At 31.5% G+C, this 72089-nt stretch overlaps 1 protein-coding gene across 1 annotated transcript; it reads left to right on the forward strand.

Moving 5' to 3' along the window:
- The first annotated feature begins 19591 nt into the window (after positions 1-19591).
- LOC142322599 (legumain-like) lies at positions 19592-33096 on the forward strand. Its single transcript, XM_075361674.1, has 6 exons — positions 19592-19754; positions 23505-23623; positions 25649-25831; positions 26996-27112; positions 31085-31258; positions 32959-33096. The coding sequence occupies exons 1-6, from the start codon at positions 19592-19594 to the stop codon at positions 33094-33096; spliced, it is 894 nt and encodes a 297-aa protein (XP_075217789.1).
- Positions 33097-72089: the final 38993 nt, after the last annotated feature.

Raw genomic sequence — 72089 nt, forward strand, 5'->3', positions numbered from 1 at the left:
TTTTTAACATAATTCATTTGTTCTATTGTGTGCTTGTTTAGTTGAAGGGCCTAGTAAAGGGAACGTTGTTAAAAAGAATGTTGCTAGGATACAAATATACGATCAGCCCTTCAAATGTACAGCCTGATAATACTGCAGGTCCTAAAATTCAAGAAAATTATTGTGATAATTATTCACCATCATTACCATATTTTCTAAAAGGTAATAATAATTTTTTTATGATAATTATTAGATAATATAACTACTGTTTCAATAATATCAACAAGATGATTTTTCTGACAAATAATCTTTTTTTTGTTTTCAGGTACATCTGTTACATATAAAAATGTTTGCTTAGAATTAAATTCATCCTATTTCAAAGAGCTGTTCGGTGTGACTAATAAATGACGTTACGTGTTAATCCCATAACGGTAGTAAACATTTTTCTCAGTAAGTTAGTTCTATATTTTTTGTTGGTTTATACATGTTGATTTACAATTATTAGATTTTATCGGAAAACATCCATGTTGTTAATTAATATTCTAATTGATTATTGTTTGAGATTTATAAAATATGTTTATTTGTGTTTCAGATGCATGAGTTGTCATTTAAGTACTGTACTTATTTTAAAATTATGCAACTTTCAGGACTTCCGAGCTGATTAATATATCATGTTCAATATAACCGATATGTAGTGGCATTGTGGTGGCACTGAGGTGAGTATGATGCTGTCCAAGGGGTATCTTTTAGGCAGTGTGCTGGGTCCTCTGCTTTGGGTTGTGGTATTTGACTCTCTCATGTAGTTGAATTTGCCCAGCTGATGTCATGTCATCGCTTATGCCGATGATGGGCTTCTGCTGGTCGAAGGAGACACGCGAAACTACATCGAATTTAGGGAAATTCAAGCTTGTAGGGGACGAATACTGGAGGTGTGGTGCAATCAACACGAAATGGTATTTAGCCCTAAGAAGAACATCACGATGCTGCTGAAGGGCCGTTTAGCCGCTACCCGGCGAGCCCTTTTCTTGATGCCAGGTCATCCTATTCGTTATGTTTCATTGCAACGGTATTTGGGTATAATCCTTGATGAGAATTTCAGATTCGAGGAGCACTTTCAGTGTGTCGCTAAGAAGGTGACACTCAAGTAGTTCCTAATAGCGACGTGATATTTCGGTAGCTGATTATGACATTAATGTTAACAAAACAACTCCTATAAACATATATCCGGAAATTTTTGGTTATCGAGTTACGTCTAGAGAGATATTTATCTTTGATTTCTATTCCGAGAAAAAATGAAGCCATACTGAAATTCTTGGGATTCAAATTAAGACGTTAACTTGTGTTTTCATGTTTTTTGGCCTGAAAAGTTGAATAATACCAGAACTTTATCTCTAATAGTTTCTGAGAAAATTGTTGCAAATGATAACAAAATTTAAGTATAAAAAAACGATATGACGATTTTTTGACCTCTTTTTTGTTCGTACAGTCCCGATTTCTTTAGTCATGTCTGCTTGCTGATGAATCGTACTTAACAAGTAATGGAATTGTTAATTTCCAAAACACCAATTGTTGGGATTAAGATAACCCACTCGAGACGGCTACCGTGAATTTCCGACATAATTTTTCATTTAACGTGCGGTAGTCTTCTTAACGACAATCTGATTGGTCCCATTATTTTACCTCCAAGGCTTTCAGGAGTAAAGTATTTATACTTCTTGCCAAAAAATTGAATTTTTGGATAGTAATCTGATCAAAATAGACGAGGGATGTGGTTTACGCATGGCGGTACTTCGGTTTGTTTCTCTTGTAATTTTTTAAATATTTAAATAACACATAATGTAACGAACGGATGGATTGACCAGAACGAATCAGTAAAATGGCCACCAAGACCTCAACATCACGCCATTCTTCTGTTATCAAATGAATTTTTTTTGCTTATTCTATACATATTGTCGCATAAGAACGAAGAAATCCCATCTTATTTGCTGTTACCTATACAGAATAATTCTATTCAGGACGTGTTCCTGAAGCACGGATTCTTCCTGTTAAATGCTGCATTCAACAAAGTGGTTGTCACACGAACTATTGAAAGTACCTTTAACTAGAAATTAGTATTTTGATAATAAACCGTTTTGAGATAAAAATTATTAATGTAATTTTTTCAAATCTCTTTTCTTACTCTTCTGTTTTTCTGTAGATTGAAATCTACAGTTAACTCTGTTATAACAAGTTTTTATCGTTCTTAAGATTTTTTCCCTTTAAAGTTATATTTTTCTACCACATTTTGGCCTTATTTTGAATTAAAATCGAATTTCTAAAACTAGTGTTTGTTTTCTGTTGACTTAAATAACTCTTTCTCAGAATTAAATTCTTAATAAATTTTCTATAACTTTTTGTTTTTTTATCGAGAATTTAAGAAAAAAGAAAAAGTAAAATTACGCTAAACCTAAAAAAATCGGTTTGGCGATTGTAATTTTTTTTTTAATTTGCAACCATTTTTCTGTAAACTACAATTCTAGTATTGGTTTTAATCAGTTTTCAGCTCGTAAAACCACCAAATTTGTCCTCTAATTTGTTTCCCAAGAAATTTGTAGGGATTCATTTTAACCTCGAAGCAGAAATCAGGGTACAAATATCCTGATAATATAATACCTACCTCGTTGTCAAACCGTAATTAATACTTTTAAAAATTAATTCTGCATTAACAGAAACAATAAATTAAAACAGAAGTCTTGGTTATTTTATACACGTTCTTTTAGTTAAATGTAATTGTTAATAACAAAAAAAAACTTAAACTTTTAAGCAATTGTTTAACAGCTGATTTTCGCAGTCGAAGGTTTAGATTCTAATAAAGATTAGTTGCTTTTGTATGGATTTGAATACTAGATAGTGGATACTACTTTGGTGGTTGGGATTCAATTAATTATCTCATTTACATGTTATTCATGTCATCCTCTTCAAATTGGGCCTTGGTGGAGGGGAGTTGCTTATTGCTCACTAGTTGAAGGAGTACAATGTACACATTAGGAAAAAATTGCGTAATGCATCAATTATTTTGCAAGTTTACTATCTCCGTAGCCATTTTTACTATCATTATCACAAATATAATAAATTTTCCGTCATTTCATCTATTAAGTTTTTTTTTTTTTTAACAGTACTCCCCGGGCCGGATTTACAGCTAAGTAGAACTAAGCCCGAGAGAGTGTCCTTACACTCTTGGCAGTTAAGTTGGGAATTTTAAAATTAATGGGATGTGCTCCTATAGCAGCGACGATTATTTATTCCTTTTTGTCAATATTTTTACTAAAATGTATATATTTTTTTAAAAGAAGAAAGCATTTATGAGATCAATTATTTACAAAATTGTAAAAAAAGTTACAAAATTATAACTTAATTGATCTGTCTTTCCAAATTTGAAAGAAGACACAGAACAGCTTTTTAAGTGCATGTAAACGTTTCAAAATGAGTATGGAAAAGTTTAATTACATTAAATAGTTTAATGTAGCATCCAAAATAGAGTATTTCATACAAAAAGAGTAATGAAGGTTGCAACCTTCATTAATATTACTATTACTTTTCATTCTCTCTCAGTAATAATCCAACTTCAGTACTCTTTCAGATTCTTGTCCCACAGTATAACTGTGAAAAAACTAAAGCTATCACGTCTTTGGCAAATATTACAATATTAGAACTTATCGATACATTAACAAACTGATTAATAGCGAACAAATATGACACAAAAACAGCTTTTAATGCGAAGGCAACAACCCAGTAACTATCTTATCAGTGCCCAGGTGTCTGTTCCAGTGACCACTGTGTGACTTGCAATGGCACATTTTTGTTGATGAGTTACATCTTGTCAACATTTGCAACCAGTAAACGAGTAACCAGGGTCCACTGTGTGCATACCCTTTTAACACAGAAAGTGCCTACCCTCGTATAGAGAGAATTTTACCCCTTCATCCGATGCTATTTGTTACCTCTTCGACTCTGTAAAAATAGGTAAGATATATCCTGTCCTTAATATAAATTTAGTTCTAAATAAAGTACAGATAAATAACTAGTGTAATATTATTTTTGGAAAAAGAATCACAGTTTTAAGTGTTTTTTCTGTCGTGTATTTACCAAATGTCTGTTAAATTGATCATTTTCAGAAATCCTCAACCAGGTAAGCTTATAAATAAACCAGATGTGTGTATGGAGGAGTTAAAATCGATTACAAAAGTTCAGTAAGTAATAATTAATTAAAATAAATAATACTTTATATTATTGTTATTAACAGGGTTTAAAATTAATTGAATCTAGAAGAAGAAAAATAAATAATTAATAAAACAAATTATTGTTAGATTCTTCCATTTTAATATATATCCTTGTACAAATGAATTGAAACAATATTATTTCGTAATATAAATGGTTTATCTTTTTATAATGACTAAATAAATAAAACAAATTACATTAAATTCATTTTTGGTAAAATAAGTTCTCTTTTAGCTTTAATTAACATTTTAATATTACTGGACATTGAGTTAACCGATTAAATTTTCCATGAATCTCTGCATCATGAAACCATACCGGTATAATTGATGAAATCATCTTCTTGTCCTTACAAACGAACTACAAGGTTTCAATGGGATTCATGTATGGTAAATTCACAGGCCAGTTGAGTACACTTACCCCTTCGTTCAGAAAAAATTCCACCGAATGAGATTTTCCTGAAAAACTCTATGAGCTTGAGATTTAGATAACTCCAGTAATACTCATAGTTCCAGTAACAAGAAATGTTTTTTGTTATTTATCATAACTTTACAGAGCATAAATGATTCCACCCTATTAAAAGAAAAACAACACCAAAACATATTTTTTTTAGACTTTCCTAAAAAATAACAAAAAGACTCTTCTAACTAACTCTCTCTCTCTTCTTTGTAATATTTTTTTTAGACTCTGACTGAGAATGCTTCTCAGTCTGGGTTTAATTTTCATAATCAGCTCTTCATAGATGCTGTACTCTTATCCCTTATCATAAAATATTTGAATTCAACAGAAAATTATATTTTTCACTAGTCTTCCTCAATCTTTATCTTCTCTAGCGCATAAAAGTATTTTTTTCTAAATTTTAATGATGATATTAAAAGTTATTTTTTCTTGGTCTACCACCCACAAGCCCTGCAAAATGAACTACTGCATAACTTAACCGTTGTAGCCGAGAAAGTTATTAAATTTATTACTGCTGGCGTTTTAGTTATGGCATTAGTGGTGAATTTTTAATGAATAATTACTGATTATTTTTTTAGAATCAATGATGTAATTAATCTCCAAAGACACTATTTAAATGATGGCAGATTTGTTAACTGCTTTTACTCATAGCTTGGTTTTCAAAGAAGCTGTATTTATTTAAATAATCTTATTAGTGCAAGTAATTACAGTGATAAACATAATTTTTGTTTCCTAACACGCGATACATGATTTTAATCTGTTTTTTTATGCTGAAAACGAATATGAACTCAGAATCTTGCTATACCCACCATTATTGAAACATTTAAAAATTTTAATTAAAGGATTTTTTTTTTCATTATTCAACGTATAGTTAGCATTTTAAGCTTCAGTGTTGTATTTTGTTAGCTCATTTTTTTATTATTTAACTTGGTTAACATAATTTGTAAGCTGTAATTAAGCAATACTAGACAAAGATTTGAATCACATCGTAGTCAAATAATGTGACATCATATCTAATACTGAAGAGTGAGCCTTGACGGACAAAATTAATCATGTCTGTGCAGGTCAAAACATGTAGCTAAAAATACAGCTGTGTTGTTTGTATTAAGCAATGGATTTAAGAATGAATTAATTTTTTTCACTCTTATTGTTGTCTTAAGTTTGTTAACAGTGCAGTGTCATAATGCCTGGAAATTGTGTAAATGATGTGGATGCCTTTTGTTATGTACGTGGTGAGTTTACCGTAAAATAAAATAGAAAAATCATTAGATCTTTAATTAAAACCGCATATCATTTATACCTTTTGTGTAAAATTGGTGATCAGGATAAGATATGGGCTCTCATGAAGTATGCATTAATTTTTCTATGTATTTAAGAGGATGGCTGAAAGGTACACGGAAGGTTTTGCCAGTTGGTGTACCTATGGTTTGGCGTGAACCAAAGGATCATGTAACCGGCTGTTACTTCTGTTTAACAACTGTATCTGGAATTTCTAAAAAATCTAAACATACTGTAAAATATCCTTCATTGCAATCAGGCTTGTACCTCACAGTGAAATTATTCCAGTTCCTGAGCCACCTACTGAAGAAGACAACAATGATTTTCATTTTGAATTACTTTCCAATAAGCCACATGTCATATCACAAGGTGAATTAAATGATTTGGTTGGGATTTAGATTTATCAAAAATCAAGCTGAGCTGTTAGGATCAAGACTGCAAGATTGAAATTTATTTTTAAAAAATACAAAAATTTTGGGCTTTCGAAGCCGACAAAAAGAACTTTCTCAGTACTTTATTGATGAAAATAATTTGGTTTATTGCACAAATATTGATGAACTTATTTTGCATTTAGACAAGTTCATAAACCTGTGGACTGGCATGTTTTCATAGATTCATCCAAGTATAGTTTAAAAGTAATTCTACTACACAATGGTAAAAAATATCCGTTGATACCAATCGCTTATGGTATTAATTTGAAAGAGACATATGATGTGACCAAAGAAGTTCTTGAAAAAATAAATTATAAAAAACATAACTGGAACATATGTGGTGATGTGAAAGTTATAGCTGTTTTGTTAGGCATCCAGTTAGGCTATACTAAGTACATGTGTTTTCTTTGCGAATGGGAGAGCTGAGCTAGGGATAAACATTATTTTACCAAAGAGTGGAAGACGAGACAGCTTGACTCCAAATGGAATAATAAATATTAATCATGAGCCCCTAGTTGAATTAAAGAAGGAATATTTATTGGTCCTCCAATAAGAGAGTTGGTCAAAGATGATGTATTTAACTCGATGTTAAATAATGTAGAAAGTGCAGCATGTAGATATTTGCAAACATTTTCTCGACAAAAAAAAATCCGACAATTACCACGATATTTTAATCAACTTCTTACTTCATACACAGCTACAGGATATCATATGTCTTTGAATATACATTTCCTCCACTCACATCTGGAATATTTTCCTGGACAACCTCGGAGAAGTAAGTGACGAACACGGTGAACGTTTCCACCAAGGTATTTCGGTGATGGAAAGCCGCTATAAAGGGAAATGGAATACTAACATGCTAGCCGATTGCTGTTGGACATTAATTCAAGATGTGCCTGAGGCTATTTATAAACGAAAAGTATCAGCAAAATCATTCTAACACAGGTATGGCCATGAAAAATTATTTATTTTACTGATTTTAACTATATTTTCCTTTATACTTTTTTGAAGCGTAATTTATTTAAAAGTCAGGGTAATAGAAAAACTGTATTTACAGATCTGTATTTTACGCAAAAAAAACAATTCCAGAAATGGTATCAAACTTAGAGAAACATTAAAAAAATTTTTTTTGTCTATAAGTGTTATTAATTTGGAATTATAATAGCAAATAAATTATTTCAGGATGTGACTCCAAAGAATTTCTTAAACATTCTAAGCGGCAACAAAACAGCACTTAAAGGTATTGGCAGTGGACGAGTAATTGAAAGGTAAAATTATATCACTTTTTCTTTATTGTTGATAATTTGAATATTTCTTGGTGAGCTGATTGAAGAAAGTGTGCGATAAAACTATTGCATTTTTAGAAAAATTCTTACTAGTTTTGTTCAGATTTGCTATGTTTTTATCCATGATGACTGGAGATGAGAATATTATTTACAACTAAACTTTTTTATTAAAATACCAAAGCAAATTCAATATATGTAATATTTTCAAAACTTATATCATAATGTTTTTATTTGCTGTTATAGTCATCTTTTTTGGCTAGTGGCGCTGTTCTCAACCTGACAGTGGCTGTCTTTTTTTTAAGCTAGTTACAACATATGAATGAAATTATCAAATTATATTTTATTAAATATATCAAATTATATATTATATTTTAACATCAAATGTTATGAATAACTGCAAATTCAGACAGAAAATTTAACAGTCCATTCTAAATGCAGCAACACTTTACGGAATATACCAACATTAGTAAGATATCCAATATTTACAGAAAGATGTTAAATTGTATATCATTAAAAAAATTATGTAATTTTTTGAATAAGATGTACTGCAATAAAATGATAAAAAGGGTGGTAAAAATAACAAATTAAAAGTCCTATACGTACAGATAAAAAAAGTCGATTTTGTTCTAAAATTGATTGAAATAAAACCTTTCTAAAATAGTTCCAAGATTGTTAAGAACAGGTCGAAAGCAAGAAAAATTAATAACTCTAAATTATAAAAAAAGTTAATGCAATGCAGATGTGTTAAATTTTAAATCAATAATTGTATATGCTGTCAAAAGTTTTTTTATAACTTCATTATTTCTTCTAAACGGTAGTCAATTCACTATACTATTATCTCAAAGTAAAAAAAATATTCTGTACTTTGGGTTTTATCTTTTAACAAAAAAATAAATAAATAAAATAACAAAGAACATTTTTATTTTAATGTGAAAACTAGCAGGAGAGCAGTAGTGTAAGGAAATAAGCTTACTCAACATAAATAAATAATAATAATAATTATATATTAAATCAATCTACAGCACGTTTTTATCATTAATTCTTATTCTTATACGTTTCAGATATTACTTTCTTAAATGTTTTTAAGCATTTTGAAAGAACATCATGTTTTAAGTATTTGATATCTACAAAATCTTGTTAAGAATGTGGAATGATGATAAAAATCAGTGGCTTTAAGTTTTCCAGTTTTATGTTACTATATTAAACTGTTATTCTAATTTAATAATGATGAAGATCTTTTTCTTTATTACTTTGTTGTGAAAAATGGATCTACTGATTAATGGTACAGAGCGTTTGAAAGTTACTGTGCACTGGAATTATGGAATTGTAATGATGAAAAATTCTTAATTATTACTTAGTGTTTTTATTTCATTACTTTATAGAAAGGGTATTACAATAACTTGAATAGTTTGTAAAAGGTGTTAAATATGATCTCCTCCAACATCACACTGCACACGTTTCAATCAGTTTTCAAACACTTTAACCAGCTGATGTACTGGAATGTCTCGTACGTATGCTATTATTACGGTTTTTAGTTCCTCAATATTGCAAGGTCTGTTGTGTGATAGATTGCTTGTTTCACTGCCCCCCATAGAAAGTAATCTGAGGGAGTCAGATCATATGATTGTGCAGGCTGTAATGTTACCTGTGTGCGCTGTGGCACCATCTTGTTGAAACCATCGTGATTGATCTTAACTTTTGTTAACTGACTAATGAAGTTTGTTAAAACAGCATAATAACAATCACTATTAACTGTAAAAAATTGGAACCAGAATGCATGTTCTACTCACACCTACCCAAACTCAAATTGCCATGTAAATATTGTTTGTGTAATTCATGGGGGTTAGTTGTCCGGTAACAAGTCATATGCAGTAGCAAATCCGATATCTTGTTGTGCTAACTTACGCATTGATAGAATTTCGGCCGTAGCATTCAAAATATCAAACACCTTCTGTTCATTTAGTTTAGGTGGTCTTCCATTTTGATCAGCATCTTCAACACTTCAACAGAGCCTGTTGTCCGAAATTTTTCGTTGCAGTTCAAACTGGATTGTGGTGAGCAACAGGAGTATTTGGAAACTTTTCAGAAAACTTGTGCTTCACTAAATCAGTATATTTGTCACCTTCACAAAAGACGTGTTCAATGAGAAAAATGTGTTCCTCTATCAAAAGAATCGTTACGTTTCTCACAACTATTTTTTCCGATAAATGAAATGAAACAAAGCACGTTCAATCACAACTCACAACTGACGTCTTGGTTTATTACTAAGCAACACCCAACTAACCCACAGGGCAACCAACCTAACGCCAAAAGGATGATGGAATGCAGCAAACAATTCTAAAGCATATGGTGTAGCGACTTTCCAAACCGCTGTAATATGATTTAAGATAGGTATGATCCAAACCAACCCATCGGGTTGGTCTAGTGGTCTAAGTATATATATATATATATATATATATATATATATATACTTTTTTTTGAGCAAGAACTAATGATTAATATTCAGCTATCATTTTGTTAACACATGTGATTTTAATTTTATTTCAGTCTCTCGAAGGATCATGTGTTTGTAAATTTTGCTGATCATAGTGGTCCTGGAATATTAGGTTTTCCGAATGAAACCCTCAATGCTAAAGATTTAATTAATACTTTAAAAACATTAACCAAGAAAAAGAAGTATGCTAAGGTAAGCAGTGAAATATTTTATTCAGTAATTTAATGAAAATTGATTGTTATTTATTTTAAAGATTTATACTAAGTAGTCTACAGAAGCTAAAGCTTTCGTGTGGATATAAAGTTTTTATATATTATCTGGAAAGTCAATTAAAGAAAATTTTAAAAATATTATTTGCTTCAATTCTGATCTCTCCTCCCGAAGATGTATTATTTAAATGGATTCTAAGTGAATAATTCACAAAAGTTATCCCTTACTATGTAATATAAGGAAAGGAAATCTCCAAACCCCCATCTGAATAAAATTTGTAAGTTTTTTAAAACAGGTTTTTTTAGTTAGAATTTGGGTAATCAGGACAAGTTATGTTTAGAAATATGTAATTGCTTTTTATTTGCCTACTATATACACTTTACTTATTTTAAATGAAGGTAATTTATTTTATTTATTTGAAAGTCAGAGCTGGAGTTGGTGAAGAAGCTTGATTTAGGGTGAAAGCTAGCCCAGACTTAAAGAATATTTTTTCTTTATTTTACCTTAATTTGAATCATAATGTATTCAGTTTAAAAACTATTTTATATTTATTTTAATTTTTATTGCTTGAAAAGTTTGACTGAAGTCTGTCCTCAGCTAATAAATCTAAAAATATCATTTTTACTAAAAAGGGAATGAAACCATTTTTTTGAAATAAAAACTTCCTCAGAGAGCTATTTAAAAATTTATTTATCACCATTGAATATTTTCATTTAAAAAAGCGTGGATGATTAAGTTTCATCAAAACCAGAACAACTTAAATAATTTCCAGTTACTTCTTTAATGGTAAATATTTTATGAGTTACAATTGACAAAAGTAATATTTTGTCATGGCTCATTTGTAAATGCTTAAGACTAATTGAAAATAATAAAGATTTGCTTGTGTAAATTCTTATGTAAATTTGAAGGTTTTAAGCTCTGTTGCTCACATGCAATCAATATAAGCAGAAAAATTATAAAAATTGGGACAAATGACAAACATTTGTTGGGCACAAATTAAAGGCTTTATAAGCTTTTGCTTTAGTTGTGTGTGTTAATGAAGGATAAAGTGAAATTTTAATCTGTTTTTGGTAACTTATAGACAAACTTGAAGTGTTTACAATGAAAAAATTTTCCAGTAACTTACCAATGAACAGTATGAAAAAATAAAATTTTCTATACATTCTTTAATGTTTGTAAAACCAATTACTTAATTTTCAAAACTGACAATCCAAAAGAAAAGTCAAGTATCATCTAATTTTCACTCATGAAAACCACACCACAATCTTTAACCAAAATTAAATTGGTGATAACTCAAGACATCAATTTTTGCGAGAAAAATACTATTTCATATAATTCTTTACACATTCACTTAAGCTAAAAATACTTTAACCCATCTGTTAAATTACTACTTCTCTAATGGAATGCAGGGAGACTCTGGCCACTGGCATCTCTTTTCATCATTATACAGAACTGAACTGTTTCCCTTCCTTGTATCAATCGGTACACTCAAAATATGAAACAAATGTATGTGATGATTTGAGCAGCCCGTGAAATTTTTATTCTCACAATCCAAAGGAAAATTATAATTGCTTGCAGTATAATAGAAAAGTATAAAAACCACAACCACTCCCTCAGTTATCAGCATTTTTATATTTTGCCTGCTAACAGAATTTAGAAAGATTAAACAATCAGATGAGTGGTTTCACCTTTATTTCATTTAATAATAACCATGGTAGTTGTGTTAATTTATACTGACTGTTTAAATAATTCAACAATTTCCTTTTTATTATTTTTTTTTTAGTCATCAGTAGTTGACTGGTTTGACTATTTTCATTCCTTCAAATATTGTTCCAAATAATTATTACACCCTATATCTTTGGTTATATATTTAATATATTTCAATTTTTATTTATTTTACAGATTTTACCCTCTATACATTCTTCTATTTTACAATTAATTAAAAATCTAGATCTGTTTTTGAGATTACCACAAATTTCTCTACTCTCTTATTCATCTTAAAACTTATCAATCTACCTAATCTTAAACATTCTCCTGCAAAATACCATTTTGAACCCATTAAGATTTTCCATTAAGTTCTTCAATTAAACTTTTCATTTTCATGAAGTGTTCCTCTCCAGACATGTAATTTTAAAAATATTTTTTCCAATTCTCAGTTGGTTATTTGATACTAGCAGAGACTTTTTCTTTCTATGAAAACTCTCCTTGCTTCTAAAATTTACTTCATTATTTTTATTTTTTACTTTACTGAGTGAAGCTAGCAAAAATTAAATATTGTACTTCTTATTATATTGCATAAGTAGTATTATAAGTTATTACATTTTAAACAAATTTTAGATTGTATTTGTATGAAAATAAAAGAATCAGTAAAGCAAACAATATTGATTAACTAATATGTCATAAAAATATATTCAATGTTTTAATAATTAATCATTAAGTTATAAAGTTTTATTAAAATTTTAAACTTAAAAAAAATCTCATATCATTTTTACAAATGAATAAAACCATAATAGAATATATTACATATTAACAATTTATAATTATGCTTCATCTGTTGAGTAAAAACACTTTATTACCTGTCAAAATTATTTGAAAGGGTACATTCTCATACCTTTTTTCAACCAAGAGTTTTATCTGCTGAGGTAGCCAACTGAAATATTGGGGTATGGAATGAATGAAGTAATGAATAAATTTAAGTTTGAAGAAAATTGCTGACATCAACAATGCAGATTACATTATAAATACTAATAAATAAATTAGTTATGGTTGATCAGAATTTAATTTAATATTATTCAAGTTATATTTAAAAAGCATAATCGATTAGAAAATATGTAATTCATAAAAATTTAAAAGTTTATTATTTAAAAAAGGTTACACGAGTACTACTGCTTCATATAAAATAATAATTTTGGTGGTTTTTTCTGTTTAATGAAAAATCTGCTAATATATGACAATTTTAGGGGCAAATCCCTAAAATTGTACTACTGTGATTATAACTTGTGAAATGCAAAATGTACCTAGAAACAGATATTGATTCTAAAATGGCACAGATAGAAATTCTGAATGGCACATATTTGTTACTAGGAAAGAAATTTACTCTAAAATAAATAAGTGTAAAGTAAAGGAAACAAAATGGTGACATAAAGGAAATTAATGAAGAATTAAGGTAGATGAATTCCAAATGTTCCAGAAATTTCAGAATTTTGCTATTTGTAAATTAAAAAGGTTCAAAAAAGTAATGTAGATATCAATAGATAGCTGATATGAGCAAGAAGAGCTTGTACGAGTATCACGAAAAAAGAAGTCTGCTAGTCCACTTTCTGACCATGACTACTTATTTGTTTCGCTCCTGATTTATATATAACCAACATATTAATGACTTTTCTTTTGTCTGCAGTCAGGGTCGCACTCTGTTGCCTGTAGCTAGGTTTCCATTTCATAGATTGTAGTCCATTTTCATCTCATTATTTAATATAATAATATTCAGAAGTTACTAAATTACTCAATATCATTTCACAAATATACAAAGAGTATATAAAATTTTTTTTATATATATAAGTTGAAAATGTTTTTTATACTTGTACATTTAATAGCAATAATAGTTTTTTAATGAAATAGGTGAAGCAATTATTTTATTTAATAAGTAACGTGAATTTTAGTATATGTTTAAAAGTGGTTTTTTTTATCTTTATTTTTCAGTTGCTTCTCTATGTTGAAGGTTGTGAATCAGGATCCGTGTTTGACAGTATTCTACCAGAAAACACTTCAAGTAATTAGTAGATTTACATTTATTTTACTATTTTTTTTATAAATCTAGTTGTAGTTGTCGATATTTTATAATTAGACATGATGTTCAAAGATTCTACTTTTTATGAAAAATTGAAATGTGTTGCGTTAAGGAATGACGTAATTATAATTTTTTAAATTCTGAAATTAATGTTTAAGAACTGACTTTTCCTAAAGCATAAAAAATAATGGGCAGTTAATTTCCTGTCAGAGATGGAGTTAGATACATTAATCCACATTCCATGTCATCAGAAACAGCTAAGAATTTTCAATTGATTATTTATATGAATAAACAAAAATGGTTGATGCAAATATAAGTAGAATGCAGGATTTGTTACATAGAGACAATTAAGCTTGTGATTAATGGCTGATGAAAAGATTAGTGGTACTGAAAAGTTATATGATTTTATTTTGTTTAAACTTTTTTACAAAAATTATAATAAAATTTATTTCATAGATCAGTTTCTCTAATTACATTAAAAAGCACCAATAGCAGTTATGATAATTTAATTCCCAAAATGTACCTGTAAAAACTAATTTGGAACTTTACAATAGTGGCTACTGCTACCTTTGAAATACTCCCATACACTGGTTTAGATGGTATTCCCAGACACAGACTTGAAACGCTTCCTTATTTTTTGTATACTTTATCACATTATTTTGGCTGTCAGTGATGTTAAAAAACCTTTATTTTTTTTAATGTTGTCTTTAATTTTAAGATTAGCAAGAAAGCAAACAGGTTAATTCAGGTGAATCAACTTAACTCACTGTTCTATGATCTAATTTGTTAACCGACTTTTTAGTCAGAAACTCTCTTACAATGAGTGGACGTGTGTACCACGATTTAGTATATGATGCACCAAGATAAATTGGTGAGTAATCAAAATAGATTATTTACTCATCAAGACACAAATGATTACTTTTCCTCTGAATCAAAAAGATTACAATCTTTTTGATACCTTTATCTTTTCATCAGCCATTAATCATGCACTTAATCATCTGTCCACACCAAATCTTGCACTTTGTTTACATTTAAAGATATCATTTTGTTTCAGCCATCCACTTCTTGAGTTGTCTTTCATTTCTTTTTATCCATATTTCAATTTCTTGTTCCCCTCAAAGACACTTGAATTTCAAAAAATTCTCAGCTGATTCAGATTCAGCAGATTCTTTGAGTGAAACACCACTTTGTGTCGAGACTCAGGATGAAAATTTTGATTCACAAGAACAAGTAAGAAATCAAAAATTTATCTTTTTTCATTGCCTTTCAGTGCTGGTAATTTAAAGCATCTTTATATGATTTGTAATAACTATTTTTTCCTTGGATAATTATATTAAATTGCAATATAAGTCCCAACTTTATTACATAATTAACCCATTTTTATTTAAATAAGTGATATAATCTATATTACACAGATCCAGAATAAAAATGTTTCTCTTTTAATCTAGACCTGTATACCTATAAGTAAATCGACGCGCTGATATTGAATCTGAAATCAAAATCGCTTCATCACGTCTCATTTTTTCAAATCTCAAAAAATTGGTAAAAATTCGTGAAAAATCTATAAAATTTATTGTAATGAGAAGCCACTTATATTTTTCGCTTTGTAAGTTAAGTACCTCTATGTTCTCAGTCATGCTGCACTATTTTCTAATCTCAAAAAAGGATCAGAGATCGCTAAACATCAGTGAAGTCCAACATGAAGTACAGTCATTTTTTTACCTTGTAAATTTTACAGAATACTTTTTCTACAATGTACTTTCAGTGGATTGAGTGCCTACATTCGTCAAGTGACGTCCGACGTTTCCTAACCTCGATATCTTGTGTTCAAAAAATCTGCAAAATAGATGTCGCTTACGTTTTGTGTTCTTTGTTTTTTTATTTACATTTTTGTTTTCAAAATTTTACATTCAGAGTAAAATGACTATGTTTTCTGAACTTAAAAAAGGTTCCAATGCATTTAGATGAAATCGATCATTTTTATATTACTTTTTGACATACTTAAAACTGTTTTTCAGATCTTCAGATGATTCATGTAAATATTCACATAAACAATGAAAAAGTTAAAAGGTCATTTTTTCCAAATTTAAGGTCTGTATCCTTACTCCTCTCACTCGCTCACTAGTTTATTGTATATAAAACTCGATTTTCCTAGGTTATGGTTATTAACTGCAGTTCGCTGGGTTATATGGTTTTCAAAGATTAGGTTTCTAATACCTATATGAGGCGTTGGGTGTAAAAACAACTTAAGTGACGTTAAGTTTTGGGGAAAAAATTGCGTTTAAAGTATTTAGTTAGTTATAACATTACTTAAGCATTAAATAACTAGTTAATGCGTTTGAAATTACTTACCTAGTAATCAGACTATACTTTACATCATTTTAATCATAGAACTATAAATAGATATTTCAAATAACAACAAATAAATGGTCCAAGTTAAGTTACTTTCTGCATGAAAATCTATATTTAATTTCTAAATAAAGGTAATTTACTTGTAGTTAATACATTCGATACGAAAAAAATAAGTTGTAAGGTAGAAACTGCGGAAGATAAATTGCTATTAATTATTTAATTTAAAATTATTGAATTTTTATTTAAAAATAAGCTTATCCAATTTTTTTGGACGATTCTAAGATTAGGATTCATAAGTGTACTTTGATTAATTTTACCAATACTTTTCGTGATAGTTGTGAAAACAAATTAAATAGGGTATTATAATTCATTGTAAACCCACACGGTTGGAGGTATTTTAGCTCCGCACACCCGTATTTTGGCCGTTGCGTGTGTAAAAAATTTTGGATGTATTACTTGAAATTAACCTCGGAGACTGAATATTCATAAAGAAAGCCTCAAGGATCACGGCTATATACATAACTCAAAAAATAACTGAACTGTGCCGAAACGCACTTCCCATTTCATGGTTATATTTTTCATAGTCTTTCTTGTGTGTAAATTATTAATGAGTTTGTCTTATTTATTTAACTGCGCTTCTATTAACACCCAATACCTCTACACGTGTATATTCTTTATATTCACGGTCATAGTTTCGTGAATCTCTGATAATTACAATCTTAAACTCAGAAGTATGCCATTATTTTCTCAAGTAAATAATTAAAAAAAGGTATTTTAAGCTTGTTGCACAAAAAGAAGAAACTGCAACAGTGAAGAAGCATCATTGGTAAAAGAACCGAAAGAAGTATTTATAGATAATAATTCAACTGATTTACTACGTGAAGAATCTAAACGAACAGAAATATTGATAAAAGAAAACAATATAGTAGTTGCAGATAATAAATCAAAAACTGCTTTGCCAAATGAACATTTATCTGAAGAGAAAACAAAAGAAAACTTAACCAATAGTGATGACAATAAGACTGATTCAGAAATATTCGCTGAACGTGATATAACACAATGGCGCCGGATAATATGAGCAAATACATAAATTATTGGGTTCGGATTGGAAGTACTGGTATTTAGAAAAATGATCTAAAAATTCTGGAATTAAAATGATTTTTAAAAAAAAGATAAAAATTTCATCAGAAAATGTCAGCCAACCATGTTTGAAAAAATAAATAAATATGGAGATTTGATAAAACGAACACGAGTGTGTTTTGTACCGACTAATAGTAAGCATTATTATTTTTACTGTAAGATTTTTGGTAAATTACTATCGCAGTTTGCAAGTGACGATTGGAAGCATGCAACATACAACCGCTTGCAAGAGCACGAAAATTCACAAAAGCACTAAGAAGCAGTTCACAATTTTAATATTTATGCTTCAACGATTGGTACAATAGATATTCATATTAAAAATGAGTTTGAGAAATAGAAACATTATTGGAGAACTCTACTACGCCAAATTATTGATATTATTATAGTTTTACTTAAACGAAATTTACCCTAAAGAGAAAGGAGGCAACGAAATTTTAGGAGTATCAAATAATGGTCACTTTCTTGGTATCACTGAATTGTTAGCTTCTTACGATGACTTTTCGAAAGCTCATTTACTGATGTATGCGCAGAAAGGTACAGGTAACGTAAATTATCTCTCATCTACAATCTATGAAGTTAAGTATTTTAATAGATAACAACTACGACCTTCTTGCATAACAGACACGACTAACTTTATACTATGATGACCAGTTGTGATTTTAAATTTACTTTTTACATAATTTAATCTTGATGATAAAAATTGAAGATTAACTTTTCCTGAGGATGGTCGAATGACCGAAAGTATTAGAAAGGACACTGCGGACGAATCGTTGGTAAGGTTGTATTTCATTTATTTATATATAAATAATTTGTGAAGTGCTAAATGAAGTTATAAACGAACGAGTAATGAACATGATTTACTAAAACATTAAAAATTGAAAGTGTTACGCAATCTCAGTTGATCCTACTACAACTATGTCATGTTAACTAATTATGTTTAACTTGCCGTTATCGAGAAAGTAACCGACCGGTTGAAACATTTTTGATATTTTTAGTAAAGGTCATTGAGCTAAAAACATATTTGACGCTAAGATGTCCCTCTTTCAAAAACATGGAATACGAATTAGGTACTGTAGTGGTCAATCATACGATAAATACCTCAGTTATGAGCGGCCAGTACAGTGGAGTACAGGCTCTTGTGAAACGTGAAAATCCAGTAGTTCTTTGGATTTCCTGCACACTCGTTAAATCTTATCGGTACATTAGTCATGATATAATGTTTAGAATGAAAAATATTTTTCGATTTTTTAGAAAAAATATATGTTTTCTTTACCTCATCATCTGAGCACCGTAGCTTCCTCGTTGTAAAATCAAAGGAAAATGTTTGTGGTTCGAAAGATGGAGTAATAATCCCTAAACGAGCTCCCCAATTAGGTGGACGACTAGGTGATTTTTTCGAGCAGAAGCTGTAGGATCAGTGCATAAAGGTTTTGAAAAATACAAAGCTATTTTGTCAGTACTATCCGAAAATAGTGACGAAGCTCGTGCATTATGCCAATACCTTTCGAAATTGGAAACCGCAATATACCTAGCTTTTTGGAATGATGTATTGATAAGAACAAATAAAACAAGTTTGACGTTACAGACATGCGATACAGACCTTAATATATCGTTCCAGCGTTCAAGTCCTAGTAAAGCCAGCTATTTTTACACGGACTTGAATACTAGATCGTGGATACCGGTGTTCTTTGGTGGTTTGGTTTCAATTAACCACACATCTCAGGTATGGTCGAACTGAGAATGTACAAGACTACACTTCATTCACACTCATACATATCATCCTCATTCATCCTCTGAAGTATTACCTAAAAGGTAGTTACCGGAGACTAAACAGGAAAAAGAAAGAGGACCTTAATATATCAATTGCCCTTCTTAAATTCCTCAAATGTTACACTGAGTCACTGTGCATTTTCAAAAGAAAATGCGCAAACAGAACGTAAGGGTTAATCCACCTGGTAATGGTCAATCACAAAATATTGAATTGGGCGGTTCTACAAAAATTCGGATCGAATCATATTTACCCATAACTGATCAGTTAATTGTGTCCTTAGATCAAAGAATTGGAGCTTGTGAAGAAGTTGAAAGTTGTTTTGATTCCTAAGGAATTTACCAAAATTATCTACCGATGACATCGAAAAACATGTCCAAAAAGTATTAGAATTCTACACAGATGAACTCAATGAAAATATTATTCCTGAACTCACAGAATTCACCAAATTGTTTTTATACTATAATGAAGACGAAACCGCGGGCGACGACCAGAACGAGGATGAGGACGAGGACAAAGCCGAAATGAGTAAAATATGTTTTGAGGCTAAGATATTCAATTTGATGTTTGAAAAGACTTACAAGCAGTTTTTCGCAATACATTCATCTTACTGAAAATACATCTCCTCCTTATGACAACTAACTGCACTGATGAAAGGTCATTCTCGAAATTAAAATTATTAAAATCTAGATTGAGAGCTTCAGCAGATTAATCTAGAATAGCCAAGATCGACTAAATTGTACTAGTCTTGAAAGTGATTTATTAAGGCAAATATCATATGATGATATTATTCATGATTTCTCTGAAAAGAAAATGCGAAAAGTATTTTTATAATGGTATCGTATGCAAAATAATATAACTAACCAAATATGTTTCCAATACAATTAACTTTAACGATCATCTCGTGTAGTAAAAGTTGAAAAAATATTTTTCAATGTTATTTGTGTGTATCAAATATGTATTAAGTTTATTGAATACAACCTACCAAAATGTCGTTGTGTCTAACTCTCCGTTTCACACACCGAAGAAGTACTCGACGGCATACAGCTCTCGCTTTCTGGAAGGCGCAGAGCAATTCTGTCGTAGGTCTACGATTGAAATTACGTAGAGCCCTGCGACGATCACTTAGTGCATTTCTGCAGTCTTCGTCCCACCGTGGAACAGCAGGACGACTTGGTTTCCCAGTTGTTAAAGGGATAATTCACTTGCCTGAATATCGAATATCAGGTGTGTAACTTGACAAGTTAGCGGATCGCGCTACCACTATTGTCGTACTGGCAAAAAGAATCATTGTACCCGATTCATTCTGCTTTTCCAACCACCCATCTGCGTAACTGACTCAGAGGCAAATTGCTATTACCGACCAAGAAAACAACCGGTCTGTGATGGCTTCCAAAAACGTTTCTGCAAACGCGCCAGTTAAGACGTGGAAATAGGGATGCTGAACAAAACGAGAGATCGTTGTAAAAAAAATGTACTTGATGAAGATGACACAAACTTGTAGAACACATCATTCAAAACAATAAGCAAAGATCAGAGTTCTGCCTCAGTCGACAAACTATAGTGCCTCGGGAAGAACATGACGATAAGCCCCATGAATAGTGATAGGCATTGAAATCATCGATTATTAAGCAGGGCAAAGGAATCTGTGAAAACAGATTTGTCAGATCATCCTCACTGACATCGGAATTTGGGGAAAGGTACAAATTGTAGATATTTATTTTAAATGGCGTCAATATCTTTACTGATACTACAGAGATGTTTCTATCCTGTGGAATCCGCGTGCCCAATACGACTTCCTTTAGGAAAATAGCCACACTTTCTCGTCCTCTAACCTCAGCCGGATGGTCGCATCTCTCGCAGACGTATCCGCGAAAAGACAATTCATCCTGTGGACGGAGGCGAGTTTCCTGCAGACAGAGCATTAAAGAATTTTTTTCCTTTAGAAGAATTTCGATATCCTCACGCCGAGTATGGAAGCCGCAAACATTACATTAGATAATGTTTGTACCTGTAAAAATTACTTTCTCTTGTTATAACTTCTGTGTGCAGATTACTTTTCAAAACAATCCGTTTTTTTTAATGTATTTTAAAATCTTTAGGAAGTGCTTTACCGATTGGGGACAATTCATCCGCCACCATATCCTTGTAGAAACCTTGAGATGGTGGAGGGGAATTGGTAGCCTGGGAAGATGGAGATGATGTGCCAGACAATGATGTTTTTATAGATTCCTTCACTGGGATCTTAATAGTTTGCTGCGTAATCAGTGGAGCAGGAACCTTATATGATGATGTACCGACTTAACTGGTTTTTGGGTAACCACTACCGGTCTTTCTTGCAGAAGTTACCTTGCATAAGTTACAGTACTCAATGCAATAATAGCAGATGTGAGGAATTTTATTTGTTCTTATAAAGCTTCCACCAATTTGGTTAGTTCTTTACCCGATGCGCATTTTTTTTCTCTTTTTGTATGTTGTTGGAAAGAACCAGTACGAAACTAATGCCAGGTTGGCTGTATTCCTAATGGACCTTTACAGTTAATACATTTTTGTTCTTCAGCGCATGTGCTATCATCACGTCCTGTATGGCTGTAATGTGCACAAACCTGTTCCTTTTGGCAACCAATTTTGGTGTGCCAAAATCCTGACATTGGAAGCAGCAGTCTGGGGTTTGGTTACATGGTCGCACATGAATAGAAAGGTAATTAACCTTTTTTTGGTCAGGAGCGGTTGGACTGTAAGGGTCAGAACTAGCGATGATGTTGGTACATCAACACCATTCTTCCTTCACATAATCCTCTACAGAGACTGTGATGACGACCTCCATAATTACTGGTAGCTCAACGTCAGCCAAGTCACTGCGAAAGATCACTGCTTTGCTAAAATTAAGCGTGTTATGGGGCTCCTCTATCACTCGGTCTGTCCCTTTATACTTAAGGGCTAGCAGTTTTCGGCATTGTTCTTCGTTGCTTTTTTCAACAAGCAGAGCACCACCCCTGAGCATTTTAACAAATTTCAAAGACCCACAAGCTGTTACGATACTCTTATTTATTGTGAAGGGAGGTAATCCTTTTCTCTTTATTAAGGGAAAATAAATTGTTTTCAAAGGATTTACCTTCCTTTTTGTACCTCAAAACAAGAAACCTTATACACGTAAATTTACCAGTGTCCGTAACATTTCTAGTTTTCTTATCACTATTTTAATCTTTGACTGACAATGTCGGTCGAAGTCTCTTCAAACCCCTGTTTTTGTTGGTTTTTTCAATTGGATTAACAATTACTGAAATGTTAATTATAATTTGAGGCTGCCAAACGGTTCCCTCATGTACCGGTGATTTAACAGACCACTCCAGGGCTGTCATTTAACAGCCCTGGAGTTATTGCGCTAGGGCTGCAATAACTGGGTTCACCCTGGTGCCCAGAGGACATCGTTTGAAACTCACTACGTAGTGCTATCCACCCATTGGTACCATAATTTCTACCTTGGGTTTCGGTTGCATTTCTTAAGGTCTCACAACACCACTGAGTGTATGTGTAAGAAGAAAAAGTGTAAGGTGTTGTTCTGTCTGTGTAAGTGTATATGTTGCAATTTGTGTAGTGTTTGTGGTGTAGTGTCCGTGTATGTGTAAGATTCAGCAGCTCAGTATATAGTAGGAAGAAAAACAGCATGGGTTAGGGTCTTGAGAAAGCCAACTCCCAAAATCCTAAATAGTAAGACTCCTCATCAGGATTAATTTGAAAGGGAGTCATTTACAATTTTAAAGTATTATCATGCTTCTTCATAAATCAGAAATATAGTGATACAAAAAGAGAGATAGAAGATATGCGATATTAAAAGTTACATTCTTGGAAAAGAGAAGGAAGTTAATTTACATATTAACAAATTATTATTAAAATTAATTATTTTTTTGGAGGGGGAAACAAAAATGGATGATATTTCATAACCTGTAGAGTTATCTAATAACAACAACAACAAAAATAGTTAAACTGTATGGAAAGAATAAAAATTAAAAAAAGTTTTTACTTTAGTGTATTACTAATTTTTTTGCTACTAATTTCATTTCAGTTTTGGCAAGTACAGCAGCAGCCACTGATGAACTAGCCTGGGCATGTTATTGTGATTATAAAAATTATCCTTGCTTGGGAGATTTATACAGCATCAACTGGATGGAACACTTAGATTCTGTAACTAAACTGACTTCATAACTAAGCATAGTTAACATGTTTACATAATTGGATTATGTAAATGTCTCAAATTATGTTGATGGGATTTTTGTATAAAATGATACACACTTTTGTAAAGTAAATAGAAGCAGAGTAATATTACATTAATATTCTAGATAAACCTCTCAGTTTTGTAAATTTTTATTTATTGCATTATTTAATTAAGTGCTTCCTAAATATTATTCTCTTATGTAATTGCAACTTAACTAAAAAAACATTCTCAGTATAATTTTAATTGTGAAAATACCTCACTTTATTTAACAACCTAAAACTTCAAATGAAAGTTCTTTTATAGAATTAACAAAAGAATAAAACATAATGAAATCAATAGTTGAATTTGTTATTTATTTCATATTGATTTTTATTTATTAATAACATATATATGAATATGTTAGTGTCATTCATAACCATAATGATTGTTTTAGGTAATCAGACACAAGTTACCAATCACTCCCAGAAATTTCATTGGCCAGAATACACAGAAATAGAAAGGCATTCCATGACAGGCTTTCTAATAAAAGTGAGGAGTGAAGTGGTTTCTTGATGTCTTCTTCTTTGTGGCATATATATATATATTGTTACATGTCAGCACTTCAAACCCAACAAAATTTTGATGATATTCAGCTCTTCAAATGATACTTTTCACCAGTCAACCACACAGGTGCTTACACCTCTGGTTCATAATTTCAGTAGTATAAGAATGACTGAGATAGATATGTAAAGTAACAAATTAATTTACCCTTTTCTTTTATCAAGTAATTCGTTGTATATGCATTTCCTAATAGTATATGAAACAAATTGGGCAAATTTTGAGTTGTACATGTATTATACTTTTTGGTAATTCCATATGAGTGATATCTTGTGGAGTCAATAATTCTCATTAATATAATTGATATTTTGGTTTTCAAGCAGTGAAAAAACCATATCTTTGGTTGTTTCCCATGAAACTAAACAAAAAAAATTAATTACCCAGTAGGTTTGTTATTGACATGTTGAATGTATTTGGAATTATTTTAGACTAGTGTTACCCAAATCAGTGTTCATATAAGTAGCTATATTGTTATAACAACAAAATAATTTTATCATAAGTTCTCATAGATAAAGTAGCTGGTTGTTTTAAATTATAAATTCAAAATAATGTTTTAAATACTAGTTTAAAAAAAAACTGAACTAATTTCCCTGCAATAGTTATAATTTGTAATCTCCAGTAACATTATGTAAATTACCATTTTTTGAGCCAGTTTGATATGAGTATTTTATTCCTTTTACTGTTTACTTTATAAAATGTGTCATTGAATTAGCTTGAATTATTTTCAATAAACTGATCTTTTTCTGTGCTTCAAACCACTTATTATTATTTCTGTTACATTGAGGACCTCTTAGAGTAAAACACATAGTTCCTCCATCTTCATCACTCCCAATGTCTTTTTATTTCTTTTCTTGAATTGTATCCTCTATCATTACTTCATCTCTTATCATTGACATACTGGTTTATTACTGATATCCATCTATACTCAAGTGATGTCTCATAAGTGTTTGTATTGTCAGTTCCTTTGGGGTAGTTTTTAAAAAAAAAGAAATGTTACTTCATGCTATAAGATAGCTAATTCAATAATAAGTTATACCTGTAATAAGTCTTAATTGTATAAATCCCTCAGTTGCAAGCCTAATCTATCATAATTAAGAAATTAAGTTTTGTAAGAAATAAAAATTTTATTGACAAAGGATTAATGTTTCATGAAATGGATAGGGAGACATAGTTTAATCAATTCTCTTTCCCCTTCTAGCACTTGCGATAATATTTCAAGTGATAACTCCTAGTAAAACAATACAAATTAAATTATATTTGAAATGTAATATAATCAATTATTTATATAAGTTTATTGTTGGCATTGACTAGTAAATATGATATAAAAGCAATTTATTACATTTATAGTAATAAATTGTTTTATATACATACATATATATATATATTTTTTTTTACAGAAAATTCCAGAAACAGAAAATCTCTATGATCAGTATCAGAAAATTAGAACATTAACAAAAGCGAGTCATGTAAACTTGTATGGAGATTTGATAACTGGAGCAAGCTACACAAAAGATTTTTTTGGACCTAAAAATGAAACCTTTGATGATAGTAAAAATACCAATTTGGAAAGTATCAAAAAAGTAGTACAAGTGAAATCTGAATTTTATTGACTATTGAATTTCTTCTTTATCAAACTAAAGAACAGTTTTAGAAAATTATTTTTTTTTAGAATTGATTACTCAGTGAATTTTTGCAGGCAAAACATTAAAGCCCACCAGGCTGGTCTAGCATTATCGCATATCAGCTGATTTTGAAGTCGAGAGTTCTAAGGTTCAAATCGTCTTAGTAAAGGCACACATTTCAGGAATGGTCAACCTGTGACTGTACAAGACTACATTTCATTTACATTCATACATATCATTCTCATTCATCCTCTGAAGTAATACCTTCAGAGGATTTAGCCTCTGGAACCAGAGGCTAAACAGAAAAATAGAGGCCAAAACATTACTAAAGAATTGTGAATTGCAATAATTTTTGTCTTTTCAAGAGGTCATGCCCTTTCAAAATAAAATAGTTTGGTATTACCTTACTTTAATGGTTCATCTTTTATTCAGAAGTACTTACTTGCATTTTCATGCATGAAAATCATAAGCTGCATGAAAATGCAGCTTATGATTTTGTTTTAATGTTAAACTTAATTATTTTTCAGATTGATTATCATAATTTAATTTATTTAAATCTTTTACTGTTGATAAATGTACAGATTAAGAAGCTGTTATAGGTCTTTTATAAATTTAAGCAACTGCACCTTTTAGTACCATAATAACAACTTCCCAAATTCTCATAATACAAACTTCTTTCTGAAAACAACCTAAATGTTAAGCATAGTTACACAAGAAGTAATTTAAATACATCTCTTGAATAAATTACAGTAAGAGATTGAATTTTGAATCTTATCTGATGTTTCTCATCAGTGACAAAAAAAAAAACATTTTGTTATCTTATTTAAAAATAAAAATACACAATTTCATCTAAAACAAAGATCATATTATCAATAGAAAAAAAAAAATTTTTCTGGATAATAATTTTAAAAATAAACAAATGTGAAATAAGGATTTATTAATACTCGTATAATATTTGATAAACTAATTTTCATAAATAACTTATTTTTAATATAAGCTGTAATTTAATTTTACTGAATGGTTGTAACTTGTAGTTACAAGGAAGTTTTTGGATAATGATTTTAAAATCATTGCATTAAAAAAAGATACTTATGTTTATTGCTTTTATTTTCTACTTTTTAGGGGAGTGGAGTTCCTAGTCATGAAGTAGCATTACAGTGGATTAAACATATGTCACAAAATGGAAGTAATGCTCTAGAAAGAATGAGATACTCACTAATGGCTGTAGAAATTGAAAGAGTAATTATCACTTATTTTGTTTTTACATGTATTCAAAATATAGGGTGATTTCTTTTATGAGAATTCCTATGGAACCATTCCTTATGCTATGTTTTATATTAAAAAGTGTATTCTGTTCTTCATGTATACAGTTTTCTTCTTTTTTTAACAACTTTTATTCTTTTAAAAAAATGTTATACTATCTTCATAGATGCATGAGATTCAGATTTCTATCAGTTGCATTATCTTATGCAAGGTATGCATTGGTATATGCTGAACTACACAAAGCATTCATTTTAATTTAAAAAAAAGGATTATTATGGTACATAAAGGGTATTATAAATAAAGAAGAAATCCCAAGAATTTAACTTAAACAGAATTTAGTACTATACTGAGATTTTAAAAAATTATAATTTTGAAAAATCTTATATTTGTCAGCAATGTGTTGATGGTTTTTTTGTACTAAAATCAAATTGTTTCTGATGTTCATTGGTAGCTTTCACTAATGTAAATAGCTATTTTTTTGTAAAATTTCACAGCTGATTCATTGTCAACATCAGTTTTTCTTTAGTCAAAAGTTTTTTTAGGTTTTTTGAGAAAAAATGAATTTTTACAATCTAATATATAAATGAACACTACGATATTTTTTTATAATTGTACTTCAAAAATCTGTAAATTTTAATTATCTGTTTTTAAATCAAAAACTAAATCAGTGTTATATAAATGGTAAATGAACTGTAATTTATTCATTATGATTCTAAATAATAAAAACAAAAATTCTGCTCAACCAATGGATTGAATTTATAATAAAAATACTAAAAACACTCAGTCTTTTTATAATATAGAGTGGGCAAATATCTCTCCTTATTCTATAAAATAAACATATACACATACCACACACTCATATATATATGAAAAAATAAATATATTAGTATATGTATACGAGGTGAATCTATTAAATAATGAGACTGATATAATGACTCACCTTTATACAGTAGTGATAAAATAATCCAGACACAGTTGTTATTTATTTAATAAAAAGTAACTACTTAAAAAAAGTCATACCTGTACAATTTGTGAATATCTAGTCATTTATATATCCTCCTTTAATCTTAATCACTTCACGTACATGATTTGCCATTGATTCAACAAGAGTAATTCATATTTTTTTGATTTCATCATTATGAGACCATACCAATATTACTGGTTTAATGAGGTTAATTTTTATGGTACAATTCATTCTTGAGAGTAGTTTTTTTAATATTGACCAATGATTTTCAATTGAGTTTTAGTCTTGTGAATTCTTTAAAAACATTTTTCAGTTTTTTGGCATATGTGTATGGCATGGCGCAAAATCTTTCTGGAATGCTCCACTGCCTTGTGGGAACTTGTTTTGAAGTTGTGTCAACAACTATTCCTTCAGAATCTTGATATATCCTTCACTTTTCAACATACTATCTATTGGAAGTAATGTAAAAAGACCTTCAAATATGAAACAAACACAAAAAATTTTTTCTGGAGATGTTTAACTGATTGTTGGATATGAGCCAGTGATCTATTTTCATCTGATGCTTTTCTAACGTATGGAACTCTTGCCCCTAAACATAAAAATATGACTCAGAAAACATAACATTTTTTCCATTCTTCTTTGGTCCAGTTAGCATGTGCTTTGGCCCACAAGAAACTTTTTTGTGCAAAAGCAGCTTTTAACCATGACAATGTGCAATTTTTGGTGTTAAAAGCTGCTTTTTAACTGGCCAGTGAGCTTTCTGTCTAGCTGCAAGAAGTTGGTATCTAAGAGTTGTTACATGCAAATCTGTTCCACTGGCTGCTAATTCTCAATTTAAGTCTACAGAAGATAATTTTGGATCAAGTTTACTTTTTCTCACTAATAACACCAGTCAATAATAGAAAAGTTGTTTGAAAACTAAAAACTGATTGTTATAGATTTTTATATGCTGGTTTCAGGAAGAATAGTAAAAAAATTCCATCACATACTATTTTTTCACTTAATCAATTTTTTTATTATTCTCAAAATTGTTAATCAATATTTTATTTATAAAATGCTGAATAAAAAATTAGGCTTGTGTTAATTTTTTTGATACTTTATTATTATTTTGGTTATATGGAATGAATAAAAGTAGTGTTCATAGTTTTAGTTTGATACAGTAAGATGAGTGACTAATAAGATGTTGTAAGTTGTAATATTATTAGTTAGAGTGACTTCATGAGTTATCTTCGTCAAGATATTAAGCTAGGGTGATAACTCACTCATTCCTACTCCCTTTCACTCTACTGAAATAAAAATAAATCAGTTGCAATTAGAACATTATGTTGACAGGTATTGCTAATGTTAAATAGTTTTCTAAACCTTCTATGATTTTTTAATTAAAAAAATGAAATAAACTTTCAAAAAACACTATTTATATCATGAAAATTGCTAAATAACAAAAGAGAAATAACCTCACATTTCACAGACAACTTAAAAAATGGATGTGGTCAAGCATGGTAGCCACAACATAGAAATAAACAAAACATTCCTTGTGTTTGGATTAATTTTCATGTTATTGCACTTCCAATCGCAAGCTTTATTATTTTTTGTTCAGAAAAATCTCTCATGTGTCACTATTCATACTTGAGACTTTTCAGAAAATGTGTGAAGTATATGTAAAACTTCTTTGTTTCTATACCATTATGGACATAGCAGGTTTTTCTGAATTATTGTTATTTCACTTGATAAAATATTTTGTATGTTTCTCTATGCATATGAGAAGTAATGGAAAGTGAGACAATTAATAGATAAAAAAAAGCATAATAATCACAGTATAAGTGATGGGCAAGATAATCCTGAAGATAATGATGTAAGTGAGTTGGTGGAGATATACATATGGTTCTAAGAGTGAATTAATCACATTTTTCATTTTTTGAAGAGAATTATCAATCAGTTAATTCTACTGACAGTGATGAATAATATAAGGAAATGTGTAAGAAGAAAGGAAACAAAAAACGCTGGCAAAGGGTTACTGTCTTTGGCCTTAGTTTTTATTTCAAATATGCTTAAGGATTTTTTAATATTAATGACTTCATTAAATAATATTTTAAGTACAACTGTAAAAAAGATTAAAATATTCAGTAAAAAAATTTTGGTCTAATTCCCCTATACCAAATGGTTTTTAATAAAACGTTTTCCCTATTAAAAGCACAGTTTAACCACGTTTATTTTATATCTTGATTAAATTATGAATTAACTGTATGTTCTGTGATGCTGCTCTGATCAAGATTTTACCATGGTTTCTTTTGAGCTATTACATTTTTTGTTATTACATTTCCTTGATCAATTTATTCTAACTTAAATTATATGCCATGCCTTTATCTTGGCACAATGTTCATGGATCCTAAGTTTGTTTAAAAAATGTAATTTCTAGCACCAGCTAAATTTTCTATTACTGTACATATTGTTTAACAAATGGATCAGCCACTTTGATATCAAGTTAGCGGTTACAGAATTTATATAAAAAGCTGAGAATTAGTAAATAATATGCATGTACAGTAAGTATCTTAATTTCATGTTCATTTCTAACTATTAATGGCTGATTTTCCAATATTTTAATTCATAATTAAAGCCAATAAATGGTTAATTCTGCAACAGCTTAATTACAAATTTTCAAAGTGATACAGTCAGCTTGATGAATCTAAAATTAAAAAATGGGACATCAAATTTTTTTTCAAAACAAAATTGTATTTGTTTTGAAAGAGTTGATAAAATCAGTGTGTTGTGTGTAACAATGCAAAAAATGTAAGCAACTTTAAAGCTTAACACTTGAAATTATTTAACGGTAGTATTCACTTTTATAAAAATATTAGTCACATTTAATAAAGCACTCTCTGAAGAAAACTGAAGTTAAATTGAATTTAGCTATTTTATATACACCTTAAAATTTATATTCAAATTATAACAGAAAAATTAATAATTGTTCATTCATTGCTTTACAGAAACGTGAATTAGTTGACACGACAATTCATGAAATACTGAAGAGAATAGCTGGAGAAGATAAGGAATTCTTAGATACTACTGAAAACAAGCACAATAAACTTAACATGGAGATGTTTGATTGCTATGAAAAAGTCTATCGTCATTTCAGCCAACAATGTTTTAACATGAATAAGGTAAGTTTTAATGAAAGAATCCTTTAACAACATATTTACATTGTTTAATAAATTTAATAAACATTAAATAAATTTATTTATAAATAAATTTTATATTGTTTAATAAAATTAAATGACAGATTATAGGACATTTGTTGACATTATCTGCCAATTAGTGTAAAGTCTAGACAGTACTGTGGAGGTGTAAAGTCACTTTAATCTTCCTAAAAAGATTTGAGGAAAGTTTTATGGGATGTGTCTTAATCGATTTTTCTCAGAAACATACATTACTAGAAAGGGAGAGCCGAATGAGCCAGAATAAAAATGTGTATATCCAGCAGTTTTACTTTCATGGCTTCTTAGCTCTAGAGCTATGCTGTTAGAAGGAAAGTGCGGTAATCAGTCAAAAAAAGAGGTATGAGTTTATTTTGCATTTCTTGACATTTCATGACCCAGGGACTCCAAAAAAACAAAAACATGTAGGGGATAATGTTCTTATATACATATGTATGTATGTAGATGTGTTTGAAGCTTAATAACTTACAACTAGATTAACCAATTTTGATGAAATTTGGCACAGAAACTCGTGTATATGAGGCGATCTGTTATTAAAATTTGGGGTCAATATCTCCAGGGGGTGGGATAGATGGTCTCTTTGTGGGTCAAGTTTCCTAAAATCTTGCAAACGTAATCCCACTTTATATTAAACTCTGTAAAAGCATACATGTTTATCTTATTATTTAAAAAAACAAAAATTTTGCCCCCAAATTCTCCTCCCCCTTCCAAAAAATCGAAAAAAGGCTATCTTTTTATTTATTGCCCATTTTTTAACTGGATTTTTTTTATGTCTTCCTAAGCACAGTAGTAGTGTAAGTGGCCCAAAAGAAAACTTTGGGGTAATATTGGGGATGGTGGAGCTGATCAAAGTTTAAAAATATTGAACTTTTTAAAAACTTTTTTAGATTATTTAAATTTTAATGGTAATACTACAATAAAATTTCATCATAATTCATCCCAGCCTAAAAAAAAATCATAGGTAACTTTTTATTGGTCGTATATTTTTCATTGGAATTTTTTTTTGTTTCTTTCATTTAACATAGTAAACACAGACAAATCAAAACGTTTTCTTGATAGGTTATTTTGTGAGTGGGAGAGCAGAAAAAATTAAAAAAATTAAATTTTATGAATTTTTTAAACTTTATTCATATATTATTATTTTTCCACTATACGTATACTCATAAGAATAAATAACTAATGCCGGGAATGTATAACAACTTTGTTGTCAGCTTTTTTTCAACTCATGGTGACATTATCAAAATCAACAGCTTGAAATATTATTACAATGTGGAGACTAAATTAAAATCTAATTTCAAAATGAAAATATAATTGCACAAAATTTTCTTAATATAAGAATTATTATCAAAATTTTAATAAATTTAATCATTTAGTTAATTGTGTGTTCAAGTGTTACTGGTGAGAATGTGGCTGCTACTTGTAATAACTGTTTTATTGTAATGCTTTTCTACATATACATGTATTTTGTGGTTAGATATTTATGGTGACATCCTATCTAGTAAGATGTTTAGAAACTGAATTGGACTGCTCAGGCTCTTTTCTTAGCTGTTTTCTACCCTCAATTTATATGATTATGTAATTTATTATGCAATAACTGTTTTAATTGGAGCACTTTATACAATAATGATATTATTTCTTTCTTTCAGAATCCATATGTTTTTAAGCATTTTTATAAATTTGCTAATATCTGCCTCCTGGGTTCATTGGATTATCAAGAAAAGACTATGAAAGCAGTTAATGAAGTTTGTGGACACAACTTCCCACAAATAACTGATACTCTGTGATTATTATATATAAATAATATTAAAGAATTAATCCATAAAAAAAGCATATAAAAATAAAGCTGTTTTCATTTACATTTATTTTGGCAGGTTTTTGGGGCTATATATATATATATATATATATATATATATATATATATATATATAGCTGTTACCAAAGTATGGCAACCTTAAATAACTTTTCTATATTTAAACATTACAAATTGAAAATTAGCAAATACTCCTACTTTGAAACAACATAAGCAACCAAATTTAAGAACACCTCCACAGAGCGAAGACTAAATCTTAAATCAATTAAATTTTATACAGTGTATACATTCAACACAGTGTAATTAAATAAAATGACTTCTCTAATGATAACAATTAATAAATATTTAAAGTACACAAATTCTCTATACAAAATATGTGCATAAAATATTTAATGTTGTAGATAATAAGCAATATTATATTACTTTATTCTCATTTATTGTTTTCTAATATTATTTTAGCTCCATTTAGTATAACAAATTGTTAAAAACTTAAAGAAAATCATAATATCAGTATTTAAAAAAAATATTTGTTTTCAACCATAATATATATATATATATATATATATATATATATATAGATATTTTTTTTCATTCCATACTCCCCTGGGCCAGACATACAATCAAGTAAAGCTCAGCCCAGGAGACTGTCCTTTAACTCAAATGAGCCCCCCTGCCTACCGGCAGAATGTCTGGCACGGCAGGTCGGTTCACCAGTTGGATCTTTAAATTGCCTGCCCCAAATGCCTAGGGAGGGTTAACTAGGCCTGACTATGTCGTTCCTGGGCCCCCGCAGGGACCGGGACTTGGTCAGTCAATTGTCTGCCTCTAACCACCAGGAGGAGGGAATCGAGCCCAACTATGTCATTCCCAGGCCCCCACCCAGCGACCAGGACTCAATCTTTAATTTAACCCCTACCTGATCTCTCAAGGAGTCCCCAACTGCTCATCGGAACAAGCACAACTTGGCATGCTGGCCCTCCCGGTTGGGGCTGCCCTACCCATCCCTAGACTAACTAAAAACCCCTTCTTCTACTCTCTTCATCCTTTACATGCAATGTTGTTCTAGCAAATTCATCAACCCTTCTCTAACCATCTTTGGATACTAATATATATCCTATCAACTCTTCTGGTTTCAGGTCAGTAATACCAGCATGCTTGCGCTGTTCCCTCCACTCTGGGCACTGAAGTAGTGTGTGTACTACGTATCGCAAACTCCGCAATACATGCAAACCGATGATTCTCTCCTGCCAATCCTGGGCAAATAAACTTCAAAGTTCCCATGGCCCGATAACAATTGCTTCATGTAAAAACCCAGCCCGCCATGATCTCTAGTATACCATTCGATCAAATCGGGTATAAGCCGTCTGGTCCAAGCTGCCTTCTCACCCGTGCACCATTGCTCCTGCCAGATGTGCAGAGTCCTTGCCCTCAATTCAGACTTAGTGCCACCAGAATGCTTGCAAACTCGCTCCTGGATCAGAAGGTTGATGAGGGGAACCCCTGCCAAATACATAATGTCTCATAAGTCCGTAGGATGCCACCATGCCTAGTAGGGATTTGTGGTGAATTCTGACCAGCTTCATATGATTCTGCTGAATATTAATCGCTGCATCCCACACTGGTGCAGCGTACAAAATAATAGATAATACCGTCATCACAATGACCCTTCATTTGGAAGCCCTTGGCACCACATGTGATGACAACAACCCATTCAACGCAGTTAGGGTCCTCTCAGCCCTGTCACAACATTCTATTATATGCTCACTAAATTTACATGATTGCTCTATCCTGACACCAAGATACTTCACCTTGCTCGTTGCCCGAACATTATGATCCCCAATTGTCAGCACAATTAGATCCATCCTTCTCCTCCTGGTTAGAGTGATATAATGACATTTTGCAGGAGAAAGCTGCAACGCATGGTCTTTCATCCAATCATCAACCAAGGTAAAAGCCATGTTACCTCTATCTTGAACCTCCTGCACTGTCTTCCTGCTGACCATCAGCACCAAGTCGTCTGCATAGGCGATAACTTCTGAATGCGGTGGCAACCGGATCCTAAGAACATATCAAAAACAATGTTCCATAAGAGGGCCCCCAACACAGACTCTTGTGGGACTCCCCAAACATCTGAAAACGAAGACATCCCTCCAACATCTCCGCCATCATCCATCTATCACCAAAGTATGAACTAACCATCTTCAACAAATAATCACTGATACCCTTGTTAGCCAATTCAGTCATAATAATGCTCCACGGCAATAACCCGAAAGCATTTTTTATATCAAGCAATACCAACATAAAATCGGAAGCCCAGGTAACCACCCGTGTGACTGCTTGTACGGCCGATCTGCCCTTTACAAATCCAAGTTGATTTTCGTGTTTGCCTTCACCGTGGCTCAGTTCTTCAAGGTTGTGGACCGACAGTATTCTCTCCATAGCCTTAGACATATTGTTGAGCAGGCACTATGGGCAATACTCCTCCACCAGGATTTTGCCTCTACCCTTGGGAAGACTAGTTCAGCCTCCTTCGAGCAGGTTGGGAATGATCCATTCTCCAGTTCATTATTCACCATATTCTTCAGGGTCCACGGTATTAGATCAGCCAATCCCTTGAGCACCTTAGCCGGGATTCCATCCGGTCCCGGACTCCTTTGGTTCCCTAGTCTGTTGATGGACAGAATGATCTCATCAACTATGAACCTCCTTCTCTCAAAACCTTTTCATGACGATTTGGTAGGCCCTACCCCAGGGATCATCTTCTAGGTCCTCACACAATTGCCTCCATCTCATTTTCTTGACTCGTTTAATTTCAAAGTTAAGGGAACCCCTGTGATTCTTGTACCGTCGAGTGGCATGCTCAAGACACCCTCACCTACCACTTCGACTCAGTCATTGCATTCGTCTCCTACTTGCCTGCAAATCACAATGCATTTGCACGATTGTAGAGGTCCACCAATATATAGATTTTTATCTTCCATGCCTGAATGTTATCTTGGATATCTCTTGTTTTAATTAGTTCTTGTAGGGTCTCCAGTGATAGGTATAACTCGTTCCTGATTCTGTCAGATACGAAATGACGACATCCCGCTAGCGGTCCGACAAATGCAGTGATGGCCCACCTTACCTCAGTGTAAACGACATATCCTTCAGCTCAAGAAACAACGCCCATTGATCACTGGCGGTCTCATCAACCAGAACTCTCAAGTCACACAAATGTCGATCCCAATGACAATCACGAATGTAGGTGGACCATCATTAACACAGCGTAGCCCCATCCGATGCAACATTTCAGTAAGGACCTCCCCACGCCTATTTCTGTACAAACAGCCAGCTTCCACAGTTTTACAATTGAAGTCCTCAAGTATAATTACCCTTTTGGTTGCTCGGGCAAAACAATCTCTTGCAGACGACTCATGAATTCTGCATATTGATCAAAACCACAATTAGAAGTAATATATGCTCCAATAAGTACGACCTGCGACAGCTCTTTCTTTTTCCTGTTTAGCCTCCGGTAACTACTGTTTAGATAATTCTTCAGAGGATGAATGAGGACGATATGTATGAGTGTAAATGAAGTGTAGTCTTGTACATTCTCAGTTCGACCATTCCTGTGATGTGTGGTTAATTGAAACTCAACCACCAAAGAACACCGGTATCCACGATCTAGTATTGAAATCCATGTAAAAATATCTGGCTTTACTAGGACTTGAACGCTGTAACTCTCGACTTCCAAATCAACTGATTTTGGAAGACGCATTAACCACTAGACCAACCCAGTGGGTTGACAGCCACTATACCACACTTTCTCTCGAGCAGTTTCCAACACAACCTGCCACTTATAGCTTGTATGACAACATCACCAGACCTGTCAGAACACCATCCGTCTCTTGCGGCTGCAAACTTATTCGGTTCAGTAGTAACCAAAAAGTCTACATCATACTGTTTAGCAATCTCCTCAATTAGATAATGAGATAAATTGCTCCTGTTCGCGTTAGACAACATCAACCTGATCATTGTGGAGTTGTTTGGCACGCAAAGTTGTTGATTTTTACTTCTGTTACTCTCCACACAGTCGACCTTGAAATGGGCTTCCTTACCCCAGCTAAAACAGTATCTGCTCCTATCAGGTCCATCACACTTAAACGCTTTATGGCCTACGGCACAACATCTGTAGCACCATTCATCATCCGAATCGAGAGCCGCTCAACATGAGACCCACCCTTTTATTCTCACTCTGCCATTATTACACAAGATGTCAGCTACCTTGACAGGCACCAACAGCGTGCCATCTTAGTACTGCCTTACGAAGGTCTCAGCAAAAGCAGCTGCACCTGAGCGACCTCCAAACCAGCTACATCTAGCATAGTCTTCTTAAGTTCCTCCTCACTAGAGAGCTCATCTATGTCCTTAATTACAAACTTCTTAGAGCGGGCTCTGATTGTGAAACTCACGTTGGTACCCTCCACCCCGTCCGTTATCTTCTTTAATAACATCTCTGGACCTTGACCCTCATCTTTAACTCTTATTATACCTCATCCGGTTGCCCTTTCTCACTGACAATATCTCCGGCAGGTCCCCCTCAATAACACTCTTCACCTTCGCAGTAAGTCCACGTAGCTTCTGTTCTGCGCAGAGATCACTACTGTCTTTGACGGGGGGCCATGCGCCCTCTCACTTAATTTTGATCACTTCAAACTTTGATCTAGATAAACTTCCATCTTTAGCACCTTGTGTCTCCCGCCGTACTGCAAAGCTTCTTCAAATAGATACCCACTTTATCACCAGATGCTCTGAAGATCACCTTATTATTCGAAAGCTCAAAAGTTTGCTCAGTGTCATTCTTAAGATCTACTATTACCTTCGACTCACTCTGAGAGGTATCTACTACCGATACAAATACCGTAGGAGACTCTGTCTCCACCTCCTCATCAGTGAGGACCTTTGTGTGAGGGCTAAACGCCAACAGCTGTCCAGCCCGCAGGTTCTACTTTTCTTAGTGCCAGTTTGAGATGCAAAATCCTGTGTGCCCAGCACATATTCCTTCTTGGACAATGCTGCCTTAAAACCAGCTATCTAGCTAGTAAGCTGAGACAAGCCAACTGCTAATTGCTTTATCTCCCTCTTGGTGTTCTTATCAAATTTTTTAATATACCAGCCATGTCTTATAATTTGCCAATCAGGCAAACTAACTCATTTTGGTCTTCCCTCTCCTCAGTACTGGGAGGATGCCTCCTCTTCCTGTCGTCTTTAGGTTTAATATTTCTTCTCTCCGATGAAATCGACGTATTCTCCAGTACGACACTGTACTAACCATCGGAATAACTTTGTCTCACCACTATCAGATGCAGACGTGGATCTCAGCGGGGAACGGTCCAGCACTCTCCCGGGCCGAAACGGGTCCACTGTACTCATATTTCTTGAATTATCTGCATCCAGTAAAGAGATACACACTAGCCGATGTCAAAACTGAGTTTTCTACGCCGAAAGCCCAGTTCTTAGACACCCCCTTCGACTACTTAAAGGGTGGAAGAGGAGAGGTAAGTAAAATGTATGAATCCAAAAACGGGTAAAAAAATTTTTTTTAAATTGGGGAGTCAAAAGTTGGGAAAGATCACGATTTGGATAGAACCGAGAGGATTTTGGATTTGGATGAAGGAGTAAAGAAATAACGGGATTGGAAGTTCCCCCTTATAATATGCTGCTAGGAGTTAGAATAATTTCGTTGAACTAGCGAGAATTATTCCAAGTCCTTGTTTACTACTATGAACAGTGACGTAATTGTCCTGCACAGGCACGTATAAAGACTTTGAATAAATCCAATACTTTATAGGTTAAATACGATTAGTAATAAAACAGAAAAATTGTAATAAAAATACAATCCGTTAACCGAAATTCTCAAAATTTCACAGCTATTTCCATTAGTATCCATTAACAAATTCCAAACTCATAAACCAAAAAATAAAACCGATAAACCGTCCAAATAACCTTATAGGTTAATAACTCACAGAGTGCTATTAAATACAGTAAAATCGAAACAAAATCACAATCCGTTATCAAAAAACTCAAAACTTCACAGACATGTCCAGTAAACTATTCACCAACAATCCTAATAACATAAACCGATAGAAAAATTAAAAAACCTGTCCAAAAAGCTTAAAAACGCAGAGGGAAAATCAACACGTGTGAACACAGCGAGAACCTCAACTCGACCAACCATGATATAAAAAAAGGAGTATAGAAATATTCTAATATAAAAAAACCAAATAAACAAATTACCCAGCACTCCTAGGTTTAATATCTCTTCTGTCCAATGAAATCGACGTAGTCTCCATTACGGACGCTGTACTAAACGTCAGAATAAATAAGATGCAGACGTGGATCTCAGCGGGGAACGATCGAGCACTCTCTCGGACCGAAACGGGTCCTCTGTACTCACATTTCTTGAATTATCTGCTTTCAGAAAAGAGATACACACTAGCCGATGTCAAAACTGAGTTCTACGCCGAAAAACCAGTTCTTAGACACTATTCACTTATTTAAGGATTGGAGAGGGGACTTTCCAAGGAGGGAATCGTCACCTTTCCCAACTTTTGACCCCCCCCCCCATTTTTTTTTTAAACCATAATATACTTAAAATAAAAGGGATTAAACTTTTTTAAGTTAGAATCAAAAGTTCTGCAATTAACTTTGTTAATAACTGGTAACGGCAAAAGCCAATTGTGTTATTCGTTAAAATTTTGGCTTTAAGAGTTCTTTTGAGAGGAATACATGAACCGTGAGTGGATCCGAATTCATTTTGTTAACCTTAGTTAACAGCATATAAGCTGACACAAGGTCAAGGTTGTCAACCCACTTCCTAAAAAGGAGAAGAGTTCAGTTACCTCAAACACAATAATACTTGCTTAATTCTATGACTTTAACGATCAAGAATTCAGGAAACCCAAAAATATATCAATTGTCAAGACAAAATATAAATTATGTTCTTGCAAAAACAAGTTTACCCGTCAGTAAATCAACATACAAATAATGTAACACAATTAAAAACTTATATCTAGCCAATAAAATTCTTGGGGTAAATTTGGTACTTCCGTATGGTTTTTGATCTGAGAAACTCAATAAAGGTACTACCAGACTATCTCACTTAGGTGTTAGGAAAAACGAGGAAAACACGAAAACGTGTTGTGAAAAAAAATACTTCTTCAGGCTTGGAATAACTTTGTTAATTTACCAATAGACAAAGATCAATTTCCAGTTAACTTTGGAGAGAATTTAATTCAGAGAAAATTGACGTAAAAAACGTCCATTAAAGTAACCAAAAATTTGAGAAGTTCAACTTTAATTAGAAACAAAACTCACAAACTGGATGATAAAATTGGTACGATTATAAACAGACAATTTACATACAAATGACAAAAAATAAATTTGACATCCTAAAACATTAAAAAATTTTATTTTTTCATTGTTTGGCAATAATAGCTGATCAAAAATTATGTGTAGTGTCTAGCATTTGAATAATTGTTTGAGCGGTGTTTGTGCTTTTATTGTTGTCAGTCATTAGTCATTCACAATGGGTGATACCACAAATTTATTTTCATTTGGAGAGTTGACGGACATGTTGTTAATTTATGTTAAAGTATATAAAAATGGATTGGCTGCTGTGGGCGAATACTGGGAAAATGATCCAGACCAAAGAGTACCGTATAGTAAAACATTTGGGGCTTTGGATAGGCGAGTTCGAGAAACAGTTATGCTTAAATCAAAACGAATCGATGCTAGTCATGAACGTATTGTAAGAAATGCCAACACTGAAAAATTAATATTGAATGGAGTACAATTGTCTTCCATCTCAAGCACCAGAAAGTTGTCACATTGCTTTCATCATTTTGCAATCAAGTGTATGGCTAACGACGGGAGCAACAATTATACCCACTCCACACCACATGTGTACAAAAGTTTTTATCTTGATGAACCATTTAAATAACACATTTAGTAAGCAATGGATTGATCGAAACGGAGCAGTAAAATGGCCACCTCGACCTCCCAATCTCACGCCAGCGGAGATTTTTTCCTTTGGAGTTGGATGAATTCGTTAGTCTATTCCGCTCGTATTGACACCCAAGAAGAATTGAGACGTCGAATAATTGAAGCTGGAGAAGCTACTACTAGCAATAATAATGATGCGATAAGATATGCCCGATAGCATGAATTCGCCTAACTGAACTATGCATTGAACAGAATGACGCCCACATTGGACAACTGCTTTGAAGAAATGTTCCAGCTTTATCAAGTAACCTTTTCGATATTTAATAATTAAAAAAAAAAACAAAAAAGTAGGTGATTTTTATATCTTAAATCAATTTTTTATTCATTCTTTTCTGTTTTGATAAGTTTTCTACTTGTTTTCATGTACATAATGTTCACACATTGTCGAAAATTGTACTATTTAAAATCGTATCACTTTTCCGATCCAGTATGTGTGTTTTAATTTTTATTAAAGTTAAACTTCTTAAATTTGTGTTTAATTTTAACAGACGTTATTTACATCGCATTTCTTAGAATTAAATCCTCTACAAAATTTACTAGAAAGTTTTATTTTTAAAGTAAGAAGGTTATTTTATTCCGATCCTAAAAAAGTGTATTTCCGACCAAACCTTTTCGTGATGTACCCCGATTTTCTTAAAACCTAAGTGAGATAGAGATCTGGAACAACTTTTATTCAGTTTCTTAGATCAAAAGCCATAAGGAAGTACCAAATTTACCACTCGTTTTTTACCACAAGAATTTTAGTGCGGTTTAATTTCACAGAGGGAGCAGAAAGCAGTGCTAATGTTTCGCAAGCAGAAAATCGCTAACGAACCGTTTTCTGGCCTATGTTTATATGAACATTTTTTTTTACTTTTGGCTATAGAATTATCTCCCGAGAGATTGCCGTGCAATTCAGAATCTCTCTGTATATAAAACCATTATATATATATATATATTATGTGCTTTAGATAGTACATTTTGACTAATTTTTCTAACTTTATGTTGTACACACAACGTTTAATTATGTAATATTCAGGACTGAGTAGGCTGTCTTTTAACAAAGTTTTGCATCTATAATAATAAATCATTGTGTGTTACGGTTAATATATTGTTCATAAAGTTGTTTGAATTAGTTGTGCTTAAATCTTTAAAAAAATTCAACTTCGTTGAAATTAAAAAAAATATATATATCGGCAACGGCTGTAGATTTGTGTCACGCTGGCGCGAATTTATTTCTATCGGGACGTGATCTTTATTCGATCGAAGATCGGCTGTAACCTCTGCAAACGGTTTCTAAATCTCTAAATGTGTCCGAATGCGGATTAATCGTGTTGTGTCTCAGAATGCAAAACGTACTATCTCCAAAAACTCAAATTTTCAGGACTGGAAAATTAATTAGACCTACTTCTAACCTGAAATTTCTAATGAAATTGTAGTTTATATATTTTAGTATACAAAAATAGTCAACAGAATTACATTATTAATGTTTTTACTGTTAATTTTAGAAACAGATTTGGAACAAAACATACTGTTTCCTGGAGATAGTACTTTTTGACTTAAAACATCATTTTAAATATAGTAAAACTATGTTAATGTTAGGGTAGACATAATACAATTAATAGCTATCTTATAAAGAACAATATTAACTAACTTTTATGTCACTAACACCGACTGTACACTACTTTCCAGAATTATAATAAAATATATTTTTTTGGAAATTTTAAAAGGAAGCACTGATTTCAGTAAAGGTAAAATCGTTTTTACGATTAAAAAAATAAAAATCAGTGACATACACTTTAACAATAGAAAACGTTTGTATTATTTTGTAATATTGAGCAGGACTTAGTTTCACTCCTGCATCATAGTTCTTGTTCTATGTGACCAAAAACAAGAAGTTATATGCCTGCTGATCTATCAGCAGGCATATAACTTTGTCCACAAACTGAACACACATGCTCAATTTGGTTAAATTTTTTTATTTATTCACTAGGTACAAAAGAAGCCCCACTGTGAATTTATTTTAGTTTTGGGCTGAGCATGAGTTCGAGAAACGCGTAAATTTAATTTGTAAAATTTTTGTATTTATCTTCAAGCACTTGGAAAAAATGTGACAGCGCAGAACATACCTCACTTGCCTGAGTCTCTTTCAAGCAAGGTACAAATAAAGCTGTTATTTGGCCCTTCATTCACTTCAGATAAAATCACAAAGTTTAGTATGTAAATCCAGACCTGTCTAGCATAGAAAACTTCAGCAACATTCAATTTTGGGAGAGGTTGGATTTGCATCTTGTCAAAACAAACTAAAATTTCATTGTCATTTTATTTTAAAAGCTCAAAAAACGTTTTGGCTTTCACTTGTGAATCTTTAATGAATTTTATGAATTTATTTTATTTTTCTAACTCTATTTTGGTCTTCATTTCTGTGCAAAATGAGCAAACATCTTGACAATGATGTCCAAACCCCAAATTGAATTTTTGTACGAATATACTTATATACTTTGAAATGAAGTTAAAGGATTATTTAATTTTTAACCTTCAAAATAACTAATTCACTTTTTAATATATTCAAAATTAAAAGGAAATAAACTACAACAGCAAGCACTTCATATAAATATCAATATGTATGTTGTCAGCTGATTCCAGTAAGTAGTACACTTTCAAAAAATCATATGACTCAATATAATTTACTAAATTTTATTTTTAATTTGAATGTTTATTACATTTATGACATAAACATTTATTACAAAGTTTATTAAATTAAAAAAAAATACAATAAAATTAATAATAATGCATTGTTATATTATGTCAGTGAAAAATAAATAGTTCATTTTGATTCAAATTGGAAAAAGTGCATTTAGCAAAACATTTCTCTTTATTTTTGAGCGGAAGTAGTTCCTTTTGACAAAAATTGAAATTTTCGTAGGAAATAGTCAGTTTTGGATTAAAATAACCATCAAATTCTACACCCTGAAACACATAAAAGCGTACAGAACTCAATTTTGGAAATTTTGGAGATAATACGTTTTGAATTGTAACCCCACAACTGTTTATTCAAACACAATGACAGTCTTTATTATCACTTCAAGATGAAGTGGCAGTGGCAGTAGCAATATCTGTACTACAACTTAGGCCCCATACAGCTGATTAGCCGTGAATGCTAAATAATAATTGGGATAAATTAAATTTTTATTGCCGAAAATGATATTAAATAACATTTACATTTGTAAATGTTATTTTCTTAATGTTACATTATTTATTACATCAAAATTCATTAGATGCTGCTTTTTTAAAATTAACTTTTCTTCTTGCCGTTTCATTTTTTGGTCTATATTCACAAATTTTGTGGACTGCTACTTCATCAACTGCACACATAAGTTTAGATTAGAAACATATCTAAAAATACTATACTCAAGGCAACCCTAACGACAGGTCTAAATGGGCTATAACCCCAGGGCGCAAGCCTTTTGGGGGCAGCAATTTTTATTGGTGTTATATTTTTTTGTTATTATTAGTTATTTAGTTATTAGCTGTTTTTATCCAAAATCGTTTCATGACAAAAATAACCAAATAACCTGTTCTAAATGAAATAGAAATTATTATATGTATGCATATCTTTGTTTTGAAGTTTGGTAATAAATATGAATGTTCTTAGAATTTCCCAATCATTTATACTAGTATAGTGTGTCAATGAAATACTTTTGGTTCGGTTCATGCCAGTTTTCTATCAAGTGCCAGCCATAGTACTGCAGTGTTAGCAGCGTCATCAGGTATTCTTCAGCTGGCTTCGTGAAACGTCATGGTCATTAAAAGCACCTCTCTACTGTACTTAGCAAAGAAGAGGATTGCTGAGGGGATCTGGAGCTCTGCTTGGATTTCTCTCGTATTCTGTTTCTGTTTTGTTTTATTAATTATGTTTTTGTCCATTGTTTTGTCTCAATGTTACTGTGATGTTATTGTTCCATGTAATATTTTTATGTTTCATGTTGTGTGTTGAACTCACTTTTACCTTCTACAGGTAGGTAGTTCAGTTCCTTGGTTTAGTTAGGTTCTTTCAGTCTTACTTAAAACTCTGTAAGATGTGTTTTGTTTTGAGTTCATTAAATAGTAGTACACCAATGGGATTGTCACTTGTGGCATTCACATTGGTAGCATCCTGGCCAAGGTGAACTGGAATATGTCAAAAGCTGAGGTTTCAAAGATGACCTCTGGTAAACCCCATAAGGGCTAGGAATGGAGGGGGCAGAGGGTATATTCCCCTACAGGGGTCAGGATGACATCACTTTTGCAAAAGGCATCACAGTCTTACCGTACTAGTGTGTTGTGTCTCATTTCAATCTATGTTTCAATATCAGTAAAACATCTGTTTCTTTAGGTTGTCTGTGATTTAACTTATACTTCTAAACTGCTATTTCTCAGTTTCAGCATAATGGTTCATTATATTTTTAAATCATACAGCGACTGGTAAAGCAATCTTTACTTCATAGTGTTAATTTTAAAAATAATTTTTTTTAAATAAATCATGGAATACAAATGAAAAAGTTTATCTGGCTTTGCCAATTATTTATTAAAGGAAGAGAAAGAAGCGAGGCAAAAAGCTTTTCTGGAAAAATACCTACATTAACAAATTTCTTTAAAAAGGTCGAAACACTTTCTATGGAAATTACACAGAATGAGCAACATGAAAAAGGAGAAGAAAAAATCAACAACAGTATGATAATAATGCCCAAAATCAAATGAGAAAGAAAATGAAGAAAACTAAAAAATATATTATTAATAATTAATATACTAATTACTAACACCTAACTTTAACACTAATTATAACAATATATGTGTTTATTTTAAATAACTAGTAATGCATTTTTCACGTACAATATTCATGTTGTTATTAAATATCTGAGCGTAGTCAAGTTTTAGTATAACCGCTGATGAATTTATTTAACAACAAAGTATTCAAAGAGTTAATTTTTATTTGATTGTTTAAGGTTATGATAAGTATTAATTATATTGTAAGAAATGTCTTGAGAAGTTTATGTTTTTATTTTTTTTTCATCTTTGGCTTAATGCTTTATAAAATATTTATAATAGAACCTTTTAATAAAGTCAGTATTTTAAAATAAGAAAACAAATATTTTCTGGTATATTTATTTTCATTTCTCACAGTTCAAAATTTCATAATAGTAATTTCTTAAATTATTATTATCTATTTTTTTTTCTTTTATGTTCACCAAAAAGTCTTTCCCTTATTCTGATCCTTGTTAACCTGTTACGACTTTGGGACTGAGTGTTAACAAATAAAAAATCTCTGCTTTTCATTCAGAAGGTTCTAGCTTCATTTTCATAAGTTACAGTTTCTTAAGTCATTTTCCCTAGTCATTTTCTTAAGGTACATTTAAGCCTGAAGCATTTCTTCAGCCTGTTTTAGGTTTTAGAATAAATAAACAACTAAGATAGAATTATTAAATTTAATACAGAAAAAAATATATACAGTATATAAAAATAATTTTATCCCGCATAATCCCATTAATGTAGCTGTTACAATATATTGGCCAAAAGTTCTTTTAAGTATGTTGCTAGTGTAATCGTGCAATCTATCTGTTTTTTTTTTTTTTTAATTCTACTGACCAGCTATAAAATATTCCACCATTCACTTCTTTATTGATTTGATCTAATAAATGATTAATATTATTGTTGTTATAAGGCCCATGTCCTTTATTTAAAAGTCGATTTGTTATTCAGTTTTATTCCTTTCTCCATTTATTCAATTGTGTTTTAATTTCTATCCATTTTTTTTACCATGAATTTGATAGAAAAAACTTTTTCTTCTTTGTTTTATCATTTAATCTATTTTGCCTTAAGTTATCTGATCATAAACTAAAGAAATAAAGTATTTTTTAAAAAACATTTATCCAGTTAAAAAGATTGCATTTTGTTATTCTGAGGTAGAACTCATTTGTTTTCTGATTTTTATTTATTTCATCATTTTATTTTTATAAATTCTAATAAAGTTCATTAATCCCTAATAATGCATATTATATTATCATTTGAAGACAAGGTTAAAAAGTGAGTTTGAGTGGCAATACATGAACTGTATGTGGAAACTTCTAGAATACCAAGATGATAAACATAAAAATATAAATTTAATTTTGATTAAGAGCTCACAAAGTAGGTATTGTACTCTTATTTGCACCATATCAATCTTTTCATTTAAAATTCATATGATTGATAAAATTAAAATTGTCAGAAAGTTAAAAAAAACTAAATCGATGTTTTATATTTCAGCCACTGGAAACGCAATTCAGCCAGTAATCTTCTACTTCTAACTTCTTTCACATCATCTGCCATATTCTTTGGAGCCTTCTCTTTTTATGAGAATCCATTAAGTTACCATTTTGGTCACTTAACAATTATTATTCACTAAATACAGCTATGATTTCACACGTTTGGCTATTTATTTATTTATCGTATGGCACATGCACATGATTTTGCAATATATATTAAGACAGACAAAAAAAATTAGGTAGAGGATTATAAAAACAAATTATAAAATTATAAAAAAAATTAATAAAAAATTGTCTAGGTTAGACAATGAAAACTAAAATTACAAACACACATTCAGTTTTAAAACATATTCAATTGCAGTGTTTGTTGCCATAAGGAAGTCATCAAAGTTTTCTCCATACGCCCTATTTGGACATTGCGCAACTATGTGGTGCACAATTTTGGCTTTTTCTCTGTAACAATAATTAGTGGTTATTTGTATTTAGGTTTTGATCTCTTCATTTTCAATTGATCTGTTAAATTTAACTTTATATGACAGTGTTGGTACATCAGTTTCATAGTTTTGAATTTTATCTTCATTAATTCAGTGAACATTTGCATAATACAACAAAACAGACTTCATGATTGTGTTAAGTATTCATATGCAATATAATTTTTGTTTTTTGACTTCAGTCATTTGACTGGTTTGATGCAGCTCTCCAAGATTCCCTATCTAATGTTAGTCTTTTCATTTCGGTTTACCCCCTACATCCTACATCCCTAACAATTTGTTTTACATATTCCAAACCTTGCCTGCCTGCACAATTTTTTCCTTCTACCTGTTCCTCCAGTATTAAAGCGACTATTCCAGGATGCCTTAATACCCCTCCCCATATCTCGGCACTGTAATGTAATTTTAAAAAATATTACATTTTAATAAAATATTTAAACAAATTAAAGAAAATATTTTAAAATTTTGAGAAAACTATTTAATAAATAAATAAAAATCTGATGTGGACACCACATGACTTCCTTGTACGCTTATTACATTACATACACCATTTTTATAAAACGAAAATACATCAAATTCATTTGATATTTTTTCTTTTTTTTCTTTTTATTGTTATTATTTATTGTAAATTTTTTCACAATCAGAGGTTAATAATTATTAATAAATCAATATATTTAAATTAACAAAAAAAGAAAAAAAAGAGATGACGTCGGATTCGAACCGATGTGCCTTCCCCTTGTAAGTTACAAATATTTCATTAATTATTATTTTATTTGGCTATAACTCTTGAACCAAAGAAAATAATTACCACTTGTGATGTATCGTTGAAAAGCTCTCAATGAGGGCTTATTACTGCAGTTAAGAAAAAGTTCTAAATTCAAAATATTTGGATTTTGGGCTTTTTTGGACGCTTTTGGTCCAGCCGATTGCAATCAAAAGGAGGAGGTGCACAATTAGATATTACAACAGTCCTAAATCCAAAATTTCAACATCCTAAGTCTAATCGTTTTTGAGTTATGCGAAATACATACGTACGTACAGACGTCACGCTGAAACTAGTCAAAATGGATTCAGGGGTGGTAAAATAGATATTTCCGTTGAAATCTGAAAACCAAAATTTTTCGAGATTACAATATTTCCTTTATTTCGTACAAGGAAGTATAAAATGAAACACGTTAAAAGTATATATATTTAATTTTATAGATTTTTTAAAATAAAATAGAAAAAAAAAATTATTAATATAATGAAAAATTATTTTTAAATAATAAAAATTATAATTTTGAAAGAATGGTATATTTTCCCCTATTGGAGAGGCAATTGGGAGAACTTCTGCTGTTGAGGCAGGAATTACATCTGCAAAGAAATAACATAAAAATACAAATGGGTGTTAACGTTAGTAACACCCATCTTATACCACTCGGTATCCATATTAACGATCCACATTATTTTGATTTCTTCATGCATCCTGCAGAGCAGAACACATCTCGGATAGCTGGTAGTCATTATTTCCTGCAAGACAGTTCTGCCTTGTCCATAAATTTCTTTCAATATGTATGTGAAACAAATATGAATATTCAGTTTGTTTCAATATATTTAAACAGATGACCCTTCAGTGCAGAGTGCATTGTTTTTATAGCTGATATTGCATAATTTCCTTCGAGCCAGAAAATATGTACCCTGCAAATAATCATTTTTGCCGAGTTCATCTCCCATTGTCCTAACATATAACCTGTTTCTGCTGCATTAGTTCTATCAACAGTATACATAATCAAATTAATATCATAACAGTCTCTTTGAGAGATGCTAGAAAATTTAATAAATTGGAGACTACACACTGTATTATTCAAAAATGCTTCAAATAAGCCATATAAGTTAAAATTTCAAGATTTGATAAACGGTAAAATATTCCTGGCATTAAGTCGCGATGGTGCTTATTTTATACAGCTGACTACGTACGAGCTTGATGGAAAGGTGATAAAAGGGCTCCTTGAATTATTACGGCATCAGACCTATTTTAATTAACGGTTGATGGAACGCTGACAAAGTTAGACGCCGAGCAGTATGAATTCATGGTGAAAAGAGAATTCAAGTTCTAGATATTTTCATGTCATTCAGGAGTGCCATAAACATCTTGCCGTAAAGCAAAGGAATTTTACACCGTGAAAAGATTTCGTACATTTCTTGAGGCAATAGTAAAATAAAAACTGTCACTCCTGATTTCGAGGATACTGCCAAGAGATTGCTAGAAGGTGATAGTAAGGTTTCGACGGCATTAGAATCGATAACTATTAAATTGAAAAAAAGTACATCACCATTCTCTTACATGATACAATTTTATACAGAAAAGCTTTTTGCAGGAGACTCACGAATTTGTAGGGCAGATTTTACGAAGATATTAAGTCTAAAAGAAAATAAAAACACAAATAAATTGAATTATTATTGCTAGATTTTAATGTTATTTTTAAATGTTAACTATATCATATATTTGTTATATTTTACTGAAAGCTCGAAATTAACTTACTGAATTCAGTAAGCCATTATTTTTATAGATTTGTTATTTTATACAGAAAAAAAATTATTTATGTATTCTTTTTTTTGTCGTAAAAAAAATTTAAAACAACTTTTTGAGTAATAACGTTATAATCAAACATATTTAAAGCAATATTTTATTGTTACATTTTTATTTCGAAAACGAAGTCCCAGAGATTATAAACATTTATTAAAATTCAATTTTTGGTAAAATTTATTCTACTATTATTTAAGAATAAAAGAAAAATGTCCTCAAACGCTAAACTTCTAGATAATTATGAAAAGCTTCTCAGCAAGATTTAGCCGATAACGAACTTTATCAGTAGGTAGAATTTTTGTTTATGAGTGATTGCATACCACAACACACATTCGAACTTCCTGGTCCTCAATAAAACCAGTGGAAATAATTTATAGAATTGACATCCATCAGCGTCTCACAATCGCTAAAAAAAAACCGAAATGGACCCCGATCGCCGGCTGCAGGACTTACGTTTTAAAAAATATATATTTGTAACTCAGCTCATTGCTTCTATTTATGAGTAGTAGTTTTACATTTTATGCAATGTTTATGAAAAAATTTTTCACAAGACTTTTTTTTTAAATTAATGAATGTTTCGAAGTTTACAACTTTATGAATCTTGTAATGAAATACATAAAAAATATAAAAATACGGAAGAAATTTACAAAGAGCCTTTGAAAAATTTGCGGATTAGCAAACTAATAGTAGTTAGCGTATGATGAGTTTGAATAAATTGTTAACTAAGCAGTACAAATTTAACTCGGTATCGTACTGATGAGTACTCACAAAGTTGAATGTAGAATACCGTACAAAATTAGGATATAGTGTAAATTTATAATCTAATAATCATGTACGAAGAGCAATACTGCATCTAGATTGCGCTAATGTCAATGCGCCAAACGCCACTGTATGATAACGATTTACTTTCAGAACGGAACGAAGGTTCAGTACGGCAAGTACAGAGTGCGTGGTAGTTCTGCATTTTATCTGAAGCTTAAGGACTATTCAAATATTTTAATGTAACTTAAGAATGTTTTTTATTTTGTAATGAGTTATTCTTCCTGTGTAATATTAGTAACAAGTAACAGCCGATGGTCTGAAATACTGTAACGTAATTTAGAATACTTATTAGTGGGATTTTAGTTAAAAATAATATGTCTGAAAACGATTATGAATACCAGTGTATGAGAGCAGAATTGTTAGGTCTTCCAAAACCAGAGAAGCCAGACCCTAGTCTGTCCTTGCCAAAACAAGACAACGATGGTAACAGCTCCGATGTAGCAGTAGATGTAAGTAAAGTAATATAAAACTGATTTTCAATGAACTTCCCAAAAAATAAAAAAATACTGGTATTTTAATAAAAGGTGTGTCTATTTTTGACGTTACATTTAAGGCAATTCTTGTTTTCTCTTTCATTATGTATTAAAAATCTCGGTACACTGGCTCAAAGAGTTGTTATTACATTGCAGGTAGGGCCATAAGAAATGGTTCCAGTAGATAAGTGTTATTAAAAATTTCAAATATGTCAACATGGTTAAGATGTAATAAATATGTTACATTAGTATGCATATATTTCTTTTTATAATTGGTCATTTGTTTGGTTTCACATGTACTCTAATAATCCTTTCTGTTCTGAATTAATTTTTGCTAATTTAAACATACTTTGTGCATTCAAAGTTATTCATAAGTTTTTTTATGCTGTCTCTACACTACATTTCCTTCTAATGTATGGACCAACAACAAGATAACTTGTTTTATAAGTCTGTCAAATATTTTTCAAATTCATCTAATACCATTACATTTCATTTTCTGTCGTTCTACCTAATTTCAATACTCTTTTGTTAGATCACATTTAAAAAGCTTGTTTATTCTTTTAATAATGACCAAATTTCACTGCTATACAGTGGCAGACTTTAAAACAATATATTCACTATAAAAGATATGGTTAAATAGAATGTTCTTTACAATTACTAGATTTGTATTTAATACTAGCATACTTCTCTTTTGTGGAGAAGCTTCCAGTTTGCCAGAAGCTTTTGCCAGTTTGCTACTAATCTCTTCCTTGTTTTGTTCATCCTGTGCAATTATAACTAAATAACATGACTATTCAATGTCCCATATATTTTAAGTGTGAAATAATTTTTATATACAGAGTGACTATTAATTAATGACCACATTTGTATTTAGTGTAATTTAATTTGTGTTAAACTTTCAGCTTCAAAATTGAAGTAGTAAGTAGTATGATACAGGAAGATAACAAACATTGCCTATTTTTTGAAAATTACACACTTTAGATAACCTCCATTGAATCATATGCATTCCTGACTACAAACTAACACTTTCATCCATAACTTTTGCAAGTGTTTCATTTACTATCAATTTCATTTCTTATAGCTACTTTCAGATCCTCTAAGTTGTGAATGAATCTCACATGGGTTTTGTCCAATCCATATTCTCATATTCTGTTTATTCATGTAACTGGATGAATGGAAGTGTGCTTCATCAGTCATTATGAGCCTCTCTCCAAAATTCTGATTGACTCAGTTAAATCCAATCACAGTGTTGCATAGCGCCAAATATCTTTGAAAATCAGTTGGTTTCAACTTGTGGGATACCTTAAGTTTATAAGGAAACAAGTTCAGATCTTTTCTCAGGATATTGCGCTCTGTTTCTCTATTAACATCAATTTCTTATGACAACCTTCATGGAGATTTCTTTTGGCTGTTTGTGATTACAGCTCTCATCCTTTCAATGGTTTCTTCATTGCGTATAGATCTACGCCTACCCATACATTTGGCATCAATTACACTGCCTCTGTGTCTATGGGATTCATATCACAGAACTGATTTTCGAGGACATGCACACCCATCAAACCTAGCGTGAAACCTTCTTTGAGCAGTGATAACTGAGTAAGTGGTAGCAAAATAAAATTCCACTATTGCTGCTTGCTGTTGTGTACTCCACCTTTCCATGTTCCACCACTAAATTTCACAAATGTTGGTCTTTATCTTCACCTAAAAAGAAACAGAAAAAACAAATTAGTACCACAAAACTTTCAATGTAAATGTGGTCATTAATTAATTGTCACTCTGTACTACTGTGTGTAGTGAAATCACTGGTATGCCAGAGGTCATATCAGAATTTTACAGTATCGCTTCCATTAAAATGAAAGTTAACAAGAGGAAACACATTTGTACCATACCAATCAAGAAATTATTCTCATACCATCTGTATTTGACAATCCAAAAATTATTTTTTGAATTATAAATTTATAAATCTTGAAAATTCTGTCTCATTTTCAAAACTATATAATTGTTTCAAGATTGATAAAAAATTTAAGTATTCAGAATATTAACTTTATTTATTTTTAATTGTTATAAAATCGTGAACATATTACATAATAATTTTTTAATTATTTCAAACAAAAAAATAAATAAATTTGTGTGAAAAACATGTTTGGAAATTGTGTTAATTAGTTCTAAAATTTATAACACAAATTTCAATTTTTTTCAAAATATTTAGAATTTTATTTCAGCACTTTCTGTTTATGTACCGGTTATCATAATTTTGAAAAAAGTATAAAATAAAAATGTCAAGATAGTAAAAAATTAAGCAAATGAAACTTTGATACAACTAAGCTTAGTTTTCCTTGTTTAAGTCAAATCAATTAATAAAATTATTACTATTTAATAGCTTGCTCTAACACTAAAAAAAGTACTTTTTATTATTGATTAATTTTAATTTTTTTTTACATTTTATATATTTGAAAAAATAATTTTACGTAGATGTTAAACCATATTTTATTTGTAATTTTAATTAAAAAAAAAATAAGGTGGCTTGTACATTCAAAAATTATCTGCAGTGAACTGCATGTGATGGTGAGTAAATTTAATTAAACTTGGAATAGTCTAACCGTGTTAATTATTATGATAAAGTAGATGAGACATTATAAAAGAGAACTTCCACCTTTGCGCTCAGAAAAATCAATAATAACATGTTGATGTATTTAAGTGTAAGCTGGTGGGTCGGTTAAACTACTATTGCACGTTGATGCTGACTTAAGGAATTTTAGAAAGTCGTTAATTTTTTTTTAATATCATTAATTGTTTCTTGTTTTATTAGTATTCATAGAAGTCTGTTATCTGCATTGGTTTTAAACTCAGATCGTATGCGATTATCATCACGTGCAATAATTTGTAATTTTCCATGAATTTAGAGTTGTATTTGTTTTACCAGCAGGAGTTAGACCTGGATGTTGACGCAGAAAGATTTCAGAGAACAAGCGGTGGTCTTGATGAAATCAATAACATTTTACAAACAACGCAAAAGAAAATCAACAAGTTTAAAGTAAGTTTTAAGTTTTTGCACCTTTAAAAATGCATTATTTATATTTTTTACAATGTAAATAGAAAAACATTTTTATAAAGTTTTACTCTTAGTTCAAATACGATTCCGTAAATATTTGTCACACTAAATTTGATTACATGCGATTAATCATGTATGAAATACGTCTGTAAGATAAAATCCACTCATAGAAACAGGAAAATCACAAACAATCTTACAACCCGCATAAATATTTGTTTTACATCCCACATAAAAATCACAAACTTGACATACTAGGGCAATTTGAAATTCGACAAAACAACATATTAAATGAACACAACACAGAACAGGTATATTATCTGACCGCATACTGAAGGGATTTCACTACTTTGAAAGATGGATACCACAAGCAACAGTACCACCTGCAACGCCATTGACCAAGGAGCTGCATAAAAGATACAAGTATATTTTCTGGAAGGATTTACCAAAGTATTTTTTTGTATTTTTTAAAGTTAACTACATATTGTCATACTAATCAATGAATGAAATTGTAATCGTCAACCTCCTTACATCTGTTGGATACTTGTAAATGTGACAAGGGAAAAATTATAGTTTTTATGTGTAAAAATAAATCAGATTAATTTCATAGTCTTGCTGAATTATCATTATTTTACATAATTTTACCTCATTATGTTAATTTTTAGTTGTGATAAATTTATGTAATGAAATAGAATTATTGTGCTAAAAAAATACTAATGTATAAAGTGTACTTTTAAAATATACAAATGTTGAAAAGACATTACATTAAGAAGTAGTTAATCAGGCTCGCCATTATTTCACACACTCAGATTTCTATTACCATATTCCCATAAGCTAATGCACAAACCTTTTATGGTCAGACAGTATTAAAAAGATGTACCATTTATCAGTGTGAAGTGAAAATATTTTTAAAAGTGCAACTCAGTTTCTTTTCATAATAGTTTACTTTAAAAATAAGGCTTTTTAACATCTACTTTATTATTATAATAAAATAATGGGAATGGATGCATGTTTAATATTAAGAATTAATATTTCATTGATATTTATAAAATTTGCTGTGACATTTATATTTATCAATAATAATATACCCGCAATTTGTCACCTCTTATTTGTTGCAACAATGATAAATGGGATCATCAGTAATCCATTTCCTGAGCAATTTTTAATGTAATTTTTTGCCAAATTTCTTGCATAAATTTTACTACTCTTTCTTTTTCTCAAAACATTTATGAAAATTGTTTTACATGAAACATATGAGACATTCAGTAACTTCCCTAATAATAATTTTATAATTAGCCGTGAACTTTTCTTTCACTTCTGTATTTGCAATCGTTTTTGCTCGGTCTTCCAACTGTCTCGTTCAAGTTATCGATGGATTGATCTTGGAAGCATTTGTACAATTTTTAAACTTCATTTTCTTACATACCAGACTCACCAAAAATGTTTTGTGACATTTTCTCCGTGTTAGAGCACAGTCTCATTTTTTTATAATAGAGTTTGATGTTCTCTTTTTAGCATTCGATTATTGTGTTTAACGGGTTAACTCTTAAAAACAATGTTTTTAAGTTACAAAGTGTGTGAGAAAAGTAATGAGTTTGGTAATACTGCGAGCAATCTGGCAATGCTGTGTCTACCGGTCTGTGCTAGACCGGTTTGTTCATCCCTTCCATATCCTCAGTACGAGTTTCAACTCCGTTCAGCCAACACATTATTTTTGGCAGAGTCATTAGTGAAGTTGTGTTTTTGTTGTGCGTTACAAAAATGGAGCATCGTAATTTAGAGCGACGTTGTGCAATCAAGTTTTGTGTTAAACTTGGGGAATCCGCGAGTGTGACCTTTGAAAAGTTGAAAGAGGCCGATGGGGAACATTGCTTATCAAGAGCACAAGTTTTCCGCTGGCACAAATCATTTTTGGAAGCCCAAGAACACGTTAAAGATCAACCTCGCTCAGAGAGCGAGGTTCAACTTCAAAATCTGACGAAAACGTTGAGCGTATGAGGCTCCTTGTGAGATCAGACCGTCATTTAACAATAAGAATGATGAGTGAACAGTTAAATTTAAACATTTTCACCGTACATCAAATTTTGACAGACGATTTGGACATGCGAAAGAATTGTGTGAAATTGGTGCCGAAAAACCTCACAACGGAACGGAAGGACAATCGAAGAAACGTGTGCGTTGATCTTCTTGAGAGGATTGACAATGACCAAGAATTCTTCAACCGTGTGATCACAGGTGATGAATCCTGGATATTTGAGTGCGATCCTGAAACAAAGCGGCAAAGCGAAGAGTGGCACACTCCGTCATCTCCTCGACCGAAAAAATGTCGAATGAGCAAATCAAAATTCAAAACCGTGCTGATTTGTTTTTTTTGACAGTAGAGGTATCGTGCATAAAGAATTTGTTCATCCAGCACAAACTGTCAACCAATTGTTTTACAAATGTGTCCTTGAAAGGCTCAGGAAAAGAGTGATTCGCGTGAGACCAGACATTGCAGACAAATGAATGCTTCATCATGACAATGCCCCGTGTCACACGGCCATTTCCATCAGGGAATTTATGCACGGAGTGCCAGGCTCTCACTGGTGTTCTTATCAAACTGCCATCAGCAGACTACTGGATAAAACCAGCTCCCTTTCTACCAGAACTCAATCCAAAACCGTTTTACACAATACTTCAGGCCGAGTCCTCCTATCCTAGCCTGAGAAGGCCAAAATCTTGCTTTCACCTGTCGCCTTTCTTGTCCCTGAGAATGACCCTGAAAAATCGGGCCACACTTTCCCAGCTGCTCAGATCCCGGACCATCATCCCAACCATATTGTGGAGGCTCAGTGCTCCGACATCCACCTCTAGTGTTCCTCGATCTACCGCCCACCGAGCACATGGGTGTGCTCGGCGGAGAAAAAGGTGTACTCGGCGTCGTCCCGTACACCGAGACAATAGTGGCAGTCGGGAAACGGCGCTTTGCCTATGGCATGGAGATAAGGGCAGAAATACCCTTCACCCGTTAAAAACTGTGTAGCGTAGTACTTCACCTCTCCATCCCGCCGCTCTCACCAGAGGGATAAGCCTTGCGGTCCGTCGTCTCTGGTCTCGTGGTTCCAGGTCTTTTGCCGGGCGAGTTCGTTTCTCCCCGGCGATAGTCTTCCGGTCGTCGCCTGCCCGTCGCCTCCTGTAGGCTGCCTGGCCTCCTTTGACAAAAGAGCAGTGGGTATAATGCCGGCGACCATCAAAATTGCAAGCTTGGAAACCGTTTGACACACGGAAGCGCGCAAGCAGCGGTGCGTTTCACCTGCGCTAACCGTTCCGGTTTCTCTCAAATCTTAACGCCTGAGCCAAGACTTCCGCGCCGTATAACAGAACGGAATGCACCGTGGACACCGTCTGCTGGCCTTCGGTCCGCCGACTGGAGAGGTAAGGGCTCTCACTGCTTTGTCGGAGGCTCTACGTAGCTGTTCAGCAAAGTCGAGTTTCCGGACAATCATCATACCGAGGTACTTCGCGGCCAGCTTGGTCTCGACAACCTCATCCCCGACCCGCAAAGGGAGGAGGGTGTCAATACGCTTCTTCGATAGAACCACGATCTCCGCTGAGGTATAGAGACAACCCACGGTCGTCCGGTCAGGCGCTGACCCTTTTCATCGCTCGACTGATTCTCAGTTGAGCGGGCTCCTAGTCGCTGTCTGCAACAAGTAGCGCAACATCGTCAGCAAACCCAACGAAGGCCAGCTTTTCCGGCATTTCCAGCCTCAGAAAACTGTCGTAAATGGCATTCCAAAGGTTGGGGGGACAAGGATCGACCCCTGTACCACCCTACTTGATTACGGTTCTACGCCAGCCTGCTGCGGTCTCGTAGATGATTCCACGGTTCCTCAGGTATTCGTCCACCATTCTGAGGAGGTATCGAGGAAAATAATAATTGCTTGCTCAGGAGCTCCTATGGAATACGAGATTGGCGTCCTGAGCTGGTTACGGTTGTGATTTTTGATTACGCTGTTTGCAGCGGTGGCGGAAGGCTGACCGTGATCTGTTTTGTCGATGATGAGTGAAGTGAGGACGGAGAGTGCCAATCCCTTTTGCCGGATTGTGGAGGTTGAAGGTGGGCTGCTGTGAGCTTGCGCCGTCGAAGTTTTGCGCCGTCCAGTGTGAGTCAGTCACTTCGGCCCTTGGCAGGGATTATCCTGTGGGTAAGGGTATCTGAGTCCTTACTGCTACATGCGAGCTCTGGGATGTCGGTATCGAGGGTCAGGTAGTACCTGACTCCTTGGCCCGATTTAAATTTGTGGGAGACGGCTGACTGGGGGAACCCAGGCAAGATCTATGATCCGGGCCACGCCCAACCTCTCCACCTGCACTTTACGACATACTGTCCACCGACACTATAGTTAATGGATATTTCTACATCCACAACTTCCGCGTCAGAGGGTCTACATAAAAACCATCGTCTTGGAAAACTTCTTTCTCCGAAAGCAAAAAGGAGAAAAAGTATAGAGTTTAGTGGTAAAGAAGAGTGCAGAGTTCAGAAGAAGAAGGATCGAACCAAGTTTCGACCGAAGAGTGGCGGACCAATTCGTAAATATCTTGTAATCAAAAAGAAAGAAGGGGATTTTTCGAAGATTAGCTCTTTCATGATAGTTTGAGCATCACGGAAGCAATTGGAGGACCTGTTAAGGATACAAGAAAAACTGCAACAGAATTATTTGTTGAGACTGTCAATGACCTACAGTTCTCATGGCTACAAAGCAAAGAAGATGGGACTCATCAACATTGAAGTTATCCCACATAGTATTTTAAATTCTTCCAAGGATGTTGTTGAGTTCAGGGACCTGCTAAACTCCACAGAAGAAGAAATCATTGAAGAGCTTCACCCGCAAAGAGTCGTTGCATGTCATAGATTGAAAACTCAATACAATGGAGAAGTTGTACCCTCTGCGTCGCATGTGCTGACATTCAACTGACCCAAGTGTCCGGAGAAGATAAAAATTGGTTTTCATTGATTAGATGTTCGTCCATTCATCCCAACTCTGTTGTGGTGTTTTGAGCACCAGAAATTTGGCCATACAGCAGCGTGATTTACAAGGAAATAAATCTCTTTGAGTGGTGAACCATTGCACCCTAATGACCCATGCAGGGATCCATCTCTGTTTGTCGCCATAGACATCACTCAGCAAGATCGCGTAACTGTCTAGTTTATAAACAAGAAGTAACAATCCAGGACGTGAAGACTGTACAGAAGATCATCTACTACGATGCCAAGAGAATTGTGATTAGTAGATCGCCGAAGATTGCGTCCTATGCTCAGGTTGCTGCAGTTCCAACGGCTCCTGCAGCTCCCATAAAAAAAAAACAGCAGACGTGATATCTGAAATAGCACCAGCATTAATCCAGATGGTCAAACGCATCATTAACAAGAAATTGAAAACTAAACCATTCAAAGAAACTACTCATAAACTACTGCAAAGGTAGCAGATGTTAATGAAACAAAAAATTTTCTTGTCCACAAAAATTGGGCCTTTGACCAGTTCTTACATAAAGCAAAATGAAGCGAAAGCTTAGAGAAAATCTGAGTCAAATAGAATACAAACCAAAATTCAGATCGAGAAAATCTCCATTGAGGGACATGAGATTCTGGAATATTAGAAGAAAAAGATTTTGAAAGACCGTCAGTGGAGCCTCTGAAAACACAGAGGCCTTGAAAGGGCGAGCTCTTCTGCCACCCCACATGCTTAAGCAGGGAGTGGATCGAGTCTTGACTCTGATATACTGCTGACTGCACCATCGGAGTTGGTATCATCCAATGTTGTCAGCAGGAAATTCTCTGTTATTTACTGCTGAGGATCAGAAGAATCCATCTCTGAGGCCTCTGACACCTTGGTGTTCAACATCAAGGCCTTCAGAAAGATGGGGAAAAAAGAAAGGATGGCCTAAGGGTAAACCTAGGCGATAGAATTTAAGACGAAATTAATTTATGTGTACTTACAGAACCAACTGTGCTTTATATATATTATGTAAATTTATTTTGACTGATTTGACATTTCGTTAGAAATGGTTAAGTGTTTTTAACATATTAAATGTTTTTAACATATTTGAATTTTTTTTAGTGTGTTAGTTTTAAGTGTTTAAATGAGTGTCCCTTTACACCCCTCGTCATCTAGTTATTATTTGGGGTTTTAATATTCTAAAAGTCTATTTCTGGATGATCTGTCATGACAAGACTAGTCTTTAGATTATGTTGCTAATTATTTTATCAGGAAGGAAAAGATGTTTTCTTTTTTCTTTTCTTTTGGTGTGGAAAGGGACTAATGACCACAGTAATTGATGCCCCTAAAACTTAAAATAATATAAATAATACAATAATAATAATTACAGCGAGTTTCATTACTTGAAATTAACTAAAAGAAAATATAATCGTATGAAATATATTTTGTTGAAATGTATTTTTTAACTGATGATTAATATTTGTCATACGACTATTCAATAATAGTCTTATATTTAATTCAATAATAGTCAAATATTTAATATTACTCAAATACTTGCCTAATGAGTATTTTCAAATTTTATTCAGCAGTTAAAATGTGCCTTATCATACACAAGGTGTAATTTTTAAGAACATGAATTTAAGCCATACAGATTCCCTGAGACAGTAAATATAACTAATCATTTCTTGCGAAAAGGGGCATAATTTAATTTTTCACACTATCTGTACCATTCTATATTATAGCAGTGTCACACATTAAGCATCTCTGGTACAGTTTCCACTAATCAGAGTTACTTTCTGAGAGAAATAATGTATATCATACAGCCAGTCCCTGCATTGAAGGTAGAATGAAGAAAAAAAAAGACTGTATCCTTTCAGTGGGCCTAGCAGGCTGATGCTAGGCTCAGTGAAGGCAACAGTAAGGAGTACAGCACTCTTTCCTGGCCTAGCATAAGATACTTGCTGTTCTTAACAGTGACCACAAAATTTTTGTCAACAACTGTTAGTGTTTCACATCAGACTGCCTAAATTGTTCAGTCATGGAACAAAACACACATATCATTGAATCTGAACAAGTCTCATGAAAAAAATCTGTTTCAACCAGTCTGACTAATATCATTTCAGTTAGTAACCATTGGCAATTAAATTACTATATTTTATATCCTACAATAATAAAATTTAGAACCACATTTAAACAAAACTAAACATACTGAATTAGATTGTAAGATTCAGCTGTAGTGGCAGAAAGCCAAATAGTGTATCTTCTCCATGTATTAACACGTATGAGAATTTACTTCTGTTAAATTTGCTTGTGGAAAACTAGTTAATTGTTTATTTATTGTTTTAGACAGTATTTGGAAGTGTGACAAGCTTACTGAAAGGACGAGCTTCAGCAGAAGGCTCAACTGAAAATCTTAGAGGTAGTAGCTGTAGTGTAAATGATGGTTGTTCTTCCAGCACTGCTGATGAAAAACCCAAGGATAGCGGTTTGTATTTTTGTTCATTAAAAATAATTTTGAGCAAACGTTCAATCATAATATAACATGATTGTTAAAAATTAATAACTTACAATGTTCCCAAATTTAGTTTTCTTGTACTTACCTGATGAGTATTTACCTATTGAGTCTTATTTACCACTTAATACTCCTTAGTTGGTTCACCTTTCCCCAACATTTTCTCTTTTGGAAATGGTTCTAAAATATGTTTCTGATAGGATTATTTGTAGTTAGTTATATTTTCAGGTGAATTTCTTATCATCACAAATCTTCCTTTCAGTAGGATTCAACTATGAAAACAATCAGAATACACAAGGTAAACAAGCTCAGTCATTTTGTTTTTTATGAAAAGTCATAAATTAATAATAAATTTTCTGAGAGTGCATACTGTTAGTGGGAAATCCATGAGTTGTTTTTTTTGCAATTTTTCTTCACATGGCTGGGAGACAACAGCTGAAATTTAACAATAATTTGTGTACACTATCAACTGAAATGAACAGTTTCTGTGTATGTATTTTTATAATTTTTTTTATCTGTCTTTCATTTTTATAAAATTTAGATTGTTCTAGTTCAGCCTCTACATTGCAGACAGCCAGTTAATCGTGACTGATACATCATAAGTCAGTCAAGGAATACAGGTTAAATTCTCTTATAATGAACACCAGTATAATGAAATTTTCAGAATTTTTAACAAACCATTTAAACCTGCGGTATAAAAATCTTATATTAAGAAAAAAAGTAAATGTAAAATTTCAGTATAACAAACAAATTTTAGGTGGTTAGAAAATTTTTTCTTTAAAAAAAATGTTATGATGAATGACTTTCTTACCGTCACATTTTTTAGTAAGGAAAGAAACTAATGTTCACTGATTTAACATGTTGAGAATGTTGATTTTGCTGGTTGAGAATGAAATGAATAAATAATAAAAACAATTACAAAAATTGAAATACACAGCTAAAAAATAAAAAAAATATAAATAAATTGAGCTAAAAAAAAAAGATAATAAATCGAAAAAAGTAAACAAGTTATAGAAGTAAAGGACTAAACATCATTATACAGTATTTAATTAAATAAAATAATGGGTGACCAATCAATTTTCAGACAATTTTAATTTGTTTAAATATACTTTTCATGTTGTAGAAACAGCAGGCGTTTAAGGTATTCTAATGATTAAGTTCTCACCAGGTTTTACATCGATAAGAAAATTTTGTCCTTCCAACGAAAATATTTAAATGTGGTAGAGGGGGCGCTGAATAGTAATTGTCCTTTATTAAAGAGCTCTGAATAGTAATTATTTTATATTAAAGAGCTCCCCAACTGCATTTAAATATTTTCATTGAAGAACAAAATTTTGGTCCTTTACTTCCATACCTTGTTTTCTTTTTTTTTAGTTCAATTTATTTCTTTGTCAGTCGTTTTTTTTTTTTTAATTTTTATAACTGTTTTTATTATTTAATACTTTTTAATGATCATTGAGAAAAATTCACGATTGGATATAACGTATTTATCGTACTGAGCCAAATGAGGAAAATGTAAACATTACAATTTATTTATTTAATTGGTGTATACCAATCTAAACTTAAAGATTTTTCAAGCGATTGGGTTCCTTGAAAGACGTTTTATCGTGCGGATCATAGAGATCTACGACAACTCTACCTAGAGTAGTCTATGCACCGTCATAGCCCAGCATGGTATTAGTGGCACCATAAGCCGTTCCACTTTGCCCTGTCCCTCTAAAGCATCAAATTCGACAATAGTAGGCTCGATCCTCAGTCTGATGTCAACAGTATTACCTCTAGTCGTACTTTCATCAAACTCTACAAAGACCGTTTTTGGGAGCTTGCCTGGCTCAAGCTAGTCTCGGCGTAGAGCAGGCCACTCGATGTTTTGAGTCATATCAGTTAATTTTTGTTCCGATTTGGTTCCATCATGATTTTGTATTATATTATCAAATACCCAGCTTGAATTATGAAGATCAGATAATTGTTTGCAGAGATATTATAAGATGTTTTGGAGATGCAGTTGCATCTCCCAAAACAGCGTCTCAGGGGCACCCATTTTTCACCAGTTGATGGTGACGACTGGTCTAGCCTCGCATGACGTACTTGCATCATCTCACCACTCTAGCCTCACACGTAGTCCCAAGGAGAAACCCATTATTATTAAATAGTAATTTTTTAATTTATTTAATATTATTTTATAAATAAGTTCTATTAAATTTAATTCTATTAGTTTTGTAATATTATTCATTCGATTTATTTGACTCATTCATTTCAAACCCATCTAACACAGTGATAAAGGCTTACAGTTCATTAAAGTTTGTGCTCCAGCCAGCAAATCTTCACTACTACGTGTATATTATTATTATTATTATTATGCTTTTACGGCCAACATGGGACCACTTAAGTCAATTTTAGTTGGATCTTTTCTGAGAAAAGCGTGTTATTTTACTCTTCCGAGCTGCCCAGTATTTCTTCAACCGTTCAGATCTTGCTTTCTTTTCTTCATCCGTAAACACCCTCTTCGTTGTATTTTGTCGTTTGTCTGTCTTTTGTTTAAATCTAATGCTTTTATCTTTTAGCTTTGTAATTTTTCCAGTTTTATTCTGTAGGTCAGTCAGGGAAATTCCCAATTCTTTCATATCTTCTCTAATTTCTTTGATCCATCCTACTTCTAGCTTTTGGAACCAGAGCTTTTCAATGATATTTCTTGACAGTCTTGTTTCCGGTGTCCTTATGAGATGACCAAAGAAAGAGATTCTTTTTTTCCGCACTACGTGTATATATATATATATATATAAAACGTTAGCAGTAGCCTTATCTTCTGGTTTTGATGCTTTAAATTATTAGCTTTTAAGTTTATTTTCATCTATTTTGAACCATTGTTTTGATTTTAACTTTAGTTAGGGGTGACTTCAGTTATTATTGTTGATTAAGGGTAGGAGATCCTTTTTGAGTGTATTTTGTTTTATTAATTATTTACTCATATGGCTTTAAGGTTCCTTCTGTAATATTTTTTTTTTAAATTTGATTTTTGTTTTAAAATTTGGCTTTAAATTTATAACGCATGTAAATTTTTGTTAGGTTAAATATCCTTAATGGTTAATTTTTATTTTCAGTGTTAAAGTTTTTTAATTTAATTTTTTAATTTAAGTTATATTTTTTAGAACCAAAAAATGTTGTGCCAGCATTTGCAGTTATTCCTCAGGTTCAAGTTAATTTTTTTTAGAATTTAGTCTAATTTTAATTTTAATATTTTGTATTTAGGTGAAATTTATATGATACATTTTTTTTTCTATGTAAATTTGAATTTATACCAGGATTAGATACCCTGTTATTCTTAATTAGTAATTTTTTTCTAAGGTAGTATATTTTTTATAATTGAAATTTAATAGGTCTGGTGGTTTTTAAATCTTTTTAGAGGAACCTGTAATTTAAATGATATTCCACGATTTTTTGTACTTTTTTTCTTGTATATCTCTTTCGTTGAGTGTAATGAAAATTTATTTTCTTTTTCTTTTTTAAAGATTTATGTTAGGTCAAGATGCAGTTATAATAAGGTTATTATGGGTTACATTAATTTTTGTTTTTTGATTTTTTAATTTGAATAAATTTGAATTTTGGATTTAATAGTAATTTTTTTAAATTAATTTTTTGAATTTTGCTCTTAATTATGTACATATCGCCCGTCACTCTCATAAATTGAAATTGCAAAAAATTGCAAAAAATTATACAAATTAAATAAATAAAATAAAGTACCATAAAAAAAAGTTATACAATAAAAAAAAGGAAAAAAATAATGGATTTTTATACTTAAGCAAGTTGCCTGATTAAAGGATTACTTTGATGAAGTAAATTAAGTGAAACCTCACTCATGCTAAAATTGTAAAATCCAGAATTAAACTGAAACTAAAGAAAGCAAAATTCTTAATGCATCACACATCCTTTTACAAAAAGATATATATATATTTACACGTTGTAGTGAAGATATATATATATGTTCGATATATATATATATATATATATATGTTCAATATTTATATATACATATGTTACATATATATACATATACATACATATGTATACATACATATATATACATATATACATATTTATACATATACATATGTTATACATATATATACATATGTTCGATATATATATATATATATGTTCGTATGTATATATATCGGGTTTCACTTTAATTGCGATTTTCTTGTAAACTACGCACAATACAAAAAAAAATGACCTAAACAAAAGTTACTCTGATTGGAGGGGGATACCTCATGGTAACTACTCTTTTCAATGGTGGGTCAAAAATAGGTCATTCCATTTGTAAAAATAACCTTCAAAGTAGGTCAAGTTCAAGGTCACCATAAGATGTCCCTCTCCAATCTGAGTAACTTTTGTTTAGGTTATTCTTTTGTATTGTGCGTAGTATACGAGAAAATCACTTGGGAATATTAAAATTAAACATTCGAGTGTGTGCGCGCACGCGTGTATGTGTGTATATATATATTTAGCCCATGACATTCCCGGTAACATAAGGATTTCAACGCGGGGTCATACACCTAAACCGGTTCAGCCGTTGAGCTGCTATGGTGGAAAAAACATATATACACCCTAAATACAGTACACTCTTTTTTGGGCAGTCTTGTAAAAAGATATTATGAAAAATGTAAAGGCTGCCTCTACTTCAGTAGTGTATGATCCAGGAAGCAGCATTGAAATAAAAACAACCAAAATTCAAAAGAATATAAGCTGTCTTTAAGTAATGTAAACAAGTCACTTCACACCACATTTACAAAACATTCCAAAATTTATTTTTGTTGCAAATCTCATTCTAGATAATCCAGTTAATCTGTTTTAAAATGGGCGTATTTGGATATTCTGTGTGATCACTAATTTGTGCTTTAATGCCTCCAGAAAATATCAGAAATGATTATTTCGTTATGCGCCAGATGAAAAAGGTGTGCTTAAATTGTTATTGAACAAAATGAAAAGAAACCCAAAAATATCCTTTTTTCCGCTATTTCCCTAGATAACTCGTTAACTGTTCATTTTAGAGAAAAGATCGAGAGAGAAGAACGTTTTGTTATTAAATTTTACACACAATATCAAATCGAAAAATATATTATTATTGATGCAAAAATAGCAATAACTGTCAAAAAAAAACTCTCAAAAAGATTCTTTGGGAATCTTTTTCGAGTACTTACACATAGGACCTTCAGATTTTGCCTCAAAGAACCTTTTGATATGACAAAGTAATATGCCAAATTTCAACAAAATCGGTCTGACAGTTTTTACACAATAATTTTACAATCTATATTTTTTTTAAAAATGCAATTTTTCCAAATTGTGTAGAGCCTGAAATAAAGTCTCTCTCTAGATACTTGAAAATTTAATCACGTATAAAAGAGCAATCAAACTTTCAAATGCATTTTGGAAAATTTAAATCGGTTAATTAGGAGAGCCTAGGAAATTTTTCAAATATACTTGCAGTTTTTTTGCTTTTAAAAAAATTGAATATCTTCACGAACTTTTATCTAAATTAATTTAAAAAAGCACACCTTAAAAGTACTCGGAAAGACACTTAAAAAAAAACATGGAGTCGTTCACTAGAAGCTGAGATAATTGCATTTTTAGAGCTCGTCACTATTTTGAGCGTGTGAATTCAATTTTGAGCCGCCAGAGAGGCCGAGTATTTAGCTACCACCACCACTTCCGCCCATCCATTTTTCGTGCGGCCAGAGTATTTTCTAACGACATTTTATCTAGGTATCACATGAGCGCAGGAGTGGAAAATTTACACCTGGAAAGTACTAGGAAATATGAAATTATTTATCAAAAACACACCCCTACAGCACTTTTAGTTTTGTTGTAAATGGCAGTCAACTTTGATCGGCTACATCTCCAGTGATAATTAAATTGAAATTTTTTTTCCGATGTGGCTAGGTTCAAATTGAACTTCCGCTTTATATGTTAAGCTGTTTATAGCATGAGGAAGCCACTACCAGAGTTTGCATTCTCTTAAGGAATAATTTTGTTCACTGTTAAGGAACATATCTTTGGTTGATGAAATTTTTTTTTCAGTTTTTCTTTTTATTGAGATTTAATTGTATATATTTTTTTATAGTTGAGAGTCATACCAGCAGTGAAGAAACGGTGAGTGCTGATACTGGTATCACAACAAAGATAACAGGTTTAAATCCGTCAAGTGCTAAGAAGATTGATGTTGAAGCAATGTTATCAAGTCACATTCAGACATTGGACTCGATGGTTTACAAAGCAGATGATATAAATATGAAAATGAATTACCAAAATAAGCAAATGAAAAATTACATAAATAAATAATTGTTAGAAATTAACTGTTACATTTTTCTATTATAATCAATATATGTGTGTATCAGATGAAATTCTTTTAGAATATTGTTTTGGACTTGTTCATTTGTACTATGGTGTTCAATTTCCTTTCTACTATTAATGAAGGAAAAATGGAACTGATGCTCAGTTATAATATTCACACTTTCTCTTTTTTTAGAATTACCTGGTGTTATAATATTCTTACATCATAATATTAAGTAAAAGGCGTATTATTTCTGTATCTATTGAAAAATCTCATTTTGTGTGAAGATATATGATGTCACTACTGGTTAAATCACTGATTATGTATATTTATTATATGATTAACTGTTCATCTTGTTAACCATGTATTTGAGCTCTTGTATTGTGGAGCATTGTTCCAGCCTTCTCTTGATTCAGCTTTTTATTGTAAAAAACAGAAAAAATGGCAATTAGAATGATTTTTTTTTGTATTCAGTCATTTGACTGAATACGGTTTGGTGCAGCTCTCCAAGATTCCCTAACTAGTGCCAGTCGTTTCATTTCTATATACTCTACTTCCTTGAATGGTATACCATCTACATCATTGCAATTAATACCTATCCATAAACAATTGATTATGTTTAAATCTATTAATAAATTTATTAATTTGTATTGTTTTTCACTAAGTAGGAATACCTTTTAATGATTTAAGTATAGCATTAAATACAGCGCAACATTTTTGGTTCTACTTCAAGAATTTTTGTTCTACTTTTTTGGATAGAAGGAAAGGTATTTAAATGATTTTTACTTTTTTTTGTATTTTTGAAGAAATAATTATTTACTTGTGATTCTTTATAGTCTTGAAGTTGCAAAAAAAATTGAATTATTTCTGAAAATGGTGAATATTTACAAATTTATATTTGTAGATGTTTTGAAAATCTTTTCATTATTTTTTAACTACAGAATTCATCTATGTTGATATATATTCCTCCGACCTGTTTTGCACATCTAGACCAATTATTTCCAGATTTTCTAAAATCTGAAGAATTCTGTAAAAGCTCAACAACATTTTAAGAATATAAAGTTCCCCCTGCTCACATTCCTAGAATGGCAGCCAATATTGTAAGACATTTTAAATTGAAAAAAGAAATTATTTTTATTTTATTTTATTTTTATTTTATGAACATTACCTACCTGCAGATGATGCTAATCTAATATTCCTCATTATTTTAACTTTTATTAAAATCTTTATCAAAATCAGATCGACAATTTTTGAGAATTTCAATTTTTTATTTTTATTTTTTCTGTCCTAAAAATGTGTGTAAAATTTGAGTATTTTACATAAAAATAGATATATTTAATTTATATAAAATTGGTATGCGATTTATTGGCACTCAGTACTGAAACTCTGAAAAATATTGCTCATGCCTTTTACACAAAATTAGCTGCTTTAGAGTCTTTTTTGGCCTCATTTACATGAAAAAATAATAGCGTAAATTTTAGTAACATATCCACAATTTAAAAAAATTTATTTAAATTATGTGTCATTCATCCATCTTACAGGGAACTGTTGTAGATGCAATATTCATAATCCCACATTATTTGGTTTAAGATCAAATATCTATTAATAAAATTTGAGTAGTGATATCTCTTAATAAAAAAAGTGTGTCCATAAATACTTTGTTTTCCATCAGTTTTACTTTTTTATGTTTTTTAAAGAAAAAATCGTATCTGCGATGTATATGTCTTATTTAACATTTTCTAAGAAATAAACGTTGTGTTTTCTCTTTTTCAAAATTTAAAGAATGGTGGCCATTTAAGTCATTAATTATTTAATCGTTAATATTTCAATAAATATTAGATCAAAGAATGTTTTATTAGATAAAATTTGAAATGGTTATGTTTAGAAAAATGATGACACCTCGATTATTCAAATAATCATTATGGCAGAAATTTTCATTATTCAATATTTTATTTTTAACGTTTTGCAACTATGTGAGATAGAAGTACCAGACATCAGAAAAATGTATCATGGAATACAGGAAGGATGAACAAACATTTAAGCAACTGCAGAAATTTTCAAGTATCCAAATTCTTTGTTACACTATATTGAAGCTTGTATCAAACCAAAGCTACCACTTTGAAAAATTATTACAAATAAGGTATTTTGTAAAAATAATGAAGTATACAAAATACTTTTAAATAATTCAGTTGTATTTAAATTAATTAATTATTAATTAATATGTTTTACTGAATGAGGATAAAGTATCTCTGTCGCTCTTAATAGAGTATATATTTGTATTTATGTCTCTATTAAAGTATATTTTTATAGTAACAGTAAGTGTGTACAACTGATTAATAAATAAACATTATTTTCTTTTTCGTAGTGAAAGAAACTAAATTCACATTATATTCAGTTTGACTTTTTCGCTACTTTGGAATCAGAGTATTAACATGTTGTAATGACTTTTGTTGCAACTTAGTTGTTTGAAATCATATTTGTATAACTGCTATGTCATTTTGTTCTAAAATATATATATTAAATTTCACCAAATAACATAATTTTTACTGAGTTATTAAAGATAAAAAATTGTAATAGCAGTGATTTTCAAATTTTGAAATATATAAACATAATATTAATGTATTTTTTATACGTCAGACTAAATAAATATAAAATCATCTTAGAATATTTCAATCTGTTCATGAGATACAAATTTATTTTGAAAAAAGCATAAAAACATAGAGAAGAAAAAGAGAAAGCCTTTTTGGAAGTTTCACTAATTTTAATGATCAAAATTACTTCCCAAAGTTATGCCATTTATTTATGTTACATCCTCTGTACTCATGCATACTAATATTCTCACTGATAAATATAACCTGCTGAAAGTACTATACCATGTTGACATCCATTGCAGAAGCCCTCTAATGCTGATAGATTTACTTCTATACCTGTGCTTATTTAAATAATTTACAATTGTACAATTTATATGTTCTTTAGTAAATTATCAAGTGATACATAGATAATATTTTATATAAACTCATCATAGTTTTGTTTGTATTATGTTATAGTTTTTTTAAGTCAATTATTGTAATCATGGTTTGTTATCAAATAAAAGTGAGTTAATTAAATGATAAAAATCCATAAAATTTATATTTATTAACTATATATTATTAAATAAATCTATTATATATTACTGAATAAATCTAAATGAACAATAATTACTTTTATTATGAATTAAATTAGTTGTAAAACCATAAGCAATAATTGTATCTATGCAACGTAATACATATATTTATATCATTAAATTATCTGTGAATTTATTATTTTTTTATTGTTGAAATTTTTATTGTAACGTTATTAAGATGTTAATAGTATTTTATAAATTACACCAAAAAGGTGATCTGAAATAATTTTGATTTTGCTACTTGTAAGGAATGTTAAGTAATTAAAGTTAGTATGTAT

Source organism: Lycorma delicatula, chromosome 4, assembly GCF_047948215.1.
Source record: "Lycorma delicatula isolate Av1 chromosome 4, ASM4794821v1, whole genome shotgun sequence".
Lineage (NCBI taxonomy): Eukaryota > Metazoa > Arthropoda > Insecta > Hemiptera > Fulgoridae > Lycorma > Lycorma delicatula.

Coding starts and splice junctions, on each gene's coding strand:
- LOC142322599 (XM_075361674.1), top strand. CDS start 19,592: ATGCGCAAACAGAACGTAAGGGTTAATCCACCTGGTAATGGTCAATCA. Junction 19,755..23,504: donor AGCTTGTGAAGAAGTTGAAA/GTTGTTTTGATT, acceptor ATTTCATTTCAG/TTTTGGCAAGTACAGCAGCA. Junction 31,259..32,958: donor AATGTTTTAACATGAATAAG/GTAAGTTTTAAT, acceptor TCTTTCTTTCAG/AATCCATATGTTTTTAAGCA.